The sequence below is a fragment of the Plectropomus leopardus genome, chromosome 2 (assembly GCF_008729295.1).
Source record: "Plectropomus leopardus isolate mb chromosome 2, YSFRI_Pleo_2.0, whole genome shotgun sequence".
Lineage (NCBI taxonomy): Eukaryota > Metazoa > Chordata > Actinopteri > Perciformes > Serranidae > Plectropomus > Plectropomus leopardus.
Window position 1 is genome coordinate 1,495,355 of NC_056464.1, and position 72,089 is coordinate 1,567,443.

Below are 72,089 nucleotides of genomic sequence, written 5' to 3' on the forward strand. Positions count from 1 at the left end.
GAGAAAAAGATCCAGTCAGTAAAGTTTGGTATGAAAGGTATGAGACCACAAGTGAGGACTTGTGTCATACCTGAGTCACAAATTTAATGACTGTAGAACTGACTTTGACAAAATCAAAAAAGACTTGCAACTCAACTTGGACTTTAACACCACTTACTTCACTTTCTTTTGAAATGAATTATTATTACGTAATTTCCTAAATTGCTTCATGTGAATAGTTAATTTCTTTTGCCATAAAACATGAAGCATGCAACAACATGACCTACAATGTCCCCTTAAAGATAGAATGACGTTGTAGAAGATGCTTTACAAAAACCCTAAGGGTTTAAGTGATTTTTATCTAAGCTGAGTTCAGTCTTAACTTCTGTTGCATTTTGCCTTCACACAGGGTCACATTGGACTGTGCTTTGTGGCATTATTGTAATGAGATCTACATATGGGGGCAGAGGGGGTGTTACCGGGGCTCCTGTGCTCAGATCCCACCTCCACACAAGTTAATGTGGGAGAGAGAAGTTCCAGCTCCTCCTCTGTCCCCGGCCCTCAGCTCTGCTCCCGGCCGCTGCTCGCCGCTCAGCCCGGACCCTCAGCACCATGAAGCTTCGGTATGTTTTCCTGTTTCTCTGCAGCATTTTCCCGCTGTGCTCCTCGGAAACAGACCAGGGCAGCCGCTTCGTCCTGGAGCCGTATGACTTCCTTTTCGACACGGCGGTGGAAGCCTACTATAAGGGGGACTGGCTCACTGTGATCCTCAACATGGAGAAGGCGCTCCGGAACAAAGCCACAGTCCGCAATGTGAAGGCTCAGTGTCGGCTCGGCTGCGCCAACCAGACCGCCTTCGGTGAGCGGCGGTCCGGCCTGGGGGCTTCTATCCCGGGGACCGGCTCTGTGGAGGACCTGGGCTTCTTCCAGAGAATCCTGAAACGGGCGGACTGTGTCAACTCCTGCGAGACGGAGAAGCTGGGCTCTCCGACTCTGCACCAAGTCAGTGAAGAAGTGGAGCTGGAGTTCACAAAGAGGACTCCCTACAACTACCTGCAAGTGGCTTATTTCAAGGTAAACAGCGGAGTGCAGCAGCTGATGGAGGCTAACTGCATGTGTGGAGCCCCCGGCTGCAATCAGTGCTGCCCTCATGTCTCATGCAACATGTAGAACATAGACAGGCTTTCCAGTCCAACTTTATACTAACTAACGTACTCCGTACAGAGTAAAACTTTGTTACAAACACATTTTAGTTTTAGATCTTATTCAGGTCTGGACTCAGTGCTGATGTGGATCTGCATACTATAAATGCCCCAACCCCCCCAAATTCAAGACAGCCATGCCACGTCTTAAGGTGGAGTCAGCCTTACGTTAGGACGCAGAGTTTTGGGATCCAGCACTTTAAAGGCCACGGTGCTGCTTTCAAATGCTTACTGAGATAAAGTGTAAATAGGGCCGAATGCTGTGTTGGCATATTGGATTCTGCTGTAAAGTAAGATGGGCAAAGATAGTTAGGTTATATGATATATATATTGATTGTAGTAATATGTAGTTATATTCAAAACTGGCAAATTACTTTCAGACAGAACCAGGTAGCAGCAACACACTGAAAAAGCATGTGCTGAATTTTAATCTGCTACTAAAATCTGCAGAAGAAATGATCTCAAGTATTTGTGTATTTTTATAATAATTCATATTAGGGATTCACAATAATGTCAGCATATCATTGGTATCAACAGACATTGACTGTAAAATTAAATGATGGAATTGGCCAACATGCTATTTTTTGCCGATTTGACAGATTTTTTTTATTGACAAAATGAACATGAACAAAACATCGACCCAAAGCTGAAGTATTTTTTATTATTTTGCACAATGAATGAATATTGCATACATGTAGAAGCATTGCATCTGCTGGTAAACCAGAATAATGTGTATGCATAATATTATGTTAATTCCACGACAGAAGAATTGATGCTCATTTAAATCAGGTGGGGAAAAAAAGTAAATATATCGATATTGGTGTTGGTTACTGGCCAAATGAGTTGTTATATATTGGCGTATCGGATATCTGTATCCCTAGGTTCAACATTCCAACCAAGCTGGTTGCTCAGATTCTGACTTTCCAAACTATGATAATAACATGTAATAATAATATGGAATGAAGCCAAAACTCCTGCGACTGAATAGTCTTTTTCAGTTACAGGTCACTGATATCAGAGAGACATGTGGTGTTGCTGCTGTGGATTATATTGAAGGAAACAACACCACACAACGTGCTAATCTCAGCTCCATGCAATGATGCACCACCACCAAATACTGTCCATCTCCACCTAAGCAGCACCCAAACATGGATGGTTACAACTCCCACTGGTCGCTGTTAGAGGTGGAAATAACCTACAATTGACTTAATGCCTGTTAAACATTATCTCTGTGCATCCAGTCTCATTATTTTGAAGTATGAAACCGGTTCACTAAACTTATAGTTAAATTAATACTGTCTTTCATGTCAGGTTGACGAAGTTTGGTCAGTTTAAATAAGTACAAGTGAGAAATAAGATACACATTTTTTTATGAACAATTGGCCAAAAGACAGTGCAATGTGTTAAAGAAGCATTGTTAGTTCATTGTTTGGATTTTATCCTCGGCTTAACTATCTTAAACCTCATACTCAAAAACCTGTGAACACCAGGTAACATCTGGCTTTTTAATGCAATGGGAACGCGAACAATCAGAGTTCAAACCCAGGTCAAATGACTGCAATAGAAACAGGTTTTCATATCCTCCGGCTTCGATCGGCATAGATGGAAATACAACACCACACAACCTGCTAATCTTAGCTCCATGCAATGATGCATCACCACCAAATACTGTCCATCTCCATCGAAGCAACACCCAAACCAAATTAGTCTGCACCGAGTTTAAAAGAGAGACAGAATAAGTAGATATTTGAAGAGAAGAAACCACTGAAAAGTTTTCACAGGTGTCTGTCCATGTTGCTCTCTACTGTTTACCTGTTATAATCCTATCCTATCCATGACATCACATGGATACACCAAAACAACACACACATGCTTGCCGTGTACACAGCTCTGCTCTACTGGCAATGGGAAAACAGTCTATTGACTATTTTTAGCAGGTTTAACTGTTCTTAAACACTGCAATCACTCTTTAATTTGGGGGGGGGATCAGCAACAGTTTGCTAACATGTAAACCATAAAAATGATATTGTGATAATATATTAATTTTGTTTTTATAGTTCTAATATAATGTAGTTATATTATATGTTGCCCTACCACAGAGGGTTGGACAGACTGACCCTGCTTGGGAGGCACATGGTAGCAGAGCAGACTCTTGCAGGGCAGCAGTGATCAGTGCTGTTATTAAGCTCTGTAGGTATTTTGAGGTGTTTTACTGAAAAACACATCTTCAATAAGAGAGGCCGAGCTGAACCTGTGTGTTTTCAGATCAATAAGCTGGACAAGGCTGTGGCAGCTGCCAACACATTCTTCCTGGCCAACCCGGACCACATGGAGATGAGACAGAACCTGGACTACTACAGGATGATGGCAGGAGTACAGCCGGAGGACTTCAAAGATTTGGAGGCCAGGCCACATATGGTGAGTGTTAACTCCTTTTCTGATCACTGCTCTGGCCTTTTTGTCCTGTTAGCCTCAAGGCCAGTCTTCAGAGGGGGCTGAGTGTCTGTAATGTTTGTTTTGCTCACATTTCAGATTCTTTTTTTTTTTTTTTTTAATTTTTGCCTCATGGATCTTTTCTCCACAGTTAAACTGTCACAGATTTTTTTACATGTCTATGATAGCTGCAACTGCCCAACTTTAAAGTTCTCAAATTGTTATATAAATGTTTAAATGAAGAGATGTGTGAAATATGATGGGAAATAAAGGTAAAAGTAAACCCAGACAAGATGTTTTAATAACCTTGCATTCATTTTGTTATTATCTTGCTATTATTTAGAAAAATGAAACTTTCATGAGAGAGATTACACTGGTAATATCACACAACCTGCCCCCCTCAGGCTGACTTCCTGCTGGGGAAGAGTTACTACAGCGACGACTCTTTCGGGCTGGCGGCTGATCACTTTGAATTGGCCGTGGATGAGTACTTAACTGCTGATAAGGAGTGTCGAGCACTGTGTGAGGGAGCCTACAACTACGACGGCTACAACTACATGGAGTACAGTGCCGACCTGTTCCAGACCATGACAGGTGAAAGAGTGCATTGTTGGCTTTTTGTGCAGAAAAGATTGATATGAAAGTTGAAATCTGCTGACCATGTTCCTTTTGTGTGTGTGTGTCAGACCACTACATGCAGGTACTGAACTGTAAGCAGCACTGCGCAGTAGAGTTGGCCTCGACTGCTGGTAAAAACAAGCCCTTTGAGGACTTCCTCCCCTCACATTTCAACTACCTGCAGTTCTCCTACTACAATAGTGAGTCCAGCACCTTCATCAATGCCCAATGTCATGGAAGTGGAATTAAACCCTCTACAGAGATTAACACATGGTCAGATATATTGGTTCAAACTCATCAGACAGATCTTCTGGTTTTATTTAAAACAAGATGTGATGGCTCCCTGCAGAGCAGGGATACTTAACACGCTTTGCTTGGAGGCAACTTTTGCATAATGACAGGACGCAAGCGGTCAGTTTCCAGGATTTTAGGCCATTTATTCATTTTTAGCATGTTTCTAGGACTTCAGGACATTTCTAGGATTTTATGACATTTCTAGGACATTGGAGTATTTCTAGGATTTTAGGACAATTCCAGGATTTAGGGACATTTCTTGGATTTTTAAGACATTTCTGGGATATTAGAGCATTTCTAGGATTTTAGCACATTTCTAGGATTTCAGGACATTTCTAGAACTTAAGGATGTTTTCAGGACTTTTGGGACATTTCTAAAATTTAAGGACATTTCTAGGTCTTTAGGACATTTTTAGAGTTTTAGGGCATTTCTAGGATTTTAGAACATTTTCGGGATTTTAGAATATTTACAGGATTTTGGGATGTTTCTAGGATTTAATGACATTTTTAGGACTTTAGGACATTTCAAGATTTTTAGGACATCTGTAGGATTTAAGATGTTTCTAGGATTTTTGGACATTTGTAGGATTTTAGAACATTAGGATCTTAGATAGGACCTCTGTCAGTGCAGAGGATCCTCCATTGGCACTTTTTTTGATAAACAAGCTCTATTTTGATGCTGTTTTATCCACTCTAAGTACAATATTTCCAGTGCAATTCACGTTATTTTCATTGTGAATTATAAAATGGTTAGGGGGCCACCTGGCACTCTATCAGGAGGCCAGATTTAGCCCATGGGCCATAAGTTGAGTGTCACTGCTATAGAGTTTCCTGCGTATTGAGAAAACCTGGTGTGTTGTTTTTATTGTATAGACTAATAGTGATGGTTGATGGTCACGCTCAATGACGACAATTCACTTTACTCACAGTTGACCAACAGCCATCTGGCCTCCATTAGAGCCTCTTAAAAAGCAGACTGATGGGTGTTTCCATACCATTATTAAATTCTTCAAACCCACTAACAGAAGGAAGATCCCATCCACTGTTCAGCATCCTGCAGTTCATGGGACATTTTTAATACGTTACTATTTATTAAGGGTGATTAATGTTGCACCTCCATAAAGTTAGAGGACTCCCAAGACGTGAATTTTAAAAAGAGTCACAACTAAAGCAGCAGAGGCTGAGATATATTGACTTTTAGTCCCAAATATGGGTCAAGTGTAGGGCATTTGAGAGCATTTTATCAAATCTGAACCTCTTCAATTTCCTTAAGTCACTAACATAACTCAACTCAAAGTTAAAAAATCACCTTTCGTTGATTGATGAGGCAGAAACAGCCATTTTTTAATTCACACTCACAATCTGTAACAACAACTGAAGAACTAGATAAGAGGAAGATGTGATACTACCATTAAATCTATCTGACACATCTCACACAAATAATAACTTACTGACTTTTAGCTAGATTTTCCACAAGATACATGAACCAGATATCAAGGTCTTTATATAAATCTATTGTGATGATAGTCCTACAATTTTGATATATTTGTGATAAAGTCACCACTCTGTTGGTCATTTTGAAATACAAATACAAACTATCAGCAGTCATATAGTAGTGTTAAAGAGTGGATATTCTTTGAATCAATCAATATTGTGCAAATAAAGTCACCAACATTACTGTAACCAGACAGCCACCAAAGGTTTCATTGTAGCCACAGCAAATTCTCTACAGCTGATCTGTCACCAGTCATGTTTGTCATTATAACTGGTGAAACTGACAGGTAGCATCAGCTAATAATAAGAAGCAACTACCTGCCCTCTCTGCATCTCTGGGTGTTTGTTGATCAGGAAAATGGAACCAGCCATGGGACCAAACACCAGTGAACCTCCACAAACACGTAATCCCACACATCCATAATGCAACTGTAACATATCTCTTCGGCTCCTTTCACAGAGGCAGTCTATGCCTGATATGTTCAGAAGATTTCCTGCATGGGGTCATGTTTGAAAGGGAGCAGGGACTGGTGTTGTTGGAGGTCTCTACCGCCAATAGAGAACCCCAGAAATGAGTCCTAAAACCCAAAAATCCATTAACATTTCAGCACCTCCGATTGCCTCATCTTGGAGTCAGTGTTTTTTTTTTAATATATATTTGGTTAGAAGCATGAAATAAGGTCTGTGGTTAACACAAGTTGAGGAGACTTTCATATTTTGTTCTATGACATAAAATACATCAGTAAATACCCCACTGTGAACTTTGAAGCTTTGTGTGTCTTGTGGCTTGTTATATCTGGAGATTGCATTTAGGCCTCAAAACTCCTGAAAGTGGTGATAATTTGTGAAGATTATCTTGCTCAACAAAATATGTAAGTATAAATGTTTGTTTACCACAGAACTTATTTTCTGCTTTAATCCAAAATCCAAAGAAAAATCCCATAGGCTCTTTGATGAGGGAATGTGGGCAAAGCCAACTTCCATGTCAAACTACAGAAAAATCCCTGGGGCACTCCTTTTCCCACTTTACGACTTTACAACATCTCAGGGGAGTTGCTGGTATGGCTGGATGTAAGTGGAATGTAAGTGTTGAATGGAAGCAGTAACATTGAAAGAACAAGACTTTAAAGGTTATGTCGATCTGGAAAAAAAACGTTTTCATGTGGAGCAAGCGAACCAATCACGAGACTGCTGATGACAAATTTGAATCCACAACTTGTTTATTGTGTGGCCATTTATCGTAAGCCAAATTTTTTCTCCTAGGATGGCGGAGGAGTTACAGTCCCTACTCTGACTGACTAGTACTCATGGCCTTCATTGGTTGGCTTGGTCCAAGGAGGTTGAAAAGAGGAGAAATCATTGGGTTATATTGTATCATATCATTGATGCGTGCTCAGTATAATCTGTTCTGCACTTCTCACTATCATATAACATGGGGCTGATTGATTTGTTTCCCTGAGGCATCGGCAGTCGACCTTGGGTCTAAATATATTTAGAAAGATATGGGTGAGAATTACAATTCTGAAATAATTGAAAAGATCCTTAACAACAAACCAAAACCAAATTCTTTCAATATGAAAATGTTCTATTGTATATTGACCGGAAATCCATTCAAGCATACCCAAAAAAGTTCTGTCAGGCCAGCGCACCCAAAGAGAGCAAAAACAGTGCACTCTGGTGCCGCCTGCTGTCACCCTCCAACATCGTCGCTCCATTAATAATGTCCATGTGTCAGAGCGTTTCTAAGTTTTCTTCTTTTCTTGAGTTTTATGGCAATTGGTCTCCCTAAGTGTTGCATTACCATCATACCCTGGACTCTCCCCAACCCTTTATTTTTGGGAATTGCCATTGAAAGTGAAAAAAAGGTGCAAGACAGAAAATATGCTGCTGAATGTATTGCATGTGTGAATAGTGAAAACTGCTTGCAGTGCCTGAAAGATTATCTTTGTAATTTACTGGGAAGCATGTGTGAGTTAGAGCCCCAGTGCTTGGTAAACCTTCACGTCTTTCCCGCCCCACACATCCAGTTTTAAGCACAGGCTTATAGATCTGTAGTCTCCAAGAACGATCTAAGATAATAATCAGGGTTATCTTCTCTGACAAAGTTCATCAAAAACCCAACAGGGGCACATTTTTGCCTTTCTCCTAACAAAAACAACATGTCTGTTGACTCTGTCAGACCTTAAACCTGCCCTTCACCTTCCTCTTCCTGTTCTCTCTGTCCAGGTGAGAAGTATGAAAAGGCCATAGAGTGTGCTAAGACCTTCCTGTTGTTCCACCCTGAAGATGAGGTGATGAACCAGAACCTGGCTTATTATTCTGCCGTGCTTGGTGAAGACAAGGCAGAGACTATATCAGCGAGACAGGTACAGTCAATAACTCACACTACTCTACATTTAGCCGAGGCTTTTGTCCAAAGCACCCTGTGAGAGCACTTATTGGTAGCAGTGTGTGATGTGTTATCCATAATGATCAGCAGTAAATCAGCCCTCACACAGTGAGAAAGAAATAGCTTCCATTAGCACTCCAATGTACTCAAGGGCACAAACGGGACATTAAAAAGGCACTGATGATAATCTAAAGCACATAAACATTTGCTGCCTTTTAAAGAAGCAGTAAGTTAGGTCTTTACTGCTCCAGGCTCTAAATGTCCATATTCTGCTGTATTTATAGTGGCTTAATAGGCTTGTTGATCAATACTTATGATGATGAATGATGCCAAAATTTCTGGTGTTTATGTCTGAGCTTACTGTCCAGCCTGTGCTCAGTTTTAGAGTAAAAACACTTGCAGAGTGAAGGTGTGGCTGATTCTTCACCAAGAAACCTCTGAAACTATGTGACTGCTGTTTCCTGCATGTGCACACATTTATGTAATGGGTTATTGTGCTTTCCATAATAATGAAAGTCAACAAAATAATTGGAAATTAAACAAGTAAAATGATTTATTATTTTTTCACCAACCCCACTTTAAACACATTTAGTTTGATCCCTTAAACCTCACTTTTGATACCATTTATGGTTTACTGCTATTCAAGGCACATCACTTCACTTCACTTCACTTCACTTTAGTTTGGTTAAATTCAGTTTACTTCAGTTCAGTTCGAGTTACTTCAATTCAGTTCAGTTCAGTTCAAATCAATTCACTTTGTTTTAATTCAGTTAAATTCAAATCAGCTGAATTCAATGCACTTCAGTCCAGTCTAGTTTAATTTACTTCACCTTAATTCACTTTAGTTTGCTTAACTTCAGTTCAGTTAATTCAATTCACTTCAAAGCTCTGTGTGTAGAGACATGGCTTGGGAACCGGGGGGTTACAGGTTCAGGTCCTTGTACGTAGCAAACATGGAGCATGGACTGGTAGTTGGGGAAGTGCCAGTTCGCCTTGCTTCCCTTGAGCAAGGCACTGAACCCCCAGCTGCTCGGGGTGCCTGTCCATGGTCAGCAAGCTCACTATGTTTGCCTCAGAGGGTTATACAGCACAAGACAACCCAGCAACTGAGGAGGGATTCGTCTTCAAGAATGGACAGACGTCCAACAGATGTGGTGTTTACAGAACAGATCAATGTCTTTAGTTCCCTCCTCTACACAGTAGTTTTCACAGACATTTTCAGAGCAGACATGTCGCCACTTTCCAGCAGAACCAGCTGGTAGTGTAAAGAATACATTCAATAATAAGCAAGTTTCTTGAATAGGACAATAGTCATTGTTGATGTCATTAGTAATACATGCTTTCCCTATGACTAGTCAGAATGTCTGCTGTTTGAAACTTTTTTTCAAGGCCTCCTGGGCAGGGTTTAAAGGCCTGGACACATCAAATCAACATTAAAAAAACTAGCATCAGTGTAAGCTGACTGTTGCATTGTCTTATTTTGCCAGTGTCCCAGCTAGAAAGTTGAACACACGGCAAAGATTACAGCTATTTTATAGACTGCTATTTTAAACAGATGCAATCAAGGTTCAATTGATTTTTGCCTCCAGGGGGTGAAACAGTACATCCAGCAGTCCTTACTGGAGAAAGAGCTGCTCTACTTTGGATATGAAGCCTTTGGAATCACCTTTGTAGACCCAGTGAGTGATGAAATCCCTTATCCTTCACATTTTGCTCATTGCTGCAGTGGTTTCATGCAGAATGGTGTTTGACTTATGTCTTCACTATGGTTTTATAATCAGGACACATGGACTCCTGAAGACATCATGCCCAAGAAACTGAAAGACAAACAGAAGTAAGACTGAAGACACTGATACACACATGTTGCAGCGCAAGAATGAATTTATTGTGAAAGTGATGTTGTGACTTGTTATGTCAACAACTTCTTTGTGTGTGTGTGTGTGTGTGTGTGTGTCAGAGCTGACAGAGAGACTGCAGCCAGGATCACAGAGGAAATAGGAAACCTAATGAAGGAGATAGAGACTCTGGTTGAGGAGAAGAAGAAGGACTCTTCCGATCTAGCCATGATGATAGCGCCGCAGGAAGGTGAATATTTCACCCAGATTTTAGTGAACCTGTTGATAGTAATATGATGGAGCATTTGTTCCACATAACCTCATGATGTATACTTTAATATTTCATATGTAAACAAACTACAGTAACAAATTGTAGCAGTACCTGAGAGTCAGAGGTTCAGTCTTTGACCGACAAATCTGTACACATCTCGATCATGTGACCTCATTTGTCCAGGTGGTGCTCTGTTGTATGATGACATCAAGGTGACCATGACGTCCAAGCAACTGAACGGCTCGCAGCGGGTGCTGCTGGACGGGGTGATCAGTGATGACGAGTGCAGGGAGCTGCACCGCCTCTCCAATGTGAGTTATCAAAAGAATCACAACTTATTCACTGAAGAAGAATTTCACCAATATAAAGATGACTCTCACATAAAGCTCAGTCTATGTAGTAGAAAGATGCAGATACTTTTGAAACTGGTGCTACACAAGCAGAGAAAACTGAAAAAAAGGACATTTTTGTTCGAGAGGTAGAAATCCTACAACTACCACAATGCTATGCACCTGACGTAATGTGTGAAATAATGGCGGCAGGCCAGATCTCGTATTCCAGTTTAACAGTAAGATAAAACATGTTGCTGAAAACATTTGAGGAAACAAATATGTAACTCAGTAACAGAATATTGGTTTATATCTGATGAGCGCTGCTTAGTTTTAAAAATAATAATAATAATACATTTTATTTATAGAGCGCTTTTCAGGGAACTCAAAGACACTTTACATAGTACTTAGTCTTACTGTTTGATCTCTGTTTTTTTGGCCTTGGTTTTCACTGTGCAGGAAGCAGTATGGCACCCACATCCTGTTCACAAACTCTAGGTATTACAGCTAAACAGGACGTTAAAAAACATTTCAGAAAACATTTTTGGTTTGAAATAGGTAGTGCAGTAATGTCATCTGGATTTATATTCAGTCAGTACTGCCTAGTTTTACAGTTTGATTGGATTCAGTGTTTGGTGATAGAGAGGGGCGGGTAAGTCTCTTGATCCAGCTCTACACTCTTTGTGTCTGTGGTGGTGGTTGAAAATGCAGAAGTACAGCCTGAAGTCCTGTGGTGCCATCTGCCAGGAGCAGGTAGCCCTGGCCACCAGTGTGTGAACGTGTGTGTGAATGGGTGAATGTGACATGTAGTGTGAGGATGGCGACCTCAGTGAGCCAACATAGATGGGACAACTATAGAGCAATGATTCCGGCCAGGGAATCAGGTTGGAGAGGATACTTTAATAGTGAAAGTCAGGTTTACAACGATTGGCCGTGTGTATGTGGTCCTCGTGACGCAGCACTTGATTGACAATTGACAAAGTAGAACTTGTACCAACAGAAAGTAAGCATTCTAACAGAACTTAAACTTGCTCTTCAGTTACAGAAGCATGAATAGTCTCTCACCTTAGTCACTCACGCACACACACATCAAGGGAAGACAGAAAAAAAGACGTCAGTTGCTGTGCAGAAGTCAACCGGGGATCTTGCTGCTTGAGGCGCGCTCTGACGATGCGTGTGTCCGTGCGCTCATTGACGGCAACGCCACCCAGCCGAGGGCGCGCTGAGGGCTTTCTTATACTATATTATAATGTGAATGCGCTTTGAGTGCAGAGCAAGTGCAGTCTGTTTTACCATGTGTTGAAGGTATGGAAAAAACATTGCTATGGTCTTTTAAGGAACATTAGAGTTAACTCTTTAAAACCTGGTTCACCTTTACTTTTCTTGTGCTGAATTCAGATGCCTTTCACAAGTTTTTAAATCTTTGGACCCTGGCAAATTTCTTTTAAAGTCAGGAGGAAAAAGGTAATGAGCAGAGAGTTCTGTATCAGAATTATTATTAATTATTAAAATTGAGTTCTATCATTTTTTCAAGGTAATTTCCTTGTTGTTTATTTTTTATTTTCCTATTTAGTTTTTTATTCTTTTTTAAGGGAATTTTAAAGCTATCACACCAGTTTTTTTTTGTTTGTTTATTTTTGGGAGGGGGGTTAGAGGATATTTAGATTCACAATTTACAAGAACTTCAATAAAACATGTCATTCACTGAAACTAAAGGTTGTTCTTTAATGTTCGCAGTGGGTGGCATCAATTTTGAAATAAAAAGGTATAGATATGCCTTCATTTATCCAATTTAAAAATGTTTGAAAGTCTTTTGATGTCACCTGATGCCTGTTGGTGTCCTGTGTCTCTGTATTTGCACTGTGTGTGTCAGTACATCATGTCACAGTAATGATGTTGTGTATGTTTCCCAGGCTGCGGCTCAGAAAGGTGACGGCTACAGAGGGCGCCCCTCCCCCCACTCCCCCAGTGAGACGTTCCAGGGAGTCACTGTCCTGAAGGCTATCAAGGTCTGTAGTCCCTAAAGCATGACACATGACATTATTTAGTCAAAGCTTTTCTTTACAGTAAAAGTCATCAAGACACATTTTTAAGGGGCGCTCATTTTCAGGCTCATATTGTATTTTGGATTTCTAGTAGAACATGTTTACATGCTTCAGTGGTCAAAAATCACTCCATTCTTCTCATTCTGTCTGTGCTGGAACACCTGTGTTCACCTTCTGAGAGGGCTGTGTTCTGGTGCCTGTCTCTTTAAGGCCCCTCCTGATAATACGCAGTCTGCTCTGATTGGTCTGCGTTTGCACGTCTTCCACATCTGTGCGTCTCTGCACTAGAGATTAAATCAGGCTTGCCCCTACTTGAATCCGCACAGTTTCTGTGCAAGCCTCATCTAAGCCTGACCCATGGCAGCAGTTTGGGGCCGGAGCCCAATTAAAAACCCAAATTTATACTGTAAAGTTAGGCCTATAGCATATTACATTTTATATGTTATAACATAACTCTCTCTTTTTCCCTCTTGATTCAATCCATTAATACGCTGCCAAAGTGCCTTTAAACATAAGCCAGTTAACAACAGTTTCGTAAAAACATAAAAAATGAATGTTAATTTGGTAAGAACCCTACCTGATACAAGCCTGGATAAACAGTGAGAAATAACAGAAACAATACTTTCTACCGTGAAAAATCACCAATAAAAGTTTCCAGGTTCAAGCAGGAATTCCAGCAGGAATGTTATCTGAAATCAGGAAAGAATTTACAACTTATGCAACCAAGATTACATGTCTTCCTGATGTAAACATGGAGAGGGAAAAGCATAATAGGCAATATGTAGCATAACATCCCAAAGTCAGTTGATTTTCATGAAAGGAGTCATATTTAAACACTGACACTCATTTCATCCTTGTAGCTGCTGTTAACCCTTCAAAACATGGATCTTCATTAGTTTTCTTGTGCACCATTCTGATGCCCCTTCACAAGCATTTAAACCCTTGACACGTGAGCAAATTTGTTCCAAAACATAGATGTGCATCTTAGCAAGAATTGACAAGAAAACAAGAAATAAGTAAAAGTTACAAGAAAAATGAGAGGAAAAAAAACTATAACAAAATGTAAAGACAACTGCACATATATTTACTATAATTATATCTTCAAAAATATGTTACAGAACTTTATGTATTATATCAGCACTTTTTTTTTGCATATTTTCTTGCTAATTTTTGCAGTAATTTCTTGCAAAGTTGCACATATCTATCATATTATATGCTTAGTCTTAAAGGGCTAAACTGTGTTTTGTCCTCCCCCAGCTCGGACAGGAGGGGACGGTTCCTCTGAAGAGCGCTCGTCTCTTCTTCAACCTCAGCGAGAAGGTGAAGAAGGTTCTGGAGTCGTACTTCCGCCTGGATTCTCCGCTCTACTTCTCCTACTCCCACCTAGTGTGTCGCTCCGCCATCGATGGTAAGTGTTGACAGTGTGATGGTGCTGTGTCTGTGGAAGAGACTAATCTACTGCTGCATACTCAGAATACAGTTCCCCCAGTTTTGTCCCCAGTGATAATGTCATGGATCGCTCTTTTTTGGTTGGTTCGTTCATAAAATAATCCCTCACATCTATTCGATCTATCATCAGTTCAGTCTTAAGTTGTTTTGTAAGTAGTTCCTTTTTAAGCATCTAAAATTTTAAAAAATCACGAACTTAAGAAATACCCCAATTCCCTTCACACATGCAAAATATGTCTCTAAACAAAATTAATAGAAAGAAAAACAGGAGAAAGTTTGTTTGTTTGTTTTTTTGTAGACAAACAACCAGTTCGCAAGAGGGTACCAAAGTTTTCTGTAAGTAATTACTTCAATATTTCTTGCCACATCAACATAAAAGTCTCCTGGATAACTGACTTAAGTCTTTGTTTCAGACAAATAACATTTTACTGCATGTTTTCTGAAGAAAATAGTGACAAATAAAACTACAGCCCCCGTAAGCCTCAGTGACTTGTTATGGAGGATGGAACACACAGCACATTGTAAGGCGGGTTTCCATTAATCCTAAAACTGCGCAAATTGAAATTGAGAATATAAAAGATGCCTAATGGTAACATGTCAACTTTGAGAAATTGCAAAAAAGTTTTTACACTCGCATGAGGTGGTATTTCAGGCGATTTGAAAAAATTTGTCCAAACTGCAATAGATGCACTTTTTTGGCTTTTTTAGGTCACATGATGCTATCCCTATATGCTTGTCAGTAAGTGGCTCCCTCATGATGCAGCAGGAGCTAAAAGAGGTGTTACTGCATCCGCTCAACTCTTCAGAAGTTGAGTGGATCATCCAGACATGTTTAATCCACAATTCCTCTGTGAAACCGTGGACTGTCACCTCCCAGAAATCCCTCATACGTGACCACTCCCACATATAAGGGGCTCGCCATTCCATTATGGCTCCATAACATCCCTACGTGGCCTTGGATTGGAAATAATGAAGGCTAGTGTGGTGGCTGCAATACGTATAAATAAAGCTGCTTATGTTTTGAACATCCATCACCATGCTTCTTGGAGGTTACATGATTTGTACTCAGTTGCCAAAGAATGTGTTAAACATGTTGTTTTATTTTCTCGTAAAATATATCAACATTCCATGACTTTACAATAGATATATGTGTAACATTTATCAAAACTCCCCATGCACAGCCTGTGTGATTGTCAGGTGCTGGTTTGTAGCAGGAACATTTAAGAGACAAACAAAATCGACCACAGCACACTGAAGAACTTAACTGTGACTTTATTGAGAGCGAGTAACACATTTCATCTGTAGCCTTTTTACAGGTGTTATAAATACACATAAGTCACATGACTAATTATCAAGTGTTTTTCTTTTTTTTCAATTTCTTCAGTGTATGAATAACATTCAGTCATGAAATCTTTGCTTTTTTTGTGACATAAGGTTTAATGAATTTAATTTTTTTAACACAAAACCACATCACAAATAACACATACCACCAGACAGAAGAGAGAGAGAGAAAAAAGAGAAAAATCAATCAATCAATCAATCAAATCAAATCAAATGAATAAGAACTGAATAACACCAAAAGACAAAACAGAAACAAATAAACAAGAGATCCTTGCTGTTTTATGATGTTTTGTAAATATTGTCATGATTTATTTTTTCAATTATGCTCACTTTAGAAAATATGTTATTGATACAGTGAAAAAATTGAAAAAAAGAACATTTTGATATTTAGTCATGTGACTCGTGTATGTGTCACACCTGTGAATCCTCTTGTAATTTCACTGAGCGAACCTGAGGAAGCTACAGGTGAAACACGTCGCTCGCTCTGAATAAAGTCACAGTAAAGTTCTTCAGTGTGCCGTGGTTTTTCACCATAGATTTGTGTGTTTTGCAGAATATGTGTGTGCGTATTTTGACTGGAAGCAAAGACTGACCAGCTTTGGAGGCTAAAAGCTGTCATTGTACCTAATATACACACCTCCTCTTTATGATGACAAGTTTAAAAAAGTGGTTAAATTAAAAGCTTCACCTCTTCCAAAGATAAAGCTGCATTCATTTACTGATGGGCCACTAGAGGGAAGCAGAACACAAAAAATACACCTGTGGCTCAGAGGTAGAGCAGATCATCCTCTCATCAGAAGGTTGGTGATTCAATCCCCGGCTCCTCCAGTTAAAATGTTGAAGAATCCTTTGGCAAAATACTGAACCCCGACTTGCTCCTGATGCTGTGCTATTGGAGTATGAGTGTGTGTGATGAGTAGCAGGTGGCACCTTGTATAGTAGCCTTGGCCACCACTGTGTGAATGTGTGTGTGAATGGGTGAATGTGGCATGTAGTGTGAAAGTGCTTTGAGTGGTTGGAAGAATAGAAAAATCGCTATACAGGTGCAGTCCATTTACGTTTTAAAGAACGTAAATGAACGTAATACATAGCATTGTGATATACTAGCATTTGTTTGGAGTCATTTTTATTGGATAGATATCCAATAAAAAGTCCAATTTTTAACTTAAACCAACTGCTGAGAAAAATATTTGGCTCATTAGCTGCTGAGTGCTCCATGCTGTTTTTCAGCTGGTCACCGTGTGTGCTGTTTGCTGCAGCTCAGGTAGTGGACAGTGGCCTTGTTAGAATGTGTGTGCTGAACACAGTTGTGTGCTGCAGGTCAGCAGGTGGATGAGAGCAGGTTTGTTAGTTGGAAAACCAAAACAACGCGTTAAAAGTGGCTAAATGTGAGTGTAAGAACAGAAGGAAACTGAAACCGTTGGTAATTAATTATTCATCACAACCAGCAACTCTGTTTGATATTGCACTCAGCAGTGATTTGATCCATTGGTAAAGCTGATTAAAACATGGTCCATGCAGGCTCTAATGGATGTGGATGCAGTGCTGGTGGGGGGTGGTTTGATCACACTGTAAAATGTTCAAACTTCCCTTTGCACTGTTGTGTCTCCAGAGAAGCAGGAGGACCGTGAGGACCTGAGTCACCCTGTTCATGTGGACAACTGTCTGCTGGTCTCTGAGCTTAACGAGTGCATAAAGGACCCTCCTGCATACACACACAGAGACTACAGGTGAGCATACACACACACACACACACACACCACAGAGTCTATCAGTCACCCAGACACTCTGATGAAATAACACCCTCCCTACAATGTCGCTCCCCTGCAGTGCCATCCTTTATCTAAACGATGACTTTGAGGGAGGAGATTTCATTTTCACTGAGCTGGATGCTAAAACTGTCACGGTAAATACTCGGATTGTTTTTTTGTTTTTACTATAATCTTTTTTAACTGTAAATAATAATAAATGTCAAAGCTTCGCTGCTTTAATGTTGCGCGTTGCGTATATATTTTCGGATGTCTCCAGGCCGAGGTGCATCCACGGTGCGGCCGTGTGGTCGGGTTCGGAGCGGGGAAAGAAAACCCCCATGGTGTCAGAGCTGTCTCCAAGGGTCAGAGGTGTGCTGTGGCGCTTTGGTTCACCCTGGATCCTGCTCACGAGGAAAAGGTACAGCCAGTCTTTGTAGACTAACATGAGCAGAACGAGGAATCATTCTACAATTTTTACCAGCAGCATCTGTTAGTATGTAAAGTAAGAGTTTAAGAATTCAATTTAATGAAGTGAATGTTTGCAGTAGACTTTTATTCAGATCTGCAGTAGACTTATGGAGTGTGCTCCTTTGAGAGTGAAATTTTGACAACTGCAAAACTCTCCCCCTCACATCTCAAAGTAACTATATTAACTAACTGTACCATTCTTGTTATGCCTTTTGTGCTAGCAATAACTGAAGCTGGAAGCATTCTGATTCCAGCTTTTCTGTCCATCCCTTTCTTGTGAAGGCATATTTAAAAAAGGAAGTTGAGGAAGTTTTATTCAAATTTGGCACAAACATCCCCTTTGACTCAACAATCAATAGATACATTTTTGGTGGTCATAAGGTTAAAGGTCAAGGTCACTATGACCTTGTCTGTTTCATCGATGTTAACACGATATCTCACTAATCCTTTGAGGGAATTTCTTCAGATTTGGCAACAAAATTCATTCGGACTCAACCATTTTGTGGGTCAAAGGTCAAAGTCACTGTGATTTGTCTGTCTCATTCTTGTGAACATAGTATCTTAAGAACACTTTAAGGGATTTTGTTTCCAAAATCTGGCATAAATGTTCACTTGAACTCAGTGAGCTGATTATATTTTGGTGGTCAAAGGTCGCTGTGACCTTGCATCCATGTTATTCTTGTGACCACGATAGCTCAAGACCGCCTTGAGGGAATTTCTTTAAATTTGGCACAAATGTTCACTTGGACTCAACAATGAATTGATCAAATTTCGGTCATCCTAAGTTAAAGGTCAAGGTCACTGTGTCATCACAAAACATGCTTTTGGCCATAACTCAAGAATGATAACGCTAATTATTACAGCATTTCACACAAATGTCTAGCAGGGTAAAATTATGAAATTATTACATTATTACATTATTACATTTATACCCAAGAGGTCAAAGATCTACTTCACTGTGACATCATCATTTTCTGCACCAACACTTTTCTAGCAATTACTCAACATCTCAGAAACAGAGACATTTGGTCAGATGCTGAATTGGTGACACTAACGTAAACTGCTGATTGCAGAGATCTTCTGTATGTGAAGCGTCCATGTTTTCACAGACATGGATGTAAACTGTAAGTGCAACTTGACTGATGCACAGAGGCATACAACCGCAGTGCGGTATTTCTACTTATCATCTAGTATAACCAAAAGAGGCAAAGCATAAATTACTGTATATGGTGTATCCTTATAACTTAATGGAACATTGATTTTTCAGAGTAGCCAGTAACTAATTTTTATAGAAACATGAATCAAAACCTTCACAAATACAGTTTCTGTCTGCCTGGTCTTTAACTTTTGATTCTTCACTGTCTAATTTTGCATTCTGTTTTCCAAATGCTCCCTTTTCTGTCCCGTAGGAGAGAATCCAAGCTCAGGAAATGCTCAAGATGTTTTCTACCCCTGTGGATGCAGAGTTTATCAAAAAGGAGGTGAGTGACTCCTCCGAGCCTCCAGTGACAACAGCAGAAGCTCCTGCACAGGCTGATCCCCAAAAAACAGATGAGAAACCAGCTGATACACAGGCTGACAAACCAGCCGAGCCACCAAAGGACAAAGCAGAGGCAAAACCAGTCAGCAAAACAACGACAGGCACTAAAGCCAAAGCTTCTCCCAAATCAAAAGACAAAGCTGGAGACCAAGCAAAGACAAAGACAGCTGACAAAGTCAAAGCTGACGTTAAGAAAGATGGAAAACAGACGGGTAAAACACAAACCAAGCAGGGGGTCAAAAAGGACGCAAAACCAGCTGCAAAAAAGACAGTTAAAGTTGTTGCCAAGAAGGACTCCAAAGCAGCTCCAGCTGACTCCACGTTGGCCTCGGACTCTCAGAACCGCAAGGAAGAGCTGTGATCAGCCAGCTCCTGGGACTGTGTCTGCGTGCTGTCTATTTTTTATTTTCTACAAGGTCCTCTCTGTGTGTGGTTGAGTGAAAGGTTGAAATCACTGCTTGAGTTTGTGACAATCAAAGTGACAATCTGCTAGAATGCCCAAATCCAGCTTTGTTTGACATCTAAAGCTTTGTATCTGTGTAGGTGGTGCCTGTTTTCATCTCACTTTGAATTCTCTTTATCTTCTTTTATTTGTGATGTCATGTGGTGAAGCCAAGCACAGCGGGGTGAGCAAGTGCCCAAACTTCCTGTTGAAAAAACCTCAAATCAGCTGTGTGAATTATTGAAATAAAAGTGTCCTTTGTAAACTGTGGTGAGTTTTCATAAAGAAAGAAGTGGTGCAGTACTGTGAGCTGACACTGGGTGTCAGGGTGGAAGCATCATCCAGTCATCTGTCACACTGACTGCTCAGTTAACAAGCCAGAACAAATTCACTTTTAAGAGAAATCCTCAGGTAGGGATCTTCAAGATTTTTCGAAGTGCTGCTGTTCTCCTGCTGTGATTTGATTTCAGCCTGAATAATTCAAAGCCTAAGCATTCTCTGTTCTACCAATTTTCCTGAAGCTCAGCACATTTCAGCTCTGTCACATTGTAAATCTAACAGCCTGCTTGGGAAAACCAACATGTCCACGTTTGAAGTTTAGGCCTACGCTGACGTATCTGACCCCCACCCCCCCACCCAAACAGTCTTAGCTGATGGAAGGCACATTGTTAATGATCACCAAGTCCAGCACATTTACTCAGGTACTGAACTTGTGTATTATTTCAGATACTAGTACTATTTGACTTTACTTACTGCATTTAAGTTAGTGCTACAATTAGTAGTCACTTCACTTTGCAAAACATATAAGTTTAAAACATATGATGCTTTATATTTTACTTATATTTACTTATATAGGTAGGCTAGTTAAAATGGTGCTTACATTTTAATGCATTAATATAATAAAATAATGATAATAATATTATTGAGTTTTGATACTTAAAAGCCATTTTATTAAAAGTACTTTGCATTCACGTTCACACTTGACCCCAAAATGTAACTCAATTATGAAGATTCAGGCAAGGCAGCTTCATTTGTTCAGCACATTTCATACAGAAGGGCAATTTAGGGTGCTTTACAGAGCAATACAATATAAAACATATGAAATGTTAAACACTAATAAAAGAGTAAAGAGAAAGAGAAAATAAAATAAATAACTAAATATAAATTAATTACTAAATTATTTGTGATTTTTAAAAATCATTAAAAATGGCAAAGGTACAGACAAGAGTTGCAAATATGAAAAGATAATTTCAAATGAATTAAAACCAAGTTTAAAAATAATTTTGCAGTCTTCAGTGGATGGAGTAGGCAGTGTAAAAAAAGGAATGTTTTTAGCTTTGACTTGAAAGTTGTCAAAGTCAGGGCTGTCATCTGGGAGGTTATTCCAGCTGTGTGCTGCATGAAAACATAACGCTGCTTCACCATGTTTAGTCCTAAACTCTTGGGACGGTCAGTAGGACCGCCCGTTATGTCACAAGCATGTCAGAGATATATTTAGATTCTGAGCCACGGAGTGATTTAACATGAGATCATTTAAGGTTTTTGTTAACACTACTGACATACTGGAAGACTGCAGGCTTGTAGGTTTCCCTGTAGAGCTAGAGAAGATGAAAGTCCATTTGGAGAGCACTTGTCTTGAGCAGGTGTCAGAAGGTGTCACAATGAATGACAAAAGCATCAGACACAGGACAGAGGCACATTAAAAGAGTAAAATGAAGACAACTAAATAAAGCATTTGAGCACAGTGTTTAACATTGGACCCACAGCAGTCAACAAGACAAACCACATGCAGAACTGCAGTCCACCGAAATACATCTAATAGAATCACTAGTAATAATATGTTTAATAATGGTTAATGTAGTGATTCGTTTGTTAAGTTCATTAATGATTATGATTTAATTTACTAATAAAATATTTATATCATATTGCATAGCAATTTGTTTTGGGGTTTGGGGGGGCTGTAATGAATAAAAGAAACCGTGAATGATCATCTCCATCTGCTTTTCATGTCAGTTTGCTTGGTCCCTTTCTGAGTCTCTGCTGTAACTTTCATAATGCCTGGAGTTGCTGTGTAGGCAGCTATGATGCTGGGATATGTGTAGTGATGTGTGTGTAGGTTTAGCATGTGGATGAAGTCATGCCACCACAGAGAAGCCATCTGGACAAACACACACACACACACACACACACACACACACACACACACACACACACACACACACAAACACACACGATCCTGTCAAGGAATTTACAGGTAGCTTGGTTGGAGCAGTTTGAGTTTTATTGAGTTGGTAGTGTGATTAATGTGAAGGGCGGAAGGACTCAGCTGTCATGAATAAGGCAACTCCCAACCTCCTACAGCACAGAATACATGAGCAGGACCTCTCTGCTCTGCTGTTGTGTGTGTGTGTTGCTGTTGTGTGTGTGTGTGTGTGTGTGTGTGTGTGTGTGTGTGTGTGTGTGTGTGTGTGTGTGTGTGTGTGTGTGGTATACTGTCAGTGCTTTCTTTGTATCTTCTTACTCTTGTTTGATTGAAAGAGGGAGAGAAACACACAGGCCACTTTGTTTTTCTGTGTATTTGTGGCCTATGGATTTGACCATTGTTTCTCCGAAAGAGAGTGGGAGAAATAGGGGGGGTTTGGGGTTGAGAGTACAGTAGACGACAGAGGTCTAGTCCGCGATTGGTACAGCTGTCTCTGACTGTTCTGCCTACAGCCACACCACATTTCAATACATTTTCATATGTATCAAAAGTTCTTTATTGTTCCTCTTTAACGCCACTAACTGTGTCAGTGCACTGCTATGGGCCCATGTGTGTGTGCCACATGGTTGGCCCTTGTTGCCATGGTGAAGTGCTGGGCATGGAGACGGAGGTGGCAGGTTGGGGTCAGGCACAGTGGGGCGCGGAGCTAAGATTAACTGTGACTGTGACTCTGGAGAGAGGAGAATAAAACAGCAGGCTATCAAGGACTGACGTGACCTCCGTCTCCGCGCTCCTCCGGCTACCGGCGGCACATCCAAAGGAAACTTTTCATTGTCCAACATTTTGGCTGCAACTTCCAAGATCAGCCTTTCACTTATCTCTGTAAACCCTGGCTCTGCGCTCTGGGAGATGTGTGTGTGTGTGTGGGTGTGTGGATGTTTGTGTGTGGTATTGTCCTGTTACTGAGCAGTCATGTACAGACACAGCACAGCGCTGAGGGTGGGTTTTTTTATAAACTGGCCGTTTTCGCTCTAGAATAAAGCCAATTGACTTGAGGAGATTGATATTAATCAAACAGGCTCCCTGTCCCTCTGGAGGACTATGAGGTGTTACAGTACAAGACAAGGTCAAACTGTAGCTGTCAGTTCCATGGCTGCTGCCTGTCCATCTCAGTGCTGTCCTGCCTCTTGTCTAAAACCAACCTTGTGTTAGAGGGACAGAGGAGGCCATTGTTATGGTGGTTGTTCTGATGGATGCCTGGCCGATGACTTCAGCTCCACCATGAACTGTCTCCTTATTCTCCTATAGAACTGGGATCACAGCCGTACCGGTCTGGGCCTGGGACCACAGCTGAGAGGGAAGCAGGGTTCCAGTAAGATGCTGACCAGTATAGCTGTGGAAGACACAAGACAGGTTACCATTTCAGATTTGTGCAAAACGTAAGTGATATTTTTAAAATGTTGTGAAAAACAATTGTGAGATGACTGTGTTTCCATTGATGTTCTGCAACTTCTCCTCTGGTGATAACATTCCAAGAAGCATGGTGAAGGATGTTCAAAACATGAGCAGCTTAATTTCTATTGCAGCCACCACACTAGCCTTCATTATTTCCAATCCAAGGCCACATAGACATGTTGTGGAGCCATAATGGAAAGGTGAGAACCTTATATATGGGAGCGGCCACATATGAGGAATTTCTGGGAGGTGATAATCTACGATTTCACAGAGGAATTCTGGATAAAACATTTCTGGATGATACGCTCAACTTTTGAAGAGTAATATGATGCAATAACACCTCTTTTAGCGTCTGCTGCATCATGAGGGAGCCAGTTCCTACTGACAAGTACATAGCCATAGCATCATGTGACCCTTGAAAGGCCAAGAGTATTTCGATTGCAGTTTTGCAAAATATGGCTTTTTTGAATCGCCTGAAATACCACCTCATGCAAGCGTAAAAACTTTTTTGCAATAAATGGGAGATTTTTCAAAACTGACATGTTTCCATTTGGTGTATTTTATATTCAATTATATTATTTTTATATTTCCAATTGCAGAATTTGAGGGTGAATGGAAACCCACCTATATCTACAGATAGAGACTCACTGAAATAAAAGCATTGTATCAGACTGAACTGCAACTAACATTTTATTGAAGGTTTTGATTGTTTAAATGCAATACTATACATTCCTTCTCCATTACTGGCAACCATCTTACAACTTAATTGAACTGATTATTATGTTTTTTTTGGTGTCCATCCCTCAAACACAAATTATTCTATTTCAAATTACAATAGTCCCTTATATACTGCCTGCTGAAAGCTGCAATGTTCCCCCTTTATACTGCCTTGCTGATCTGTATATGTAACCTGTAGTGACTAATATTGTGTTTCGATGAAGAGAGCCAGACCAGGATATCATTGGAGGTGATATCCATACATTCAATGAAACAGGAATATGTCAGCGCGACTAGGCCATTTGACTGGACTACTGTCCTTGTCCCAGTACACAAGCAGCAGGGAAGAATCCATTTATTGATGGAAGTATATCTGACTCCTCCAAAGCAGGTGGAGATATGCCCACTTTCAGGTAGTTGCTATAAACCTATATTATATATACAGTCTATGATGTAGACCGAATTACATCACAACTGTTTCTTTACTATAACTTTGGGGCAGAAAATTGCTGCGTCATGTACATATACGAACACCTCTGAGTAAGCTCTGCCTTCATTGATTATTTTTATACCACTTAAAAAAAAAAGCAATACCAGTTTAGGTTTAGCCTATGCTATATTTAGAATATTTCAGCACTTTACCTTGCTGTCAGGCAGCCCTTACAGACACGGATTTGAAGCCCTTATATCAAAAATACCCAACTCATTTTACTCCACTGAACGGCAGAGCTGCTGCTTACTGCTGCCTCCATCAGCTGCTGTGAAGGTAAGGAGGAGACAAGATTCAAATATAGTCAAAACTAAACTGATATTGATTTTCTTCGTTTAAGGTGGCTAAAATACGATTTACTGTAGCACTTTTCACAGCAGGACATCGCTTAGCTTCTGTGCTGGTGTTGTGGGACTGTACTTTATTTCTCAGAGTAGGGGGTATACTAACTTTTCAAGTTGTATGTTCCTCACCTAAGCCAAAATCACAAACAAAAAGTCACTCCTCAGTGCTTACATTTAAAGAAATATAGCCTTACCCATATGGCAGCACCCCTTCCCCACTCATAAAAGCTGAGCAGTCCCTTTCCCTGACCACTGAGGGAAGCAGGCACTGTGACTGGGAGAATGCAGAGAACAGTCTGACTGTCTGTCTGACTGAGGTGTTTACATGACAGAATACCTCAATTTATAACTGAATTATATAGCTATGTTAGTTCGACTTAGAGATAATTCATATAGTAAGATTTTAGTCGGACTAACATGTTTACATATATATTAAAATCCAGTTTTAATTGGACTAACACAATAATTCTACGTTCTCTAACATCATGTAAACCTACTTAATGAGATTATGGAGCTTCTTAGACTCTGAGCAGAGGACGAGATCAGCTGCCATGTAAGAGTGATGCTAAATGATTGTTATTGCTACATTATGTCATTGTTATTGTCTAGAAGGTACTGCAGACGTGTATGTTTTACGTCACGTACGAGGCTGACGCTGTTGTGTTTAATGTCACCCTTGATACCAGCATGCTGTCTATAATCACTCACTGGAGCAACATTAAGCCAGTGTCGTTTGGTTCTATGTAAAAATACAAAGGAAACATAAAAAAGAGATTTCATTGTGGCCCTCTGGAGTGATCTCTGTGTAAAAAGGGCTGATGCCTCAGAGAATGCTGTGTGCTTTGAATAAAGATCCTATTTTGTGTGTGTTTCAGTTGATCATTAAGAGTGTAAGCCTGTTTTACTGGTGCTCTTGAACATTACCGACATGCTTCAGTCTTGATTTGGAATGTGGCGATGGTACCGTTTATACTGGTTTACATTTGGATCAGGGATTGTGCCTTTATGAGAAACTGTTAGCCTTTTCAGCAGTGTGTGTGAGGATCTGGTTAAAGTAATGTTTCTGGAAAGGAATTAGCTGAATGTTTGTTTAGCGCTGTGTGGAGGAGCTAATGGGCCTGAATCAACTACAGCACTAACAGCCTAATGACATTTTTATTGGCCCTCATAAAACAGGATGTAGAAATACTAATCTAATGCACAGTTTCACTCAGAACACAGGTCCTGCTTTCAGTCACGAGTGCAGAGGGCTAGTCTTTGGGGAAGTTAACAGGGCTAGGGGATATTTTAGGGAGGTTAAACTCCATGTTGATATATAGCACGATTCCTTCCAGGCACCTCCACTCCCCATCCCCTCTTACCTGTACTTGCCTCTTAAAATCTCCAGCTCTCTGCCGCTAGGCAGCTGGCGAACACCCATAAGCCCCCGGGGGAACAGCTGTGATTCTAGGCCCTTTGTCCCATCAGATGAAGACGTCTCTTCTGGTTGTCACGGTGAAGGCAGACGCTTGGCTCACTGCCACCCACTTACAGAGAGACAGATGGGAGAATAAAGTTGGTGGGGTGGGTGATGAGGGGATGAAAGTCAGTTAGAGAAAGATGTTAGCTTGAGGACAGACAACAGAATGTACCATAAGAGGGAAAACTGTTTTTATACATGACAAAAGGTGCATAAGTTGATGGGAAAGAGCAGAAAAGAGGAAGTGAAGGAGACAGAGAGAGAGGGAGATCCTCCATGAGACAGCAGGTACATGACACATTCTTGGAATAGCAGTCGATAAAAACGTGTCAAAGAGTGTGAGAAAGGTTTTGGAGACACTCATATCTAAACAGTGGGTGAAATGCTCGCAGCAAGTGACAAGGTGTTAACACTGGCTGCACTAGCGTGTGGATTTCTTACATTTATCTACAAGTTACTGTAACTTTACCATCAAGTGAGCCACTGGCATCTCAGGGGCTGTTTGCATGTGAACAATTCCTGCATTAAAAGTTAAACTTTTGTTGGGGTTTGGCCTTTGTTCAAATGACAACAATGTTTTGGGGGCCTGAAAACGCAAACTTTTGAAACCGGATTCCGGAATGTAATCTTTCGAAAATGCCACCCCTCCTGCAGCCGTGTAAACTGGCAATGCGCAGATCCTGTAAGAACGATGATGTGTTCGCCTATGGTGTGTCATTACAAAGTTACACAGCCACCTACTGGCCTCGCTTGCATACTACTGTGTTTTCGGTTGTTCTTTTGGATCCGTGTTCATGAAAATCATTCTCAGAGTGTCAACATATGAGCGTGGACTTTTTAAAAATCGCGAAGGAGAGACTTTTCTGTTTTTTGTAGGGCCATTCTTGTCTAAACATGGTTTAGGTATATTAACTTTATGAACCTTTCATAATGTTTATGTTGGTTTAATGTACTGTATTTGCACCGAGCTGCATTGTTGGGCAGTCAATGTGACAAAAAAACAATCAAATTTCATGGATTTGTTATGTTTGTCACCACTGGTGGAAGAAGTATTTAGATCCTTTACTAAAGGCAATTTTATTTTGGAGTCATTAAGCAAAAAATGCCTCAATAACCCTTGAGAATCTTGCTATTCAAGTGATTTGAGAGAAAAGTGAACTTCTGCACTGTGAGGGGAGACTTTGCCAATGACAGGTCATAAAGAGGGCATTCTGTCTTACAAGTGCACCTGTCTGTCCAATACGTTTTCATCTTAAGTTGTCACATATCGCCGCTTTGTCAGTGGACTTTCGCTGCTACATATCTAGGTATCCTCCTGCATATGCCTTTGACATTACAGGATATTGGCCAACGATGGGACAGCAAAAACACACAGTTAGGATTAGAAAAAAAACAAAACATGATTTGTCATGATTTCATATGGAAAGGCTTCTGGGTCAGAGTCCGGGGTTGTTGGACCCATCCACCACAGCTCTTCCACTTGCCCCACTGGGACCTTTCAGGTCCTTATTGTGCCATTACCGACAGCGTTTCAATCTGACACCAACTGGTGAGGGATCATAACACCATGGGAGGTTCTGTCTGGCCACATTACATACCGCTGTAAAAGGTGGCTCTCTCCATTGGTATCTTACGCCAAATTTCCCATTTTCTACCTCGGAATTATGACTTTGGAGTGCTGTTCATGTGCTCCTTACTCATGAATACAAAAAATATGATATTTCTGAGGAGCATGCGAAGGTAGCATAAGTCCTGCCCTGCTGTGCTGTAATTGGCTAATACTAATGCTGTTTGTCACATCCTTGTGATTAAATACTCCATCGATTTTTCTACTGAATTTTTGTGAGACTATAGTGAAAAAAACTAATAACATTTCAAAAGCTGAGAAAGTTTTACCTGGCTGCCATATTGGAAAACGTTGACATAAGAGCCAAACACCACCCACCTGCTGAAATGCTGAACAGTCACTAAAATATCTTTCTGAAAACATTTGAGAAGAGAAACAGGCATTGCAGTAACAGAATATTACTTCATATCTGATCAATGCCTAGTTTCACAGTTCATGAGCAGTGATTTACATGTTTGACAGCTGTGTTTAGGACTCCTCGGCGCTGATTGGTTGTTTGTGTTCACATGCAATTAGACCATTAGAAGCACTAAAAGTCAGTATAGTAGGCAGATGAGTTTTTTTTCTCCACATATTATCTGTCTCATTTAATTCTTTATGAATATGAACACAGTTGATAGTTGTTGACAATTTCTGAAACATAAATTACCAAATGCAGCTTTAATGTGTGTAATGCATTTACCAACAGTAGATGTTTAAGGTTGTGATCATTTGAACTCCTTTATACCCTGTTTGGTGTTTTATCTACAGCAATGCATTATATTCTATAAGATCATCATACTATGTTTGGCTGTCATGTGAGAACCATGTATCTCTAAAAAGTCAGAACAACAGCCCCGTTTTCACCTTTGTCACAAGGTATTTTCCAGCTGATCCAAGAGGGTAATTAAAGAGTTTATTATATGAAGGGACACTATATCCTTCATTTTATCACAATGACATTTTCTAGTTTTCAGTGGACAGGAAGGGTATGAAAAATTGTAATGTGAAAAATAACAACCAAAGCTGTCAGACAAATATAGTGGAGTAAAAAATACAATGTTTGCTTCTGACATTTAGTTTATTAGTACAATGAAGTTGTGACGTTGTGTAAAACATAAATAAAAACACAATACAATGATTTGCAAATCATTTTCGAACTTATATTCAATCGAATTCTTGAAAAAGACAAGATATCTAATGTTCATACTGACAAACTTAATTGTTTTTTGCAAATATTCACTCATTTTGAATTTGATGCCTGCAACACGTTCCAGAGAAGCTGGGACAGGGGCAACAAAAGACTGGGAAAGATGAGGAATGCTCAGAAAACACCTGTTTGGAACATTCCACAGGTGAACAGGTTAACTGGAAAAAGGTGAGTGTCATGATTGGGTATAAAAGGAACAAGGTCATTCACAAGCAAGGATGGGTGAGGTTCACCACTTTGTGAAAAACTGCATGAGCAAATAGTCCAACAGTTAAGGAACAATGTTTCTCAATGTACAATTGCCGGGAATTTAGGGATTTCATCATCTACAGTCCATAATATCATCAAAAGATTAAGAGAATCTGGAGAAATCTCTGCACGCAAGCAGCAAGGCCATAAACCAGCATTGAATGCCCCTGACCTTCGATCCCTCAGGTGGCACTGCATTAAAAACCAACCTCATTCTGTAAAGGATATTACCACGTGGGCTCAGGAACACTTCGGAAAACCATTGTCAGTTAACACAGTTTTCCATATATCAACAACATGGGTAACTTGCACATCTGTGAAGGCACCATTAATGCTGAAACGTACATACACGTTTTAGAGCAACATATGCTGCCATCCAAGTAATGTCTTTTTCAGGGACGTCCCTGCTTATTTCAGCAAGACTATGCCAAGCCACATTCTGCACGTGTTACAACAGTGTGGCTTCATAGTAAAAGAGTGCGGGCACTAGACTGGCCTGCCTGCAGTCCAGACCTGTCTCCCATTGAAAATGTGTGGCACATTATGAAGCGCAAAATATGATAATGGAGACTCCGGACTGTTGAGCAACTGAAGTCGTACATCAAGCAAGAATGGGAAAGAATTCCACCTACAAGCTTCAACAATTAGTGTCCTCAGTTCCCAAACGCTTATTGAGTGTACTCAGTGGTTAACATGCCCCTATCCCAGCTTTTTCGGAACGTGTTGCAGGTGAATATTTGCAAAAAAACAATAAAGCTTATCAGTTTGAACATTAAATATCTTGTCTTTGTAGTGTATTCAATTGATCATTGAATTCTGTTTTTATTTACGTTTTACACAACATCCCAGATTCATTTGAATTGGGGTTTGTAGTATAAAGATGCATAAAAGAGAAAGTAATGAACAAGTAGCTGAGTAAATGTACTTAGTGACAATACACCACTGTTCTCCACCCACAGCACTCCTTATCACTGTCAGCCATCAGCTTACTTCTCTCATTGGTTTCCTTCATTTCCTTCAAATCTGAACATATCCTTTCCTCTCTGCACTATACGAACACTAACAAACCTGAGCAAGAGGCCTTAGGAAGTTACCCTTTGATACTGGGCTGTGTTTGTATTGGATCCAGACCACGGCCATCCCATCACAGTGTTAACCCTTGAGTGTTTACATCCAGCACAGAGTGCCTGAGCAGGGATTGGTGGATGTGAGGAAACGTGCTGGTTTCAGCCAGGTGACACATATTTGGATATGAGCTGTGAGGAATTTAACCTACTTTAACCTACTTTTCCTGTCGTGAAAAAAAGAAAGGGGAAGCACATTTACTTTGGTGCTATAGCTAATACAAATATTGATGTACTTTACTTAAGTACTTCCATTATATCTTACCCTTTAATTCTCCTACACTGCTGTATGTTTCAGAGGAAAATTATTGCACTCTTTACTTTCCTGCAGTTGTTCCTTACTCTAAGTAGCATCACTTTTCTTACATAAAAGGCCAATTCAACTGTTCGGCTGAGCATGGCTTCAGACAGTAAAATATAGTCAAAATAATTTCACCATAAATATAATGGGCAACAATAAATGTATCATATAACAAAAATGAATGATCAAAAGTTTCTTTCTTTTTTTATGAAATAGTCATATTTTATTACATTAGCTTAGCTTTACTGCCTTTAACATAAAAGGCCAAATCAGTTGTTTGATAAGTAGCAGATTATCACACCCTTATTCGATTTTTGATTTTTTGCATAAAGTTATATAAATCTGCTCAGTAAGACCTCTGAAACTATAACACGTTGATGAAAATCCCACCACACAGAGCTCTCATGTCGAGTACTGTCCAGCTGAAGATGGCAGACGCAGAAAACACGCCCACGGAAATATGCTCCCAGAAACACGCCCCTTGGAAACACGTCACAGAGGAGGCCACAACAAGGAAGACACAAACGCAGATGGTGCTGAGGTAAGAATGCCGAACTGAATATGACCACGTATTGATATATTTAGCTTTTTGAATGTTTTCAGGACTTTGCATGGTGCATTTGCATAGTTTGCATGGTGTAAATAGTGTTATTTTTTTTGTGCATTTGAATCCAGACCTGAGGCTTGTTTACTGGTAGGATGTTTCAAGCAACCACCTTGCCAGTCCCACATACAATGTGTTTATCTGACGTTAACATAACAATAAACATACAGATAATGATAAACTGAATACTGTACATTTAAAGGAATATAGAGAGTTTAAGTTGAAAGAGTTAAAATTTCTTTTGGGTTACCGACTTCAACATTGATATCTTCACCACTTTTTTTTGAGGAATTATGAATTTTGAATATCAAATTTAATTAAAATGTAAATTCTATTTTATTCTCCTGATGAGAGGCAGCTATTTAAGTACTGTATGATGAATCTCCATGAAGAACAACAACCAAAGCTGGAGCAATAAGGACAAACACAGAAGAGCCTTGAAGTTAGAAGAGTTTTTAAACTCAAGTTCCACGCCCAAGGCTGGCTGAAAAAATCCACACTGTCCTGTTGTATTCTAGGAAAGCGGGATATTATGGTTTTGGTTGTGCCACCACAGATACTTGGAGTTAAAACAAATAAAGTAAAGTGCTGCTCAAACTGTTGACTTGCATTCCTTTTTTAATTTATTTATCTAGAAAAATTCCTCTGGCTTAAAACTTTTTTGCATGTCTGTCAACAAACATTATAGACATAAAATGATTTGGCTGTAAAGACTACCCTCCTTTTATATTTTTTAAAGACACTGATTTTATAACATACTTTACAATTACTGAAGATTTAAAACTAAACAACTGTAAATTGGAAAAAAAATACAGTTTTCAAACATTTCTGTTTTATTTCGTCTGTTAGCAGATGTCTCATGTCTGGTGTGAGTTTTCTGTTACTAAGTTCCTGTAGGAGGTGAACTGAACAGGCCAACTGTTTAGACACAGTGACATCTAGATGATTTTTATTTATTCATACCTAAACCGACTGACATTTTTAATTAACATGTAAGTGTAAGTATTAACATGTAAGTTTTACATACAAAATATGTGATGAGATTGTAAAACAATTTTTAAGCGTCAATAATAATGCAGCGATAATGACTTTGTGAAAGAGGACATTCTGTTTTCCCAGGTTTACTTTTACTTTCAATAACACAAGCAGAGTACATTTTGCTGCTATTTATAAACTGTTAATTGAGTAAAATTCAGAATTTACCGGTGCATGCCCACAATACATATACACATAATTATACATATAATTATTATATAATTAATTATACATATAATGCATACAATTCATTCTGTAAGAATGAATGGGAAAGCAACTGACTTCCTATCCTATGTGATGTGGTCCAAGCTGATGGCGCAAGGAGAGAGTGATCATTTCAAAAAATTCAAACGGTGCTCACATCAACACAGCCACTCAGGCTGCAGCTCCAGTGACTTTCTGGACAGCTCTGTATGAATCCAGGAAATACTAAAGTTTAACTTTCTCTGGTAAAGAAGAGGGCAGGGGATTGTGGATGGACACAAGTGACCAGTGAGGCAGGCTAAATGCAAATTAAGGGAAATTGGTCACGTATGGCGGACATGCACAAATAGCGGACATGTTGTATATGTTTTTAAGTCTTACAGACATAAACAAACATATACAACTACATTTTATCACATTGCCAAAATTCAATACTTAGGTCCTGTGATGAAAGTTAGAACTGTGGTCAAAAAAAAGAAGAAAAAAATTAAATGGTGGTTTCAGGCGGGATAGACTAGATAGAATAATTTAAGCATTTCTAACCTTTTTTTTATGTCAGTCAACACCCTCCCTCAGATTTATGCACCGACAGAACAATTAACCTTCTACACTTGGCTACTAAATGCACATCAGAAGTTACTTATTCACAGTCTAGACAAAAATCTCTCCAGATTTGAACCAATGACCTTTCATCCATAAATCTGCTCCATTTATTCATAATAGTAATGATCATGAAATGTATTTATATAGTAATGATTAAATCACTGTGCTTTCACTTGAATAGTTACAGATAAAAGAAATTCTGTGCTGATGACAGAGCGGTGAAGTGAGAGCTGAGGATGAGGTGGAAGACCGCAGAGGTTCGAGGATGTAGATGGAGAGCGTGTGGAGGCAGAGGAGGGTCGTAGGGCGGAGTGCTGGAGTGGATCAGGGTCGAGGGGCTGTTCAGTGTTTGGTTAAGGCCAGATGGCAGGAGAATGGCGTCTGTAGCCCCTGGTCTGTGTGCTGTCTAGAGAGGGCTGGGAGGAATGCTCGTCTTTTCATGGCTTTCTCTCAGTGAGTGGAGACTCAGAGGACTGCTGTATAACAGTGGATTAAGTCCCACATTCCCTTTTTAATCTCTCTATAGTCACCCTCAGCTGTTCACCCTCAGGCCTCTGCTCCTCCACCTCACACTGCCGGTCTGTTGATGTTGGACTCACACACAGTACACACACACACACACACACACTCAAACACACTGACCAGAGACATGCACCAAAACTCCATCACTCAAATGGATTTCTCACAGATTGTGCTGAAGGTAATCTCAACCAAACATTTGCCACACTACTCCCATCCTCTCTGCGTGTGTGCTGCTGTTCCAAGACTTATGACATACTAAGGGACTTCTGACTTCTTATATTGGGTCTACAGATGAAATGTGTTGGTGTATTACCAAAAAGATCTGCTGCCTACTTCACTGACTTCCAGTATCTCTAGATGGGTTTCCATTAACCCTCAAATTGCAAACATTTTAAATGCAAATATGCAAAAATATGCCTGATGTTAACATATGCACATGGTGGGATGATGATGCACATGGTTATGTTTCGACAACACAAACACATGGCAATCATCGCAGGGACGTCAACAAAAGTACATGCTGACACGTATGATAAGGCAATAATAATAAGGCAATAAGGGCACGAATGGTTATTATTAGGGAAAGGAAGCACATTGTAAACTGTAGAAAAAAAATCACAATCAGACGAGAAGCACACTCTCATGGACTCTGAATTGAAAGTGCGGGATTTGGTAGATCCATCCATTGCCCCTTTCACCTGCCCCACAGGGACCATCATGCTGCTTATGTCATTATGTCATTACTGGCAGCATTTCAACCTGATGCTGTCCAGCGGCTTATCATGTGGATGCAACAGTTGCTGACTGTTGACATATCATGCTGCTTAAGCATGTAATGACACTCTGAACAGTTCTGTACAGCCATGTTTTCAGTGGTGTATCATGCAGACAAGTAACATGGCTTTTGCTGTAGGGATCACGAAAAGCACTGCAAAAGCAGCGATTTTTGACAACCTCAGATTGAGAACAGGCTGGATTCGGGGGCTTCTTCTCCTCTGAGTGGAGGACTAGATCAGCTGCCATATAACAGAGACAGTAAATGATTGTTATTGCCACGATATTTCATTGTTATTGTTTATAAAATATCACAGTGGAGGCCAACGTTGTTGTGTTTACATGTCATGCTGTAACATCTCTTTTGATTTAGCTGATCCATTTCAGTTTCTGTGTCGTGTTATTTCTTCAGAAGAAATACAAAAATACTAAAAATTTTAGCAGTTTCTAATTGTTTTCCTAGTTTGATTAAACTAAAATTGAAAGTAAAATCCTTGGATTGAAACTCAGCATATGCTCACTCCAGGATGAGAGAAAGCTGTTCTGCTCTAGAGGAACTCAGCGGCCCCACTCAGGACCAGAAAGGCTTTTTTTCTGGGAAAAGCAGTCATTTTTTCCAGAGCCCTGAGTTAACCTTACCTTACAATGAAGCTCTTTCCGGCTCAAGATAAATGCACAACATAAGAAGAGCGCTCCCCCATACCAGCGGCACTGCAGCACGACTAAAAGGGTTCCTGCTCTCCTCTCTGTTGCCCCTCTTTTTTCCTTCCCCTCTCCCCTTCACGTCCCTGACTTTCTTCAAGGATCAGACCAGCACATTGCTTTCAGGAATTCAGGGAGCCGGATAGAGCCTGAACATGCAGGTGCAAGAGATTTGGTTCCAGCAAGTGTATGGTACAAGGGGAGGCGAGTAATAAGGTGCCAAGAGGTGGAGGGCAGGAAGGGAATGACGGACGAAGACAAAGACAAAGAATAGGCTGAATAATTTGTGGTGCTGATTTAAGAGAAGGAGACTGGGAGAAGATACAGGAGAATAAGAGAGAATGGGCAAAGTAACAAGAATTTATCATTAAGAGTCCAATTCAGGTTAGTCAGTAACCTTAACTTTGTTACAGTAAACAGTGTGCAAAAAATAATTTTCTCTAGACAGTTTTGATTCTCTCTGACAATTTTACTAACACACCACTAATCTACACAATGCAAAAAATATTTATGATCTACATTATCTGTCTTTAACATTGTGTTTAGTAGGCTGGCATGGTGGTGCAGTGGTGAGCGCTGTCGCATCACAGCAAGAGGGCTGTGGGAAACCACAGGCCAGCTGGGGCCCCTCTGTATGACAAAACGGGTTTTCTCCAACACATTCTCATCCCAAGTCATCACTTGTTGCCACTTTGCAGTGGATTTCCACGTCTACATATTAAACTCTGGGTATCCTTCTGTGTCTGCTCTTGACCTTGATGCTGCCCAAACTTTCTATACATACTTGCACACTATGTTGTTACTAAAACAACTTGTTTGACTTTTGGTATCACAGGGGACGCAAGCACTGGGCTGCCGGGCAAAAGTCCAGAGTGTGTTTGACCCATCCACCTCCCCTCCTGTCCAGCTGATGTAAACTTTATTGATTGGCATCAACAAATGTCGCCGCCAGCCTTGTCTGATACCACTGCTAAAGGTTGCCTCTATTATTGGTGACTACCGCCAACAGGCTACTGACCATGCGTTGGTATTGGTAGTGACAGCGGGTTGGTCAAGCAGCATCTTACAGCAGGGCTACATTATACAGTGTAAAGGCAATATGGAGGAAAACAGAAGAAAAAGGTCATGAAGGACAAAAGAAGAAATGGGAACAAAGGGAGGAGAAAGGGGGGAAAGCCTGCTAGGGCTAATTAGAGTGATAATAGGGGGCCAGAGCAAGAACAGACTGAAGAGACTGAAGGGCTCGATGTGACAGAGAGAATGGGAGATGGTGGGGTGAGGGGATGTTGGGGTGAGAGGGAGGAGAGTGGTGGGAATCAGACCTGGGGGATACTAGGTAATGGAGGGTGGCTCTCTCTGCAGACTTCAAACCACTAGAGTGAGCCGGCACAATGTCCCATGGACCCAAGCTCAGTCTCCACAAGAATAAAAACATTTTCCCAGGAACACAGACAGCCATCTGTGAAAGTATACCACACGGCTACTCATGCAGCCACGCAAGCAGAGTGTATAATCAGCCGAGTCCCTTCACGTCAATTCTAGTTACAGTAGCTCTATGGTGGTGGAAACCCTGGGAGGTCCTGTGTCGTTGGGAACTCTCGCCTCTTGTTAGCCACTACATGGCTATGGTCTTTGATCAGCTCAGCTGACTCTTAAGCTCAGCTTAGTGCGGCAGGGGTCTGGAAAATCTGGGGAGAGGGAGAGAGGTAAGAGGTGGGGAGAGACGATGGAGAGAGAGAGGAAATGATGGCACCAACTGGAGCATGTATCCTCTTAGGAGCTGGAAGGAAGGTAGAGGAGGAAGACATGATGGGAAGACAGAAAAGTGATGGGGAATAAGCAGGTTGGGTGGAGAGGATAGAAAGGAGGGGTCTCCTTCCATTCTGCCCCGACAGTCACACGCTTCACTACTACCATCACCAAAAGGCGCTGACCCAACAACTGAACTGAAGCCAGGCATGAAAGCAAGGTTTACCACAGTGAATTTAGGAAACAGTGGGATGAAAAGAATTCATAGAAGGCACTGCCTCTGTGTGTCATTCGATGTACGAGACTGTGGAACATTCATGGAAGGGGCTCTCACCAACTGCTCAGTAGTTTTAAGACTTAAGTGTCCTAATTGACATAATCAAAGCAATTAGGACGTCAGTCAACAACAATAACCTCAGCAAACATTCAGCTCCCCTCCACATTCTCTGTGTTGTTCAGTGTGTGTCACAGCACTTGATGCTGCTGTGTAATTTGGGGAAATGACATCCTGTTCAACTCCGTAATGAGCAGAACCAACAGTCTCTTCAGGGGCACTTGAGCCGACCAGAGGAGCTCTCCCAGAGGCACAGACATGCATTATTAATTTCTGTGCTGATTTAGTATTCATTCAGACGCCACCTTCTCATATTGACTCTCCGGGTGAAAAACATTAACAGGAAAGGCTTGTCGTCCTGTAATTAAAGTTTACTGGAGAGCATTACAAGAGCTCTGGGAATACTGCTCCCTCATGTACAAGTTCACATCCCAGTGATGTTGGCTGTAGTATTTCCCAGATGTATGACTGCATACAGATATCCTTCATGTGACATCAAAGTGAAGCTGCTTCACTGAATATTCCCCATCTGCTTTTTCAAATAGACTAATCCACAACCTGCCTTTTTTGTTACATAATTCTTCTCCAATACTGTTTATATGTCCACATATCTCATGGTAACCCTGACAACACTGGCTAATCTGATAGGCCCCTGATGTCTTAATTGTGTGTGTATGGGTATGGGTCTTTGCTAACAACATTTGATGGTTTCCTGTTTGGGGAAAGTCAAATCAAAGATAAGAGCTGAGAAAAGTAAAAGGCTGTTTTCACACTGGGTACAGTGTGCAGACTGACACCGCAGAGAGCTTGGGCTAAAGTCAGATGAAGTGATGGATTTTTCTGAACTTTAACGTTCATACCAATATCAATGTCATTTCACTTGTACTGAGTTATTTCAGAAAGATGCTTTACACTGTCTTTCACCCTAAAGAGCTTGCAGCTGTTTTAAACAATTGAAAGTTAAAGACACTTGGTGATGTAAGGCATTTGCTAATGAGAGTTAAGCTTAAGTTTCAACTAAAAAAGTAATTTACAGCATGAACCCACATTTTAAATAAACATGTCACAAGGCTGAAAGGATACTAACCATTGCAACGTTGTCGCAGCTAAACACATGCACCTAGATTGTATTTGGGTGAGGGAGATGCGTCAGAGCAGGACATACAGTGCATTTCCATGCACAGTTAAAAAGAACTACTGCTGTAGTTCAATTAGGTCATATAATTGGACTACTGTCCTTGTCCCAGTACACAAGCACTGGGGAAGGATCCATTTATTGATGAAAGCATATCCAACTCCTCCACCATAGGTGGAGATATGCCCCCTTTCAGGTAATTTCTGTTGAACCCTCTTCTGGTTGACCTATTATGTTGCATACCAAACAAGTTAGCAAGTGGCAAACGGATTGCATGTTGAACGTGGTCAACATAGAAAACTTTTCTAGTATTGAATATTTCATACGTACTCTACGCTTTAGTTGCTACGTTTGGCATGTTTTGTTTTCATCCCCTATTCTTTTTTTGTTTTTCCTGGCTTTCTTCGACAAATGCAGTTTGACTTCCAGGTCAAAGTGGGGACAATGGAGCATGCGCAGAATGCCTAGGCCAGTTCAGGTCCGACTGAGGCGTATACATGAAAGAGTAAAACCCCCCCCCCCCCCCCCAAAACCGCATTCAAGGTATATTAGTCTGACCTCAAGAAATTTGACTCAGTATGATTTAATTTGGACAAACATGTTTACATGTATTATAAAAGTCCAGTTTTAGTCAGACTAACACAATTTGACTTTTTTGCAAAAGTTCATTGTATCTAAAACAACTAGGTAAAGAGGCCATAACCAGTTTACTTTAGCAATGCTTTCCTAAAATGCTCAGGAAAGTAGCATCAAAACTGATGCAACAGATGCAACACAGACACCATCTTGTCGGTCTTAAAGTCAGGTGTGGTCAGGCGCACTATTGGCAAAAAACAAATGTGCCATTGACCAAATAAAAGCTGGTCTGAAGTCAGCAGTGCAGTCTGTTTCCTGCTATTTAAAGGGCAGATTATTCAGATAGCAAGATGTGCCTGCATGTGGTTCATATGTTTGGATAAGTCAGGTGGAACATCACAATACAGTCCTCAAAGTCAGAGCATTCTTTGTGGCATGTTTATGTTTTGCACAAAATTGATATGCGTCATGGATGTCTCTTTGACATAAATGAGGGCACATTACAGGACGTAAGAAGACGTGAGGCTAAACTGTGGATGCCAATGTCAGTTAACCCAAATATGCCAGCAGCAACACGTGCACTGAGAGATCAGCTGGCTCCTCCCATTTCTGCTTGATTTTTAGGCTGAGCACTATGCTTTGTTTACCCTTCTCCTCCTCACATCACTGTACACTTTTCTGCCCACTTTTCTGTTCCACACCGGAGGTTCCAAAAAATGGTGGAACCTGCACCTCCACGTCCTCTCATGCCTGCTTTACCTCTGCTGCTTTTGGTGGTCATCTGCTGCTTCCGCAAATTATCTGCTCACGCACCTTCAACTCGCGCACAAGCAGATCAGTTTCTTTAGCAGAAAATCGCTTACATCTGTAATTCGCCAAATCCGTCATTTAGATTGCAATCTGCCAATTCTGGTGCACCTGGCTTTTGGAGGGAATGGGAGCTGATGCACAGATTGGTTAATTCATGTTCCACCCAAAACACATCCATGACTAATTCAGAGTCTAAATACAACACCTCTGCACCATGCGTCTCACCTGGCGCCCAGATTATCTGCCGTTTAACTGGCAATGTGGACTTTGGCACGTCCTAAACACATTAGCACCATGCGCTATAGATCGTCTAAATAGGGCCCTCTGTGTGCTAGTTGCGGCTAATGTAGCCTTGAACCACTGGCCTCAAGCAGAGATGAGTTGTTCGCAACCAACAAGTAAGCTGACATAGTTGGGGGAAGCCACTCGCTGATGCTGACCCCAACTGCTGTCCTCTCTGAACAATTTAAGAACCATCTTCCAAAGAGGCACATTTGTTGTCTGTTGATATGCTAAAAAGAGACATGTATATGTTTGAATTTACCTGATAAGGCAAGCAACATCGTGTGGTCGGGGTAAAAATCTACTGATGTGTTTGATAGGCAGAAGTAGCATGATATTGAAACAGCACAAAGTGTGTGTCCTGTACATGCAAGAGACTGCAGTTTGCATCACATTAAAATATGCTAATTTGTTTTAACCACAATAACAATCTTTCCTTAACAAAGCAGTACAGGAGCCCTGAAATACCAAGGCAACGGTTAGCTGTCGTTCAACGTCAGGCCATTGGTGAGTGACCATTACCTTAGTTTTTGCAGTGCGTCTCATACCATTGGCAGCACTCAGCCCTCGTTGACATTTATTCAACAATCTAAATCGGTGTCAACATTGGCAGAGCCTGTCAGTGAATGAAATCACTCCAGCAGTTCAACCCGGCACATGAGATGAGAAACGGAAGTAATGAAAGCAATCAAACAACAAAAGTCAAGAGGGCAATTGATCAAATCTAACTTGTTACATGAGGTAAGATTACTTTATAGCTATTGAGCTTTATAATTTGTTCTTTCAGCAACAGGTTGCATTGTTTATGTGCTACTTGACTAACTAGCACCATGACAGTCTTCTAGTTTCTCTTTGTGAATGGCTAATACAGACTTCTGCTGCTTGCTCATATGAAGTTATTTCCTGCCACACAGGTGCAGAACATACTTGCTAGTTGTTTGTTTGCAGTAGTCTTTGTGACGTGTTCAAGTGCAACCTTATGGCCAAGACTCAGGTGGCCTTTGTCGCCACTAGTTCTTTGATGCTGGTTTGGTGTGCCTGGGCCGTAGTTGCCTAAACTGAACACAACTGTATCCATTGAGCTGGCACTTACCAAAATATAAATCATTTTACTAATAATCATATGCATTTTGTGACAACAGTGGTAATCAAAACCACACATATGGATAATTTTGCAAGGCAATGGCTAACACTGTCTCATTTAAGGTTGAGGACTTGCTCTGTGTTTATTCCTGTAGGCAGAGACTTGTTTGATACTCAGAACATCGCTGAGTGAAGTTTATCATTTGGACTTTGTTATGGAAAATTCAGCTCGTTCTCACTCAGAACTGAGATACATCCGCTCTGTCAGTGCTTTTGGTGTTCAAGCGTGACGCCAAAAAGCCACCTTCTATGTCCAACCAGAAAGTGGCTGGACTACGTCAGATGAGAACGTCACTGGACAGAACCGGTGGCAGTTTTGTTATACACCGGTGGACAGAGGTATGACAATGGACACGTCCACATGCAACACGCATTGTGCAGCGTCACTTGAGAATGCAGCCGGATAGAACCGGTTGCGTGTGCATGAAATTCTGAAGGACAGCATCAGATAATAACTCTGCTAGTAACCGTGTAGTGTAAGGACCATGAGTGCACTTGTACAATGGGTGGGAAGGGTGTTGGATGGGTCCCACAAACAACTGACTTTCATGCAGGAGTTTGAGTTCGCTTCCCATGTGAATGTGTGCTTTTTTTCTTCCACACCTTACCATGTGCCTCTTTTGCCTAAACCTAACTGTCAGAGACTTTATTGCCTAATCCAAACCATTATGATGGTCCGCGTTGGTCACCATGTGCTGACGTGTAAACATAAGGACCGTGCTGCTTCATCCCACCATGTTTATTTGTTGACATCACAGTAATGGCATCTCAGAGCTGACGAAAAAATGTATCATATGAACTAAGCTTTTGAACCTTGATGTCTAGATATGCACTTCACACACCCACACTCGTGACACAAGAGCAAGTCTGACAGCCTATCAAACCAACATGTATGATCTGCAATTAGGAACTTGGAAATGTCAAAGTGGAGGGGTCATAATTAGAAATTCTACAATTCTACAATTTCATTTAGCAGACGCTTTTATCCAAAGCGACGTACAACACAAGCAAGAATTTAGACTTAAGGGAAAAACCCTTAGTAAGTGCCAAAAGTGCTTCAGGTGTGATTGGTCACAGGTATTGCTGTCTAGTAGCAGAAGAAGTGCCGCACAGCCCCCCCCTTTTTTTTTTGAAACCAAGTAATAACCAGTAGCGATCTCAGCATCTGAGATTCAACAATCTCAATCTCAGTATCACTACTTACGATGACAGTCAACATACAACATCACACAACTTTGTCAGTGCTAGATAATCATTAGGTGCTGGGTTTTGGACCTTCTGACTTAATTTACCCCAAAGGGCAAAGCGGAGAAGACTCAGGTTAAGTGCCGAGGTGTTCTCGGAACAAATTAGTTTTCAATTGTCTCTTAAAAGTAGTCAGAAATAAGTTAAACAGGACACACCCTCTCTTTCACATTCCCGAACCCTTTTTTTAACTATCCACAACCACATCTCACAAAAAACTGTATAAAAACTGTGTGCCTGTGTTCTTTCTTTGCCTCTCTTGATCAGAACTCTGGTTGTGTAGATAGCTGTTTAAATAACTCACAAGGACATTTTGTGTTTTTTCTCACTTTATTGCTCTCTCATTGATAAACAGATTTCCACTACATCTTGTTTCACCAGACCCCCACCAATGGCAATGTGCTGTTTTTGATTCAAAATCAGAAAGCCCCCACCTGCTCTGCCCTCTACACAGAACCTGAGCACTTGTTTTGCTTCCTCTTTCATCTCTTCTCGCCTCTCGGCTCAGCTGACCTCTGTGCTCTGACCACAACTCACCCGTTATGTCAAGCTCCTCATTAGACAACACAAACCTGAGCACACAACGCCTACAGTCACACACACACACACACACACACACACACACACACACACACACACAGAGAGACAACCTGAATATGCAAGGACAGTGTGGATGAGAAAGGCTTGGAGGATACTAAACCAGGGCTGCTTCGAACATGTGTAAACTTTTCCATATGGCTCTTTCTATCAATATATGTGTGAGTTTGTGAGTGTGTGAGTGAGTGTGTGTGTGTGTGTGTGTGTGTGTGTGTGTGTGTCGTGGAAGACTTTCAAAGACATGCTTGATACTAGATAAGTGAGGTCACATGCGTGTTCACATGTTCTGGTGTTTTTTTTATGTTATGGTCAGTGATGTCGAAGGTTGAATTGGTAGGAGACTTAAGAAGAGAAACAAAAAGGCAAGCAGAAAATAACAAGGAATTAAGAGAGAAGAAAACAAAGTGGAGAGAAATCGATGTTCATTAAAGCAGAACAATCTGTGTATCATTTTTTCTTTTGATAATACATTTTAAATCCAAAATCAGAAAATTTAAGAAAACAACAATTCATTACTTTGTCATTATTTTATGAACTGGATATCAATAAACAAATAATATCTTTTTTAATCTTTGAATTGTTATTAGATCAAAAACAGGAGATGAAAAACAAAAAACAGACTATATCCAAAATATTAAAAATTAACTGTTACTTGTTTTTGGTACCTGATTCATTAACCAATAACAAAATAATGAATTGCTTTTTTTAATTTTCTGATTTTGGATTTTAAAATTGAATCTCAACACAACAAATAATACAGTAGGTGGGTTTCCATGGCGGATTTGCACTAAACTTAAGCAATATTTTCAAAATGTCGATAAAACAAAATCTCGAGATGACTGTGTTTCCTATGAGTGATGTTCTGCGACTTCTCCTCTGGTGATAACATTCCAAGAAGCATGGTGATGGATGTTCAAAACATTAGCAGCTTTATTTCTATTGCAGCCACTGGACTAGCCGTCAACATTGCCAATGGAAGGCCATGTAGGCGTGTTATGGAGCCATAATGGAAAGGCGAGCCCCTTATACGTGGGAGTGGTCACATATGAGGGATTTCTGGGAGGTGACAGTCCATGATTTCACAGAGGAATTGTGGATTCAAAACTTCCATATGATCCACTCAACTTTTGAAGAGTTATGTGTGTAGCACCCGTCCCATGTAGCTATAAGATTAACTTATCAGTTAAAGGGGGTTGTAGTACTATGGGCGGGGCCCTGGGCACATTTATTTATGGCTGACCGTGTTACCCTGAGTAAACAGGAGAGAAAATAATTGCTTTAAACCTTTTTAACTTATTTATGAATTTTAATTAAATGGCGGTGCCTCCACTTAGCAGGAAAATATGAATTACTGATTTTTAATCCCTACTAAGAATTTTGTTTATATCTAAATATTCCCTTTTTAAACCTTAAACACACTGCAATAAAATGTATATACTTTAAAAGAATGTAAATATGACACAGAGACAGTACTTTAAATTCAAATGATGAATATAGTTAAATTAATAAATGATTTTTAACACAAAAAAAACATAAAAAAAACTCACAAAACATGTACCAAGACACTTAAAAGTGTTTCCTTTGTCAATATGAACAACTTTCAGAAGCTTCAGAAAAAAGTAAATTTTCACCACTAGGTACCCTTTAAGTTCCAATTTCAGTAATGACCTTTTTTCTTTAATATCAGTTTCAAACCAAAACAAAAAACGTTGCAGGCCTGAGTCGTAGCTCGGGGGCGTTGTGACCAAAAACAAATGGCCAGTTCACTTGCTGATGCAAGCACAGAAAATAAAAGCACGTGCACTGGTTAGTTTTTACTCACAAATCCCTCAGTTCTCATCTGCAGTATGGCAAAGGGGAAAAGCAGGGCGATGGTTGACAGGGTGAACAGTCACTGAGGTTACAGGCTGGCGGCAACTGTCCAGGCGAGGGGTGAATGGGAGACTTCTACTGGTCCAGCGGGTCCAAAGCGTGCTTCCTGGTCCACTGTGTACATTAACAGTCTCTCAGTCTCTCTTCAATTAATCTACAAGCTCATTTCTGTCTCATACCGAATCTGTGTGAGCTTACACATTAGCACATACTAACAATACACAGTAACATTACCTGCTACTACATTGATAATGAATGCTATTCCCGCTAGCATGCTAATGTGCTAATTACACTTAGCATCTCCGTTTTTTACACACTACATCATGTCGAAGCAGTACAAATCATACACACAAAAGCTTTTACCTTCCGCATGCTTCTATAAGTCCGTTACTTGTCGGTAAACTCTGTATTCACCAAGTATTAGACTCAATTCTCAAGCTTCACGCTTCTGCTCGTCTGTGTCGTTCTCGTCTCATTTTGGCCATGGCGTCATCCCACAGGTTCACCATTAAATCCCGCCCCTCTACCTCTGTGATAGGGCTAACAAGATCGTAACAACCAATGCAATTAAGGAAAACAAAAGATAGACAACTTAACGCTCTCTAAGGTTAGGTTGTGAGACCTCCTTATAATACATCCATGGCATGACCCATGGCATGACCACGCTACTCCTTTGTTCACTGTAAACAAACTATTTGAATTTCAATGAACTTTATTAACACCTTAAGACTTATTAGTCTGCGTATGGCTCAGTTTTTAATCCATAATGAACTGTTTTTAACACTTAAATGAACGGATTCAAATGTAGCATTTTATCTCCTTTTATGAACATATTTATATTAGTTATTTATTAACATTTATCTGTCAGAATTGACACTTTAACATATTGCCTTGTCTGATATGATGTATTTTAGACTGGGCTACATGTGATTTAATGACACCTCTTGTAGCTCCTGCTGCATCATGAGGGACCCAGTTCTTACTGACAAGCACACAGCCATAGCATCATGTGACCTAGAAAAGACATAAAATGTTTTCCATTGCAGTTTTGCCATATATGGCTTTATCCAGTCACCTGAAATACCACCTCATCTGAGCAAAAAAACTTTTTGCAAAAGATGGGAGTTTTTTCCAAATTGCCTTGTTTCCATAAGGCATATTTTATATGTGTAATTTCAATTTGTGCAGTTTGAGAGTTAAGATAAAATAAAATAATCCTTTTTTAGCCCCAAAGTGGGGAAATTTGCATTGTTACAGCAACTATGAGGTACAGGACAGCAGCAAAAGAACAATACAATTTACAGTAGTAAAAATAGATTACAAATATAAAAAATGTTAAATAATAAAAAACAAGGTGCCAAGTAGGCTATAATAAAAAAAAACAAGGTGCAAAGATAGTAACATAAAATTACAAGGTGCCATAAAATTACAAGGTTAACGAAACAGCCTACAGATTCATAACCATTTGGATGCCAACAACATCCCACTTTTTGATTTGTCTTGCTTAATATATCTATTTTTATATTTTGGTGATTAACATTTTTTTTACTGCTAAAGTCTGTTGAACCAACTCTGAGTACAAGCAAGAACATGGATGTTGTGTGTGTGTGTGTGTGTGTGTGCAGGGTGGGGGTGCGACATGTCTCTTACAGATGTGAGAAAACGGACGTGTCTCTGGGACAGAGTGTGTGGACAGTGTAATTGGCAGAATAGAATGATTGAGTTAGTCTGAAGTGAAGTGAAGGTAATGCAGTGAGCGGAGCTGAAGCAGCGGTGATCGGCGTGCGACTGTGGGAAAACAGCTTTCTGCACTCTGAGAGACAAAAGACTGGAGTGCGTCTGCGTTTGCAGCTCGTAAGGATGTACAGTCGGGTGAACTCTCGCTCCCTCTCTCTCTTTCTCTCTCTTCATTTGTCGTGGTTGCCATGGTGATGAGGGAGGCTTTCCACGGCGGCCCATAATTTCCAGAGATCCTGTCTGGATGTGACACGTCTTTTCAGCCTGGCATTGTTTAGATGCTGATTTACGTGTGTTTGTTGCACTTTACCACCACCTCCTCCACACCTCCAGCAGCGGCGGTAAACCTTTAAAGGATCAATGCACCCAAACCATGCTGAGACAACATGCTGAGGGTTTGTCACAGGGTTTGGTTGAATGATTAAGATACTGATTCAACTGGATCGAAAACATTTTTGCTAGAAATGCGTAATTATTAATTTTCATAAACAACCGGTCATTATGACTATACCTCTGCTTTTTCCCTCCTGAGCTACTATACTTCTTTTTCTTGTTCTTTTCCTATGTTTGAAACAGTGCTTTTCCCCCAGCCAGCCCGTCCCTCTTCCGTCCGAGTAGGCGTTCCCACAGCACAGAGGAGTCCAATCACATGCTCGCCCTTCACCCCATCCCTCTGTGGTCAGCCCGGTAAGGACTTTTTGCATTCACGTTCTGTTTTTTCCCCTTTTACTTTTTTTCTGCTACCCCTCATTGAACCACTTGAGCCTGGAACAGATGGAAAGATTGTAGAGGGGGAAAATAAGCAAGCAGCAGAGAGAGAGAGAAGTAGGAGAAGCCATGCAGAGAGTGAGGCAGCCCAGCGACGATGCTTGATGAAGTGAAACACTGACCAGCAAAAAGGCTTTCTTCCACTGTGACTGAGCCTCAGAGAATCCAAGGAATCAGACAGGACAGTTCTCAGGGGAGACACCAACTCATCGTCCCAGCTGACTGGAAAAAAAAAAACAGTACAGGACTTGGAGAGCTCAAAAGAGGAACATTAGAGACGAGGAGAAAAAGAGTTCTTCAGATGAGAGTTAAAGCAGAGAGGCAGAGGGAGATGCTCAGAGGGACCAGATAGAGAAGAGAAAAGTGAAATAAGTGACAGGATTGCTACAGGTGTGTCCACAAGGACTCCCCCGAACAAAAAGCTGCTGCAAGTGAAACAGAGAGTGACAGAGTGAGATCAGACACAGGTACAGTGACAGAGCTAGAGCAGGATGGCCAACTCAGGTCTCCAGTTGTTGGGTTACTTCCTAGCGTTGGGTGGCTGGATCGGCATCATCTCCACCACTGCCTTGCCCCAGTGGAAGCAGTCATCGTATGCTGGCGATGCCATCATCACGGCCGTGGGTCTGTACGAGGGGCTGTGGATGAGCTGCGCCTCGCAGAGTACAGGACAGGTGCAGTGCAAGATCTTTGACTCCATGCTCTCGCTGGACAGTGAGTACCATGTTTGAACTTGGCTCGACAAAAACTGACTGAATTGTAGTGGCCTGTGCCTTCACTGGCTGTTACTGTAATCCCCGTACTTCTTGACTGTTGGGTCAAACTTCTTCCTAAATTATTGCTATGCTCATATAAGCATACTGTGAGTCTGTGATTATTAGAAAATAGGAAACATGATATGACAAATGTGCAAAAATCAAAGTTGGTTGATGAGGCACCATGAAGCTGATTAAGTGAGATTCACTGGATCATTTGTCTGATGAAAAGCAGTTTAGGCTTAAGTAAGAAAATAATCTGCTGGTAAAGCATCACCATGAAAAGTTTCCTTAGTTCTTTTAACCCTTTGAAACCTGGAGTGACCTCAATTTTCTTGGGCTTCTTTCTAATGCCTTCCACAAAGTATTTGAACTTGTGAGCCCTGAACACATTGATGTAATTTCTTTCGAATACACAGGAAAAAGGCAATGAGCAATTTGAAAGAAAATGTTTCACAAATTGCAAGGAATTAGTAGATTTAGATTTTTTTTAAAACAAGTTTTCAGATAATTTTCTTGTAGTCTTTTACTAGTTTCATTTTCTACAAAAGGGAAACTTGTTTCTCAGACTGACAGGCTGGAGAGGTTCAAAGGTTCTTTACTTCAGACCATCTTTATAGTGACTTATTACACTGTGATGACAGCACTGATGAATCATTATGTTAAAGGAATACTTCTCCCACAAAATGACCATTTAGATATCAATTAATCATGCCTTGTTGCCTTGAATTTATGGAGAAAACTTTGTTTATCTTAAAAAACAACAAAGGGATTTTAAAGGGTTAATAACACCTCACACTATATTCTTATATTCCTTTCTTTATTTCTTGGCTGCTCTCATTAAATATTGTTTAAAAATCAACTTGATAAGTCACTTCTGTGTGACTTTTCATCAGCCAGGCTGTCAAAAGAAGGATTTGCTGAAAACCTTCAATTTCACTTATACTGAACAAATATCCATGCTGTTGTGATACAAATTACAACAGTTATTGTAGCTGGCTCCTTAATATTGCCACACGTAATAATCAGCAGCAAAAACAGCAGGAAAACAAGTCCCCAAGCCCTTGCTATCTGGGACACATTCAATTCAGAAGCTGTAAATCTCACTTAAAATGCTGCTGTTCCAATCTGTAATGACGTTTAATTAAAACTCCAAAACATCATGAAACATAATGTGTGAGGAGTGGGAGGGGGTCTGGAATGTGGGTTTCAGACATAAATTAGCTGCGAATATGAGCCTGCTGCCATCTCCAATCTGTAAGTAGGAGCCAGTGACTCATAATTAATGGCAGACAGATTATAGGAATCCATTCATCTACTGTCTGCTTCAGTCATCCTATTAGAGATTCTAATGACAGACTACAGGGGGTGGGCTCGGTCACAAGTCATTTTTTTGTGAAACAATTGAGCACTTTGAGCGTGTCTGTTTTTCTTTGTGGTTGGAGACTGATGTGCTTATGGTTCCTGCTGTGGCACACTTGCCTTGAAACAACAAATGAGGCCCTTTGCAAACATTTTGGTGTCTTAGTGAGTCATTATATCAAAACACTCTGTGTGGCGTTGTGTCTGCCGGGTGCCCGAGCTGATCTCCCATCTCCTTTGGTTCATTGCAGCAGTAAGAACAGCGTATTGTCCTTGTGGATGAATAGGGGCTGTTAGGAGAAGAAAAGGCCAGTGTTGAGCCAAACACCAGAGATATTCCCAGAATGCGCACTGTCTTCCCCACACGCGCACATTGTTCCGTTTGTCCATTTACAAACCCAGTGAGTGCATGCTTAAGACAAAACCGAGGAAACTCCTCTGAAGGGTAAATATATGCACCTCTGAATGAACACAGTGGTGAAAAGTCGTGACCAGCATTCTTGATCAATCACAGGTTTATTCAGGTGTTTTCTCAGACACATTATGAAACACAGCAGATCAGCCTCCAATCATGTGTGCGGGGTCATAGAAGGCACCGCGGCCTTCTGGTGTTAGTTCGATCCAACGGTAACACGGAGCTTAAGGTGAAGGAGCTCTCCTTCCCGGCTGCATTCGCAGCAGGAGCAGCATGTGATGGAGGCTATAATTGTTCACCAGACTGTGCTGCGCTCCACTGATGTGGCCAAGCAGCCGGACTGGAAACTGTTGGATCTGCTGCAGGTTGTTTGCTTGGAGATGATGATCAGATGAGAGGGCTGCTTGTTGTTGTGAGAATGTGAAGAATGTGGCTGGTGGTGCTGAAAGGACAGCTCTGCAAAGCCACCAACACCTGAGTGTGATATTAACGACACCGTGATCCGCCTCTGCCAACATGTCCTGTCACTCACAAAATTACCTTGCATTCACTTTGGTGTTAAACTTGACAGATATGTGTCCCTTATTTGTCAACTTTGTCTCTGATTCTGCAATGTATATTCATGTAAAGTGTAATTTTGCTTGCTGAGTGCAGCTTGGGATTTAGTTTGATAAAGACACTGCACAGTGGTTTGTACTGAAGACTGAAAATTTCTAAAAATCATTAAAATATACTTTGAAGAAAGACTCATCAATTTTCTAAAACAGCTGGTAAAGAAGGTTACGATATTGTAACCCTAGTAACACTCTTTGGGTAGTACTTCTCTAATTATAAGCTTGCACTCCAGCCCGTTCTCATTCCAAACCCACAAAATAGTGCCACTTTGACAGTGTTTTTGGTGTAAGTTTGCAAAGCCAAAAGTTGTGCATTAAATGCCGCTGGATGATGTAATGTATGATGATAATGTAAGAACGCTGCCAGACACAACTGGTCACGGTGTGTATACACTGGCAGATGGCCAGACGGCCAGACGACACCTGCTGTGTCCACATGAAATGGTGTCAGGTCGAAATGCTGCCGTAATATAAGGAGCGTGAGAGCAAGCAGGAAGGATGGTGGCTAGGTAAAACAAATTCCGGACCTTGATGCAGGAGTCCAGTGTTTGCTACCTGTCTGAGTGTGACGGGGTTTTTCTACACCTAACCACGTGCCTCCCTCCCCTTATCCCAACCATCCCTGGAATGACAGAACATACACAATAGACGCAGGAGAATACCTGAAACACAATATGTAGACCAGAAAGTTCACTGCAAAATGGTAACATGTGACAACTTGGGATGAGAGTGTGTTGCACATTCACACACGGAGAAAAGCATTAACATAGCTAGCCGCCTAATTCTTCTTCCATGAAGCAGCTAGCCCAGGTGGTAAGAAGCTAAGCCAGGTGGAGCTTTGGCCTAACCTTGCAGGGGTCGAAAGACAAGCAGTCTGCTACTTGACATTGCTGAAGGGAACAAGGATGTCTGGTGGCATTAATCTGCCTCCCTATATATTGTGGGGTTTGCACGCACTCAGGCAGGCACGTCCCGATTGGCTGGCTATGTTTGTGTTTTTCTCAGTGTGTGAAAGTGTGCTGTTATTAGAGGAGACCAGTAGAGGGTGGAGCCTGTGTGAGACAGAACTGCAGTTCATAAAAATTGTTACTTAAACAGTAGGAAATAGTGCATTTGTTGGAGACTATTTCCAGCATTGTATTAGTCCACATTTGTGTCCACCAGTGCTCTGGTGAGTATTTGTGGCAGCAGGAGGGTGTGTGGGACTGAGTCAGAATAAACTACAGTGTGTGTGTTCATGGGTATGCAGGAACATGTCACCCAGTGCAACATTGTGGCTCACTGGTGTGTTTTTAATCGTTGTTGGAGCTCTATGACATAGAGAAATAAGATGTATTAGGCTTTGATACACACACTCTACCTGTTCATAGATACATTTACTTTGGGTTTGGATTCATGAAATCTATTGACAGCAGAATATCACCAAACTTATCCTGGAAATGTATGTGCTATGGGTTAGTGTTCAGGTTTAATCATGACGGTCAATAATAGCTTCACAGTAGCAAACATACTGTGTGAAATTGGTGTGATCCTGTCCAGAGGAATGTGTGTGCCCACACAATGAACACTAACAGCAGCTCTTTTCTATCTGTCTCGCTGCTGGCTTTAAGAGTTTAGTCTTGACTGGTTGGGAATGGTAAATGGTAAATGGACTGTACTTGTATTGTGCTTTTCTAGTCTTTCTGACCATTCAAAGTGCTTTCACACTACACGTCACATTCACACACACATTCACACACTGGTGGCCGAGGCTACTGTACAAGGTGCCACCTGCTAATCAGTAATCATTTTTATGCACTCACACTCCGATGACGCAGCATCGGGAGCAATTTGGAGTTCAGTATCTTGCCCAAAGACACTTAGACATGTTGCCGGGAGGAGCTGGGGAATGAACCACTGACCGTCCGATTAGAGGACGACTGGCTCTACTCTGAGCCACAGCCACCCAAACAGGGAACCTCCCTGTTTACTTTCACTTCAGTACACTCTTAATAAAGGTTCCAAAAGGGTTCATCCTGAAGGACTGAGGTTCTACCCAGAACCATTTGCTTCCAAAGAACCCTTTTTTTTTTTTTTAAAAAAAAAAAGGGTTCTTTGTAAGTCTACAGGTCTTATTAAGAACTGAAACCGTAATTCATGGGAGAGATACCTATGGGTAATCAAATCAATTACTATTTTTACTAGGGTTCTAGATAAAACCCATTGAAATAAAAACGTTCTTGGTAGAATCCCAGGGTGGGTTCTAGAAGAAGCCCATGGAATATAAATAGGTTCTTGGTAGAACCTCCTGGGTGGGTTTTTGCTAGCAGCCGTAGAAGGTGGAAAGGTTCTGTATAAAACCCCCAGTGAGGGCCCTGGTTGAAACCAGTATACCACAGAAGGGTTCTCTGTAGAACCACCCAGAACCTCTTATGGGAGGTTCTGGGTGGAAACTTTCACAGATGGTTTTAGGTATACCCTTTATGTTAGGTTCTTGATAGATCCCTCTGAAAAGGTTCCAGTTGGTTCTTTGAGAAACCAAAAGGGTTCTCCTAGCTGAAGAACCTTATATGGTTCTAATTAATACCTTTATTTCCAAGCGTTAAAGCAGGGTGGTTTTACAATTATCCTAAGAGAACTGGTAGTAGAAGTAGATGTTTACCAAATAGCGCATGGTAATACAGTTAGGAACATCAAATTAGTGAGCATGAGCTCGGATTTTGAAGTGAAGGGCCGGAGTTGTCCAGCATGACTTTAGTCTGATGGCTGTGCAGTGAGTGGGTGAACAGCTATTACGTATGACAGAGTCACAAGTGACCTCACAATGGGACCTTACAGTGCCCACTCTCACACACGGCGGTAAGCACACATACTCATTGAAAGCTAGTGGCTGGCACTGCCAACCCTGGCACTGGACAGAGAGGGCGGGGGGGAGCCAGCCTCCCCTCCCTCCCTCCCTCCCTCCCTCCTGTTAGCCTTTCCTTTACCCCAAAGGCCCCCAAATGCCCCTCTGGTTTGTCACCAATTGAAAGTGGTCTGAGCGTCGACTTGAACCTCTGCAAGCCCTCACAAAGACACAGAAACAGGAATTCTCAGAGAGGATGAAAGAAAAGCAAATCAAACCTCTCTCTGTTGAAGACTATTCAGAGAATCCATCAAAAGAAGGTCTGGAGCCATAAATCAGACTTCAAAGATTTTCACCCATCACGAGTCCCTTCAGATCAGCTTCTGAGCTGCTGCTTCACTGTTGCACCATGAATGATGGGGTGTGTATTTCTGTCACAGTGACAAATGATGACTCGGGTCCCTGTTCAAGCTGTGGCTCCACAGCTCCTTTTCAAGTCTTTTTCTTTATTCTCACGCATAAAGTCACTTTCTCTAATATTCTAGTTTAGCATGACATTTGGTTCTTGACAGTCATTCGACAACAATCAACAACAATCATTTGACATAAGTGCTATTGGTCTGACTGCGAGCCCCACACCACCACAGCCTTAAAGACCATGCATGTGAGTGAAAGCTCTGAAAAAAGCAAAACGATTTTAGTTTAGCAAATTCTCTTTATTCTACTCTAGTCTATTCTAATTATATAACTGAACTTGGAAACAATACTTTGTTAAGACAAAACTCTTCCTTCTGTGAGATGCTATTGACAATTCTAAAAAAACAAAAACAATAAAGCACAAAAATGGACCTTGAGTTAAGTTTATTTTGCTACACTATTCTAGTTGAGAGTGAAAGTTAAAGCTTGACCTTGAAACACTTGTCTGAAATAAAAATCTTAAGTCAAGGTCCTCTAGACACTTTGAAAGCTTCACAAAAAAGAATACATTTTAAGCTTAATTTATGTTTTTTTGTTAAAGTATTCTATTCTGTTCAATTTTACACAAGTTATTTCTTGACCTCGAAAAAGACGTTTTGACGTTGATCCTTTCTGGTCTATTCTGTTCCATGTTATTGATCTTGAAAGGCGCTTCTTAACTTTGGAAACAGTAGTTTTACAAAAAAAAAAAAAAGAAAAAGAAATAAAATCCCTGGAAAAAGATCTAGTCAGGGGACCTTGAGTAAACGATTCTTTTTGATGGTTTTTCCTGCTGCAGTCTGTTCAGTGATGGGGTGTTTGTCGCTTTGGTCTCATTTGATTCTTGCCTCTCTCCTGATGTATAAACACTGGCTTACACTTGAAGTTGTTGTTATTTGAGGCTAATTCCTGTGCCCCCGGCTGATAAACCCGTATGAAAGGCTCTGTTATGTTTACTTTAAATACCATATTTGTCAGCTTCATCCTGGTATCAGAATCAGGATATGGGACTTTGCTTGTTTTCCGTTGCTGCTGGGATTTCAACAATCTCCTCACTGTTGTAAACAAGACACTCTCCATCAGAACTTTGACAGTATCATTAAGCGCTCAGCATTTCTTCCACGTTAACACATTTGTGAGCGGCTGTGTTTGAGGCAGCAGTGTCTGATCGCTGTGGCGACAGCGCCGTGAAAACAATCTTGCTTTGTGACAAAGCCACACTAATCCCACTGTGTGAAACATGTAAAGCGGGCCCTCCTACAGCTGCTCTGTGTGAGAGGGACACTTGTGTGTTTCATCTGTGTCTGTTCCACCTACAGTCATTGTGTGTGTGCAGATATTGTGTATTTCTACATATATGTGTTTGTTTTTGTGTGTGTAAATATGTTCCTCCCACTAAGTTATGTGTGCGCTGAGGCCTGTGTAGGCAGCACATTAGATTTTTGAGAAGGCAAAGTTGCACTGGAGAAGATTTACAGGATCATTTAAGGTCCCAGAGCTTGGCCGACAAAGTCACCTCTGGAAAAGAAAAAAGATGGAATTACCCTGCTGGAAAATAGGACAGTGGTGGACTCTCCCTAATGAGCTTTCTGTCAGAAATGCATGTGGTCTCCCCTCAGCCCTGCACGGCGTGTGCAGCTTAATTCCTTTATAATCATCATTTTAACCCTTTGATGCCTGAGAAACTTGGCTTGATTTTTGTTTATAAAAACATGGAAAGAGGGTGATCAGTGACATGGCCAAAAAAATAGCAAGAAATTGTTAAAAAGTTACCAGAAAATTACTAGAAAAGAAGCAAAAAAGTAGTTTGTTTAGTTTTTTTTCCATGAGAAAGTGTTAAAAAATGATCATCATGTATTTTTCCCCTTTGTTTTTGAAAGAAATCAAACCGATTTTCTCAGGTGTCAGAGTTTTAAATAATGAAAGGCTTCTGAATGCAGCACAAGAAAACTGATGTCAGTCCAGGTGTTAAAGTGTTCATGTCCAGAAATTTGCTCTTTATTCCAAGTGATGGACTAAAAGAATCTGTTTTCTTATCTCCTCATCATTTCCTTCCCTCTCCTCTTCTATATTTTTCTCCTCCCTGTCTTCCATATCTTCTGTTGTATCACTACTCTTTGCTCTGCAACCTTGCCTCCTCCTGTCCTCTTCTTTATCTAGTCCACATCCAGACATGTCGGGCCCTTATGGTCGTGTCAGTCCTGCTGGGCTTTATCGGCATCATCGTCAGCGTGGTGGGCATGAAGTGCACTAAGGTGGGAGATAACAACCCAGCCACCAAAACCCGCATCGCTGTGACCGGAGGAACTCTCTTCCTGCTCGCAGGTGGGCTTTCAGCTCTGTGTTCTCTTCATGCAGCCAATAATAATCTGCAGTATCTCCCACAACCACTGCATTAAGCAAGAACATTTTTCTAGCCAAAATCTCTCACTGGGGGCCTTTTCTGTAATTAGAGTCCCTGCTGTAAACAGGAAGTGGTCATTTTAGAGGCATTAGTCTCTGAACTCAGACATAAACCACAAGCCCAGGGGAGAAAATTAACTAAATACGGATTCTCCAATTCATTGGTGTATTGTTGGAACTGCAGTGAAAGCTCACAGGCTTAACTGAAACACAGAATTTATGCACTCGTATTAATCTGTTGTCCCTCCACAGGTCTGTGTACGCTGGTGTCTGTGTCCTGGTACGCCACTCAGGTGTCCTATCAGTTCTTCAATCCAAACACACCGCCCAACGCCAGGTGTGTAAAATGACTGCTGACAAACTCTGTGCAAACTCAACTTCATATACTGCCTAAAGCCTAGTCTAGATCTGGGCAATATGCCCTAAAAATAGAATCTCCCAATTCTTTCACACCTAACCCGATTAATGATTTTAATCGTTTTTTTCCTTCTTTAAAACAAACTACAAATTACAAAGAAATTACTGAAAACAAGCTTTGCTTTTGATTTTAGCAATAGAAATTAAAGGCAAAGTGAATTTCCTTCTGTTAATATAGTAAACTGAATTTCCCCTTAGGAGTTAAAGTGCAAGCTGCAAACTTGTCTTAAACACTGAAGGCTGCAGTAATTTCACAAAACATATTTACATGAACTAATTTGTATCCTATCTTTAGCTATATGCAGCGACTGCATCAGTAACAGCTTTTAGTGATTCTACATCACCTGCGCTCGTCTATATTAGTTACATTGAGGGTTTAGAGAACAGCATAACTTCTTCCTCAGCTGCCAACAGCCAATTTAGAGAATGGGTGAAATCAATGCAAGGCAGTATCGATCAGCTGTGTGATCAGTCAGGTGTGATCAGCCAGGTGTGATGTTTGTTTTTATTAGGCACATTTTTTGTCAGTCTTTGAAAATAGTAAAATTAATCTCTTGGTCTCAGTTACTTTGGCTCGGAACGGAATGTGTGGCAGAAGCTGCACATCTGGCACACAGTCTGTATTCAGGCACATTTCATAAAAACAAATCAATAGCAATACATTTTGTGCATTTTCAGTATATACTCTCTAACCAGGTGCTGTTGGATATTGCGTCAAATTCCCCTCTTTCGTATATTGGGCCAGACGTAAATCCCGGTCCTCCTTGGAGATTATGTGCGTTTTCGGGGGGGCTAAATCGGTAGAATTACGGGAGAGATGGGACGGCTGGAGGACACCGGGAGAGGGCCGGGAAAAACGGGGATGTCCCGGGAAAATCGGGAGGGTTGGCAAGTTGGCTTCCTACCTCCTAAGGAGAAAGATAAAGTGAACTTTGCCATCCTACCAACGCTAACGTTTAGGCCTGGCGGGGGGTCTATAGTCTCCTTCACATTGTAGCGGGTCGCTGTCCTGTCATATGGGATACAGCGGGAAAATGCTTCCACTAATGTTGGCTGCTTTTTACCAGCTGTTTGTAGGCTGACACGGTCTCGTGCATCTCAGAGTGAGACACATTGTCCCCCTGGGGTACTGTCTCTGTTTGACATGATGAAACAAAGTAGTTGTGCTGCTGCCTTTAGTTGTAACAGCCTTTAAATAATCTTTGCAGCAGGCTGGTTTGTTCAAGATCTGAAACCGCAACCAAAACCAGTATCAAATGAATGACCAGACTGTCTTTTTTGGGAAGGTGTGGCAGAGGCGAAAATCAAGATTTTCATTTTTAAAAATCGCCCTGAACCACAAATTCGAATTAATCGATAAAATCGAATTATTGCCCAGCCCTAGCCTAGTCCCAAGTAAACACAGTCCCTTTTACAAACTGGCTGTGGCTTCAAATTTTGACAAATAAATGCGTGTTTGTGTCCATTAGAAGCTGGGTCTGGTTAGCATGCAGTTAATTTTTAAAGAAGACCTTTGGATGTATAAAATTGGTTTGCTGGAGATAAAGTTAATTAGCTGCGCATATAAATATGTGATTTTCAGTTAATTTTCTTTTGCTTTTCACAGATTCAGGCTATTTCTATTCTATATTTAGGTTTATTTGTTGCTTATTACTTTTGTCCCATGTTTTGGAATAAAGTAAAACCAATGTGCTGAGGTCTCAAAAGTTTAAATAAATAATTTGACTGTATTTCCGTCTTTGCTGAGCAACAGTTATTTATGAAAGGAATTAAAAGCTTGTCCTATATAGATGCCTATCTCAAATATAAGCCTATTGAGTTCAGTGATTTAAGCAAATACTATCCTGGGCTATCAATTGGTTCCTATCCTTTGCTTTAGATCACAGTTTTTTGGCCCCTCAAATGCTCTCAGAAAGAAAGGAAAGGGAATTTTCTATGTCAAGCATAGATATGAGCCTTGTTAATAATTGATGGTAAATGTGACACATTTTATTTAGCATCCACATTTACCATTTAATTCTTACTGTCATTATTATTTATATTGGCTGAAAAATAGGCATTTTTCTGCATACATTCCACTTTGTATGAAACTGGCATTGGGCAAATATTGCCAGTTTGTTTACGTAATCGAACAACTACCAAATTATCCGCGGGAGGTTTAGCCACAGGATTAACACGCAACAATCTACTGGGTTAACCTCTATTTAACTGTCTGGAATTGTGTTGAACATGGAACATTGCATACTGTCATGTAAACACAGTACCGTGTTTGCCTTATGAAAAAATAATTCCAGAACAACAGGAAAACAGTAGGCTAAATAAAGTTAACATAAAGTAGGCGATTTAATCCCCAGTTCTTCAGTCAACATGCTATAGTATCTTTGGGCAAGACACTAGGCAGGTTTCTATTATCCTCAAACTGTATAAATTGCACATGCGAATTTAAAATGTGTTTAACGGAAACATGTCAGTTTCAAAAAACATTTATTGCAAGAAAGTTTTTACACTCATATGAGGTGATATTTTAGGTGATTTGAAAAAGCTATATTTGGCAAAACTGCAATGGAAACCCTTTTTTTGGCTTTTATAGATACATGATGCTATGGCTGTGTGCTTGTCAGTAGGAACTGGCTCCCTCATGATGCAGCAGGAGCTACAAGAGGTGTTATTGCAGCCACTCACCTCTTTAAAAGTTTAGTGGATCATCCAGAAATGTTTAATCCACAATTCATCTGTGAAATCATGGACTATCGCCTCCAAGAAATCCCTCATACATTGTCGATCCCACGTATAAGGGGCTCGCCTTTCCATTATTGCTCACATAACACACTTATGTGGCTGGAACTTGGATTGGAAATAATGATGGCTAGTGTGGTGGCTGCAATAGAAATCGAGTTGCCACTGTTCTGAACATACATCACCATGCTTCTTGGCATGTTATCGTCTGAGAAGTTGCAGAAGATCACTGACGAAACACAGTCATCTATCAACTGTGATTTAACAAAATTTTAAAAAATATCCCTTAAGTTTTGTGCAAATCTGTAATGGAAACCTGCCCACTGAACCCCGAATTGCTTCCGATGCTGCACCATTGGAGTGTGAGTGCCTATGAATACTGAGAAGCAAAACTGAGTAGCAGGTGGCACCAAGTACAGTAGCCCTGGCCATCAGTGTGGGGATGTGTGTGTAAATGGGTGAATGAATGGTCAGAAGACTAGAGAAGTGCAATACAAGTGCAGTCCATTTACCATTTAAAAACCTCCAGTCTAAATCATTGCTGTAAGGTTAGAATCACAGCAGTTCAGGGCTTGCATTATCAATAGGTCATTCAGTGCTGCAGAATACATTCTGAGAGTTGAAAAGTATTACATGAGGACCAGGATCCTTTTAGAGGCTGGAGAGCTACAGATTAAGAGCCAAAATTGTAAAGGTTTCCTTTCCTTCCTTTCCTTTTTGATTTGCAGTGAGTGGGAGCCAATCATGATAACATTTTGAAGGCAGTGAAAACAGTAAAAGCTCTGACACCCACAGCCATAGGCTACTCTATAGAGTGCTCCAGGATTGATGTTTCTTTGTAGGCCAATGTTGACCTTTGCGTCACCCTGTTTCCCTCATCAAAAAGCCTGTGGGATTTTTTTTTATTGGATTTTGGAATTTGCAGAAAACAAGCTCACAAATTTTATCATACTTTGTTCAGCAGGATAATATTACCAAGTAAACATGACAAAATGTACTAAACTAACGTTAGGCCATAAACAAACTACTCTACAGTCACAACAACAATGCTACAAGGCCGTAAAATCTTCTCGGCTTGGTGTGGCATGATGACATTAGCCACTTTTTAACAACTGCCTTTTTTAAGACACATAAAACCTTGAAAGTTCACAGGGGGTATTTACTGATGTGTTTTATAAAGAAGTCTCTTCAGCTTGTGTTAAGAGCTTACTTCAGGCCTCTAATCAAAAACACATTCACAAAACACATTGACTTTGAGACGAGGGAACCAAACGTGCTAAGTGCTAACTCATCTTTGGTTTCTAGGACTCATTCCTGGGGTACTCTTTGGCTGTCCTCTTTAAAACTTTTTTCATCTCTCGTTCTCTCTCAGGTATGAGTTCGGCTCTGCCCTGTTTGTGGGCTGGGCGGCAGCCAGTCTGACTGTCCTGGGTGGCTCCTTGCTGTGCTGCTCCTGCTCTAAAGACGATATGCGAGGGCAGCAATATTATCGCCAATCACAGCCTTCCACAGCCAGGGAGTACGTGTAAACCCCACCCCCTTCCAGCAGCCACCCAAACAGAGAGCATCGGACACGCTTGGCACCACCCCCTTTTTCCTCAAATTAAACCTGCTAAAACAACACAAGACTATCAAGTGTACACACATGCAATCATTGCAGGCATGTACATGTGCATACATGTGCAGACACAGGCACTCATACAGTACACACACATGTATTTTGGTCGCTAAAAGGACAAACTTTTAAAAATTATTTGTGAGCAGACATCTTATATATTTCATGTCATCATCAAGCTTATTTTTACAATGACATAAGGCTTGCAATTATTAATGGAAACCTTCCATGTGCCTTCAGACCTTTACACACCGGGGGTATGATGAATTAACAACATGAAAATGTAAAATGATCGCCTGCAAATATTCTGCTTCAAAACTATCATAACAGCAAGATAATGATGCAAATTTACGATAAATAATGGGATTCTATTGCCCCTGAGCAGCATCTGGCAATCTGTCTGAGGTCAGTTGCTTGCATAGCCTAAATTCTCTTTGTGAGTTCCGGTTCTGGTAAACAGTTGAGCAGTGTATATATCTAGGGCTTCTATTGTGAAAGGCACACAATAAAAATCTTAGTTCCAACCACAGACTGTATAAGACTGTGAAAAGATTTATTTTGTGGGGCTTGTCATGCTAAAAAAAAAAGAAAAAAAAAGTATCTACTAATTTATAGATGTCTCTTTCCGCTTTCTCCTATCTCGATCCCCTGTAAGTCATTGTGAAAAAGTCTTTTTGGGCCCAATGGCATTATAATGGACCCCAGATGTTGCAGTACCGTTGTTTGGCTGCTACAGAAATTGGCATCAAGGCCTGGCAAACTTCCTTGGGGCCTGGTCTCTACCTACCCCCACTGTACAGAAGTGAAGCTTAAATATACGGGATATAGCCGCTGCCATCTTGCCATCATTCAGAACCAGAGTCTGCACAGTAGCGATCTTTGCGGCATCAAGTTTCCCACCCATACACCCATCCAACCAAGTGCGAGCAGCACCACTGAATGCAAGTTCACATTTATGAACTTGGCTTCACTATTGGGGAGCTGTCATGTTATATATAGTCTATGGTTCCAACTATGAAGTGTTCATGTTGTTGTCTTGTCATCCTAATAAGTATAGGTGCAATTAGATTGGTTATTGCCCTCATTCGTGGCATTAAAGCTCCCACCACGTTATATGTATGCTTTTGTTACAGTAATCATGAAAAAAGCAACAGTTTGATGAAATATTTTGGTAGAGAATTAATATGCATGGAAAAAATATGCCGTCGGTGTGTAAAAACCTTAAATGTCATTATTTCATTATCTTAAATTGAGTGCAGCTGTTAAATCTGACACCAAAAATTGTGACTCACTCTGAGTCATCCACTCTAGAGAAGAAAAAGAAAGAGAAACAAATGAAAACACTGAAGGGCAAATGTAAGGTGTATCGCAGCAGATACCCACAGAAAATGGACATGGAGCTAAAACCACTGAGACTGCAAAACTTGCTCAACTTTTATTAGCATGTCCTATGCTTCCTGGTTGGAGCTGCATCTGTGTTTTACCTTCATATTGCTTTGTGTGTTCACACTCCACTGCTGCAGTCATGTTGTGTAAAGGCTGAGCCCCAGATCACTGTTCAAAAATTTGGAAGACATGAGCTGTGGGACAAACTGAGGTTTGCTTGTACACCCAGGACCACAGGTCAGACAGGCCCTGATCACAGAGGACACTTATTTCTCCTGCTCAAACTTACTTACAAACCAAACAGCAAGGAGGACAGGCATGAGGCACATGTAGTTTCATGTAGTTCACATGTAGTGAAAAGTTGTGGATGGTACCGTTAGGACCTTTGTAACGGTTCCTTTTTTCGTCACCCCTCTATTGGAAGACCTACTAAAAGGTGGAGCTAGAAACACTGCAGTCTGTTGACTGGTCAGTAAATGATCAACACTGTGCTCAGGGCTGAGCTGTGGCTGCTTTCATCACTGTTCATGACAAGTTTTTCATATATTAGTGAATTCAAACTGTAAAATGAGAGGATCTTTGCAGCCTCTAGCAGCACTGAGAAAAAATTTTTTATTCATTGGGCCATAAACTGGAACATTTACTTGTAATGTTACTCAATGCATGACATGACGACATGAAACCATTAGTTTAAATTTTAATATGACATCTATGACCATTCCAACTGCTTCAATCGTTGCTCTTGGATGACAGACACTTTTAGAAATGAGTGGATCTTCAAGCATTTAAAAAAAAAAATATTTGTTGCGACCAGATTATGTGAACTGCATATATCCTAATCCTTACTTGAAGAAAAAACTTGGCTGAGCATTGTTCCTGTGTGCTTCAACAGCACTAAACCCCTTCTTTTGTCTGACAAGGTGTCAATGCACAAACCCGCTATATTAAAATCCCATAGAGAGAGACTCACTGCAGTCAGCTCTTTTTTGCTCTGAAAATCTCGGCCTGCAGCCCCATTCTGTGGATGATAAACGAGTTGCAGGCTTCAGAACAAGGAAATGCAGCGAGAACTTCTGGATGGAGCATGAACATGTAAGAGGACTGTCTGTGGTGGAAACACTACACAGATCTAGGGTCTAGGAACATGTTTGTAAGTGTTACTTTTGGTTCCAAAGGTACTTTACCAAAAGCTTTTGATGAAAACACAGCTATGGAGACCAGGCAGCCAGACACAGAGTCCACCAAAAACCCTGGAATCAGGTGGTAGTTTTTGTTTTTCAGAGAGAATACAGTGGACATGATCTCCGTAGCTATGGCCTGATAAAGACAGCTGTTGTGTGATTAAACAAAAACAAATGATAACACAGTAGCAGGTATGTTCATTGGCCTGCATAATTAAGGCCTCAGACAGAAGCTAGAGGAAGCTAGTTCTGATTTTCACAAAAATCAGCTGACGAAGGCTTCGCATCAAGACACAGTGTGACTGCAGGACTGGAGGTGAACTGTTGCTAAATGGTATCTGCTTAGTTTGAGTATGAATGCTGTTAATGATCATTTCACCATTTACTGTACACTAAATGAAAGTGGAGGCTCTCATCGACATGTCACACGTCATACTCCATTCACTAACACCATCATTACACATTCATTCACTCCTTCATCTCATGTCTTGTATAACCAAACCAGTGTCTAAGATCTAAGCTAGTTGATGTACTTCTCACACAGGTATAATCTCACGAAGGATCATAAGCTAATAAACACTAGCACAATGTCACTACTTTACAATAAAGTATAAGCTAGCATGATGCCTAATACAGAGTTGTAAATAATAAACCATGTGATATTTAACTATATTTGAATTATCATTCTGCAGCATTTTAAAAAAGCGCTCCACATAAAGCATGGGAAACTCTACACTGGGTTTAAATTGGCTCTTGAGCTCCTGCTTGATGCTCTCACATCACTTTGGCATTTCTAAAGGAGCTGCTCCATCACTGTTCCACATAATAAAGCCATTAACTTTTCTTAGAATTGCCCCCAAACACCCGTTCCCCGGTCAAACGGCCTCTCTTCTTGGTAGACACTTGTTTGTGGAGTGCTCTGTTATTGTCAGATTCGGGGGGGTGTAGGTCTTCAGGAAATTCTTTGCACCCTTCAAATAAAGGGGGATGTAATGGTCACTGGCTGTCATTAGCAGCTGTGCTTTGAATAGGGATTGCTCAACAACAAGTGTGATCAACACTCCCTGTAAAACTATGTCCAAAGAACAGACAACAAACTTCCAAAGTCATAATTTGACATTTTTAAAAGTATGCTTAATGGCTTTTGTTGCCAGAAGTGAGATGAGAGATTGAAGGTTTGCTATTTTCAACCAGCTTTGTATCACAACATTGTTGGTAGTATGTGTAGATAAACTGAGGTAAACTTCCCTCCATGTGACCAGTGCCTAGATATCCCCTCTTACCGCCCAGCGAAACACAACCAAATGAAGTCAATTACATTATCAGGCATTGTCTTGGTGCCTGCACTTTGACTATTGCTCCAAATACAGGCTGTACTTCCACATTTTCATTATGCCTGCCAATCAACGAGTATAGAGTTGGCTCAAAAGACAGACCCACTCCTCTCTCTGTCTCTCAAACTGGGACTGAAATCCAATCAGATGGTAAAACTGGGCAGTGCTGATCGCATATAAATCAAGATGATGTTACCATACTGTCTGTTTTCTCCTATTATGTTTTCAGAAGTATATTTTAATGCTGTGTTTAGTTTTAATAGAGAAGGTTTGTGAACAGGTGGACGCCATACTGCTTCCTGCACAGTGAAAACTTTCAAACTAAGCAGCGATGATTGAATATAAACTAAGATTCTGTTACTTTATGCACATTTCTCCCCTCAAATGTTTTCATAAACATGTTTTAGTTTACTGTTTGACTGGAAAATGAAATCCGGCTGCCATTGTTTCACATGGACATTACGTCAGCCATCAGCGGGAGTGTTTTTTAGTCTGGTACGGCGCATAGCATTCTTGTAGTTGGTTTTCTACCTCTTGAGCAAAAGCATGCTTTATCTCTGTTTTCTCTGCTTATATAGCACCAATTTCAAAAGTATCTGCATCTTTCTGCTTCGAAGACAGACTAGTTTAATGGGAGGACCCACTGTATATCAGTAAAGTACTTAAATACGAAGCTGCATCACCTTCATGTTTCTCTCATTGACTTTTCATCCTTTTTAACTATCATCTTTATAATCATCAAGCATTCCCTCTAACGCTTCACATCTATTGTGAGAATCTGAGAGCTCTTGATGTGTCTCTTATTTCCCCTCCTGTCCTCTAATCCTGTTCTTCTCTGAATGTCTTCTTCTCTCCTCTAATTTAGGGCAGAGTTGTTGAGTGAAACTAGTTTCCCTGACTGATCAGCCCCCGCCTTTTTATCGAGGACTACCCGACTGTCCAACCACTGCCCCCTCCCCCCCTTTTTTTCCTGTTATCTCTTAGACCCTAAATTTGGACCTCTTGTTGCAGAATATTTCCCTGTCCTCAGCAATACAGCTGCACCTTATCTTTTCTAATGGGAACCACTGTCTTCTCCCATTTTCCCTTCTGAGCCTTTTCTGTAAATATGGACTCTTAAAGGAGATGTGATCAGACCTTCTATTTAAAAAATGAGATGGCCTCCTCCATTTCAGCCCAGCAGCCCTCTACTACACCTCCCACACCCTCCTCTGCCCCGTCATTGGCTGAAAGTTAACAATGAGTTGAAACCCATTGTGGTTCTATTGCGCTGATTTATGATTTCACTTATATCCTATGACCTCTGGGTGTTTTGTAAATGTGTCTTTTGGGTTATTTTGTGCACTGTGACTGGACTTTGACTGAAACGTGTCTTTCTTTCCCTTTTGAATTGCAGACCAAATGTTAAAAGTACCCCACCAGAGAAAAGGGAGCAGTACTTGTAGTTTGGGAGAGTCTTCTGGCCTTACCATGGTTTAGATTGTGTCAACAGACAAAACCCTCTCTCTGAGGAATTCAAAACAGACAAGCAGACACCTTTAAAGAAAGAACTTATGAACAGCAACCTTTCAAGCATATTGCAGCAACATAAATTAGAGTCTTTGTTAAAGTGAAAGAAATGTTTTGTAGGTTTTCTGACATAGGAGGATTGAGAAAGGCGATATCATTGTCTTGTCTGCTTTGTTGACTTGGGGGAGACAGTCATTCAGGGTATGTTTTCAATAACATGTTAAAATGCCCGGGTGTATATACCACCTACTATTCTTTTTTTCTTTTTTTTTTCTACATATATAATGTTTTACTACAGTGCCTTGTAACACGTTTGTGCACACATTTGTTTTTGAGTTTCTAGTCTCCCATCTGAGGGATGTGTGCCCATAGTTCCTCTGCCAGCAGTTCTGTGTGCCTTTTTCTATTGTTGGATTTCTGAAAATGAATGTGAAGCTTCTCTTCAGTACCACTTATGAAACAACAAAGACAAACACACGATAGATCTTCAGCACGGTGCCTTACACCACTCTTTGGAATAAGCTGTGTGCCTGTTTCCAAGTAGCCTGGATTGAGGATATACCAAGTACATTCATTTTGTTTTAAGTGCCAATATGAATTTGTGTGAGTGATGGAGTCGTTGTATTATTGCCTCTGAAGGATGTACTGTACTGTGTGTTGTCTTCTTTACTAAGGAACACCAGTTCGTGGAGTGTTCAAATGCCCTTCTGATGCCTGCATTTATTTACCATTCCATTCCTTTCTCTAATATTTACCTCCTCAGTGTTGTGTATCATCTCATTTACAGTATACCCCTGTCTGTTTCTTTTAGAATAAAGTAAACAGAGACATAAAATGAATGTGGTCATGAGTCAGTGCTTTATTAGTTGTTTCCTAACTTTACACCCTTGCACGACTTTTCTCCCACTCCCCCACACTCCTTCCTCCATTCCAGCTCAAATACTTCTTTTGCACCCTGTTGTTCAGTAATTGCAGACGTGGAATTCCACTTCTGCTCCACTGGACTGTGGCACATTCTCAAAGGTGGACTCACAAAGTTAACTTGCTCACACTGCTACAACTGATAACAAGGCTCTGAATGCCTTTCATGTGTCCAGTTTCAGCTAGAAAACATTTGTTAAATTATGAGCATGGAACCAGCATCTATCTGGGTGGATACAGTTAACCCCGTGAAACCTGGAACAACAGCAGTTTTGGTTGGATTTCTTTTGAAAACATGCCTAAGGCAATGAGCAACCTGAAAGGAGATATCCCACAAATTGTATAAAAATTAGTACCTAAGAAGATAATTATGGAGCAAATTAAAAATATTCTATCATCATAAGAATAATTAATAAATGAGGGAAATTTTATATTATTTATATTATATTATTTTATCTATATTCATATTTATAATTATCATAATACTACTAATAATAGAATAATTTATTCCCCCCCTTCTTTTGGTCCCTAAATTTCAATCAGTTTTCTTGCAACTCATAACTTTTAAATTCTTTCCATGTTTCTGACAGAAATCAAGCCAATTTGCTTAAAGGGTAAACTCAAAGAGGTTTTAAAGGGTAAAGGGTTGAAGTGGAGAGGATTAATTCTGACTTTTCTGTCAATTGTAATAGAAAAGACATGCCTGTACACACATTACACTTGATGGTCCCTGCAGTCATTCCTTCTGTCAGTACTGGCCATGAAGAAATCGTCCCCTAATACTGTTCCACTGGAAGATATGGTGGACAAAATCCACAATCCTCATTCTTGGAAAAATTCCAAAGTTCAGCCAAAGCCAATATGAGGCTTTAGCAATCTGAGTCAGCCAAATCAAACAGGTATCTTTCTTCATTACAGTTTTTAGACTTATTCGTACGGGATTACCTGGGGACCTCTACTAATTTGTCATCATGCAGAGGTCGTCTGTAATCATAATCCTGTGTTAATCTTGCCAAGTCCGTAGTTAGTCAAGTAAAAATTCCAAATAACCCACCAGCTTTCACCAAACATAGAGGTTGTGTCATAATATTAGTCCCATGACAATCAGCATCTTGGTGATTGGGGTTGTATTTAGGTGTCTCTTTCCTGCCTCTTTCTTGGTTAAGAGTTACGGAGGATGCATTGACAATTATTAATAAAACTTTTGACAGCATTTTGGATGCAGGTGACTTATCTCACTACACAGCATGGACACCTGTTTGCAGCAAAAGCAGGCTTAAAATCCATCAGAAAAGCAAAATCTCTTGAGATGATGAGGAGAGACAGTGGGTGGCAGAGTCTGTTCTGTTTGTTTAACTCACAATTAAAAGAAAAAAAGGAGATGAAAACTGTTAATTGATACTGCTGGTGCTGTGTAATGTTTGTTGTGCAGGGTGAAGCTGCAAACGAGCATGCACATCATATCTGGCTAACAATGTCAGTACATTTGAGTAAAACAGATCTATCTTATCTCGTACAAATGCACCGCATGAAACACAGACATGGGTGCCGATGAGATCCTATGAGGTCCAGTGAGGACCCCTGGTAATACTAGTCCCATGTGAGTAGAGCTTTGTCAGCCCAGTCACCTGAAAAGGATGTCAGATAGTGGACGACTGCAGAACTCCAGAATACTATCAACAACATCTTTTATGTCCTTCTCCAATGTTTAAAAAATCTTGATTTTTATAGTATCTGCACATTGCAGTCATAGTATATTAAGTTTTATGTGTTTTATCTTTTTAACTTCATGTAACTTTCAACTTTATTTAAATGCACTGGAGACGATTAACCCAGTGTATAAAAGAGAATAGCTGAACACAAATATGCCATCCCTGCAGGAAATGAAGACTGCCTAATGGCCAAGAATTATAAAAGCACCATGGCTGTAACCCAGACTCACTTAAAGCGGTGGGTATAGAGGCTGTGCAGACACAGTTGAGGGGGGACATAAACTTAAGAAACTGTTACAAAGACAATTAAGGGCCACTATGAGCCCAGGCCGGAATGAGGAACTGGACTATGTTACATATCTGTAAAAAATATGTTGTGATGTCATAGTGCCCCTGTCCTTATTGCCTCACACTCCTTGGTAATCTTTCTTCTCTTTACAGGTGATCAGCCTCGGTGAAACATCAGAACCTGTACTGAGGATTCATACACCCTGTACAAATTTAGTATATTTACAAACTCATGGACATATAATGCCAGTTAAATCTTTGAACTCTGAGCGAATTGGTTTGATTGTTTTAAAAAACACAGGAAAAAGGCAATGAGCAACTTGGCAAGAAGTGTCCCACAAATTGCAAGACATTAGTGCATTTAGAAGTATTTTGCAAAGAAAATTAGGGAAAATTTTCTGAAAGAACTGTATTTTTTAATTATCATCGTTATAAATTTAAAATGAGCTTTCTTGCTTATTTCTGCCTCATTGCCCTCTTCCAGTGTTTTGAGAGAAATCAAGCCAATTTGCTTGGGTTTAGGTTTTGATTAGGCTATATTTAGAGTGTTTTCAGTTTGTTACCTTGCCATCAGACGGCCCTTTCCTCTGGCGCTACATCGCAACCGTATATCTGCTATACTCTTACACATAAGTGCCACTGTATAAGTCAACTGTTTGTGTTAGAATTCAGCTATTGATGAAGAGCCAACAAATCCAAGAAAAAAAAATCAAAGAAACAGTGATTATAATAGCAACCACAAAATGTCATTCACTGTGAAGACAGAGGAGTATAGAGAAGAACTTTATACATACTCACAGACCCAGAGCTGCTGCCCAACTTTCCCTATAAGTTCATCCACATTTCAACTCTATCTTAATGCAACCCATGCCTATATTGAAAATTAATGGTTGCAGTATTGTGCTTGATTAAGAAGTTTAAGGCAACTTTTTGCATAAGATTATTATCTTGATTAAGCAAGACTGGTCTTTGTATGATCTACTTAATTTTTTGTAAGTAAAAAATACATTTAGATTTTACAAGTAAAATCAGCTTAATTTTGCCAGTAAAATAACTTAATTTTTTTTTAAGTAAAGTTAACTTAAATCAACTAATAACTTTAAGTTGACTTTACTTGTAAATTGTATTTCTTACACTTAAAAAAATAAGTAGGTCATACAAAGACCAGTCTTGCATGATCTACATAATAAAAAATGTTGCCTTAGTTTTTTAAATAGATATCAAGGTCCCTTCCCAACAGAACTCCAAGATAAACACACATGGATTAAAACACTCAGATCCCAAATTTACATGCTATTATTTGGCATTCATGAAAAAGTTTGTCGAAGGAGTGCTGCTTCACATGTCTAGGTCTCAAAAACAGGAAGTGAAAAAGCATTTTTAAAAAAGTGTGCTTGATACTTACTCATTTCAACATACAGTCTTCATAAGGGTTGTAAAAACAAGTGGCAGCTCACAGATATACTGAGGCTGTTGGCAGTCAGTCAGAGCAGCACTAGTGACTGTGCACAGACAGGTCAACTCCAACAAAGCACCAGTGTGCTCATGACAGGCAATTAAAGCCACACAACCAGCAACATCAGAAACAGCTCACATAGCTTCATACAAAACATCAGTAAATAATGTGGAGTTAAAATAATGCAGTTTGAGAAAAAAAGCCCAGAGAAGACAGCAGTGGTGGGAACAGAGTACAGACGTGAAATCTCACATATAGCTGACATAGCGGATACTCCAACATGACCTGTGACTACAGCCTGCTCAGCAACACTGACGTGTACCATTCACGCCATTTAAGACAATCATGTAAAAAAACAAATGTTCCACATGGACATTTGCTCCAACTGCATGTGCACCATACAGAAGCATTTCACAACAACTGTGATTTATAGCACGTTCATAAAACTCACATCCAAACTAAACACATCTATCAGCATCTGTCTCCAGCTATGCTCAGGCTGCGTGAGAGATATTTTCATTGTGACTGATAGAATCAGCTGCTCATAAACTGATTAATTTCTTTTGACCAAGAGGGAACATTTTTGGAACAATGAACCCAATGAACTAAAGCCTGCAGCAGAAACCAAATCATAATAGTAAACACAAGAATGTGTTTTCCCACTTAAGTGCTCTGAATGATGGATGATGTGTTACACATGTGTTTGATTGGGCCCTGCACATTGTGGTCATTTAGGAATGTGAGACTCCTTAATTGCTAAACTGTAAACATCATTACAACAAAGTAACTTGTTTTCAGTTCATATTGAGGAGGATCATGAGGGCTTACATCAACACTTCAGCTTCATTGAGTTTGGAATTTAAGTCTTGTAGTTGAAGGTAGACTGTGGTGACATGACAATGCTGGTTCAGGGTGTTTTCACAAACTGGATGTTTTCCTATGAAAAGTAATCAGTCAGTCATTTTCTGTAACCGC

The 72,089-nt window shown here is 40.5% G+C and overlaps 2 protein-coding genes across 3 annotated transcripts; both read left to right on the top strand.

The window, feature by feature from the left end:
- Positions 1-516: 516 nt before the first annotated feature.
- Positions 517-20,145, top strand: p3h1 (prolyl 3-hydroxylase 1). Its single transcript, XM_042498179.1, has 15 exons — positions 517-1,053; positions 3,447-3,599; positions 4,019-4,208; positions 4,301-4,432; positions 8,247-8,386; positions 9,999-10,088; positions 10,191-10,243; positions 10,367-10,494; positions 10,699-10,826; positions 12,758-12,853; positions 14,147-14,297; positions 17,292-17,409; positions 17,510-17,585; positions 17,708-17,848; positions 19,308-20,145. Exons 1-15 carry the CDS (start codon positions 592-594, stop codon positions 19,797-19,799), a joined length of 2,550 nt encoding a protein of 849 aa, XP_042354113.1. The 5' UTR covers positions 517-591; the 3' UTR covers positions 19,800-20,145.
- A 27,552-nt stretch (positions 20,146-47,697) lies between these two features.
- cldn19 (claudin 19) lies at positions 47,698-67,529 on the top strand. Of its 2 annotated transcripts, none has more exons than XM_042498221.1 (5): positions 47,698-48,444; positions 56,317-56,481; positions 56,812-56,896; positions 61,085-61,231; positions 66,094-67,529. In XM_042498221.1, the coding sequence occupies exons 1-5, from the start codon at positions 48,222-48,224 to the stop codon at positions 66,128-66,130; spliced, it is 657 nt and encodes a 218-aa protein (XP_042354155.1). In that variant the 5' UTR covers positions 47,698-48,221; the 3' UTR covers positions 66,131-67,529. The 2 variants fall into 2 exon arrangements, with proteins under 2 accessions (XP_042354155.1, XP_042354146.1); XM_042498212.1 differs by having other exon boundaries at positions 66,625-67,529.
- The last annotated feature ends 4,560 nt before the right edge of the window (positions 67,530-72,089 follow it).

Coding starts and splice junctions, on each gene's coding strand:
- p3h1 (XM_042498179.1), top strand. CDS start 592: ATGAAGCTTCGGTATGTTTTCCTGTTTCTCTGCAGCATTTTCCCGCTG. Junction 3,600..4,018: donor TGGAGGCCAGGCCACATATG/GTGAGTGTTAAC, acceptor TGCCCCCCTCAG/GCTGACTTCCTGCTGGGGAA. Junction 10,089..10,190: donor GAATCACCTTTGTAGACCCA/GTGAGTGATGAA, acceptor TTTTATAATCAG/GACACATGGACTCCTGAAGA.
- cldn19 (XM_042498212.1), top strand. CDS start 48,222: ATGGCCAACTCAGGTCTCCAGTTGTTGGGTTACTTCCTAGCGTTGGGT. Junction 56,482..56,811: donor AACTCTCTTCCTGCTCGCAG/GTGGGCTTTCAG, acceptor GTCCCTCCACAG/GTCTGTGTACGCTGGTGTCT. Junction 61,232..66,624: donor CAGCCTTCCACAGCCAGGGA/GTACGTGTAAAC, acceptor TTTGAATTGCAG/ACCAAATGTTAAAAGTACCC.